This window comes from Mastacembelus armatus, unplaced genomic scaffold (genome assembly GCF_900324485.2).
Source record: "Mastacembelus armatus unplaced genomic scaffold, fMasArm1.2, whole genome shotgun sequence".
NCBI lineage: Eukaryota > Metazoa > Chordata > Actinopteri > Synbranchiformes > Mastacembelidae > Mastacembelus > Mastacembelus armatus.
The window spans coordinates 999,751-1,057,340 of record NW_022872853.1 but is presented as its reverse complement, the minus strand read 5'-3'; the positions used below and the strand labels follow the sequence as shown (position 1 = coordinate 1,057,340).

General features: G+C 44.0%; 1 protein-coding gene and 1 pseudogene across 1 annotated transcript; one reads left to right on the top strand and one right to left on the bottom strand.

Annotated features, from left to right (window-relative positions):
• Positions 1 to 1,659: 1,659 nt before the first annotated feature.
• Positions 1,660 to 2,807, bottom strand: LOC113131218 (5-hydroxytryptamine receptor 1B-like; annotated as a pseudogene).
• A 1,364-nt stretch (positions 2,808 to 4,171) lies between these two features.
• On the top strand, positions 4,172 to 44,644 carry mei4 (meiosis-specific, MEI4 homolog (S. cerevisiae)). The gene is made up of 5 exons (XM_026308164.1): positions 4,172 to 4,332; positions 7,776 to 8,062; positions 10,496 to 11,013; positions 24,639 to 24,770; positions 44,378 to 44,644. The coding sequence occupies exons 1-5, from the start codon at positions 4,172 to 4,174 to the stop codon at positions 44,642 to 44,644; spliced, it is 1,365 nt and encodes a 454-aa protein (XP_026163949.1).
• Positions 44,645 to 57,590: the final 12,946 nt, after the last annotated feature.

Genomic DNA, 57,590 nt, shown 5'->3' with positions numbered 1-57,590 from the left:
ATTTCACAATAATGAGCTCACATTCATCCAGTGCAACCCTGTGGTCCTTAAGAAACCAGTTCACTAATCACCATAAAGAAAAAAACAACAGTAGCAGACAGAAATGATGAGCTTAGCCTCTTTTTTTTTACATTTTATACATGTATCTCTGAAAAGCTGTTTTCTGTCCCTTTTATCACCCTGCACTCTGGTGTCAGTGCTGATCCAAAGTGCTTGTGAGTAGAGCAGAGAAACACTAAAGCATCCCTTTGACTGAACTACGTTTGAGGGCTAAAACAGTCGGGTTTAAGAGGCAGAATCAACCGTCAAAAGACTCATGAGGTTTAGTTTGGCTGGAATTGGAGACTGAACTTCTCAGACACAAATTCCCACAGACCACACCAAGGTCGCGTCCTCGGTCGTAGCCACGGCTCTGGACGTGTTGAGCTTGATTTCTATCACCAGTATTTGCTGGTTTTATCTGCACCTGTTTCTGCCGAGCTGCAGAGCAAACAGATTTGCTGTTGGCTTTGATGCTTTTCAAGCAGAGATGTTCTGTTAAAGGATCAGCAGCTGCACCTAAAGCTTGACATTTAACATGTGATGGTTGGTGCCAGGGAAAATGTGATTGTGATCAAAATACAGTGACATTTCCTGGCTCTTTAAAAAGTGTTTATCATCTTCCACAGCTTTTGCAGATGGGGAAGACACAAATGGCAAATTCCAAGAGACCGCAGTAGGAACCAGTTAGACCGCAGTTAGATCCAGCTGGAGTTTAGGGTGAATTTTTTGCTGTGATAAGAAATGGAACATCAAAGCTAATATTCACAATTAAAATATATCTTCAACAAGAATCTGGCACACAGATTTTTTTTAAATACTGGCTCTTCCTCCTCTCAGTGGAACATTTAGTGCTATTTTACATTATGAGAACCCGTCCAATGACCAAAGTCCAGACTCTTCCAGCCAATAGAGGTGAGATCACACTGACGCATACAGATTCATACGTTTACACTCATTTTGGAGCCACAGCAACAAAGGGAAAGAAGACACATACACTGGCCACAAGAATAAACCAAATTTGGATCTTTTCTCAAATGAAAGTCATGCTCTGTCTGGGCCAGGCACATCTGAGGAACTAGACTACTTGTTGTAGGCACCAAGTACATCGAGTCAAGAAAATGAAACACAAATCTTATTTTTTGCCCTTGGGGCTCACGGTAGCTTAGTCCTAAGCTGTTTGTGCTTAAGAGCCAACTGACGTTGGCCTTCAAACTCATATGGCGAAGTGAGTCTGCAGCTACAGTCCAGTGCAGCGTGTTCAGGCGGGGCCCTGCCTGGGCCTGTGGGCTCGCTCTCACACCCAGTCCCAGGTCGTCCAAAGCAAAGCAGCGTTTCTCCTCTGCACCAACAGCATTGAAAGCATCCACTGCTTAAGAGGTGTCGCCCATTCATTATGCAGCAGCATCACACACCACAGTGCAGACTGGATGGCAGGTCAATATTTCCACAGTCGTCACAGGTCAACGCTCACTGCAGCAGCAGGCATCTGGGCGGTGTTGGCGCTGCCCTCAGGAGAAACGTGGGGAGTCAAATTTATGTGGGTGATGATGAGTTTGATTCAATTCTGGCATTTTACAGATGATTAGGATCTGAGGGGAGGCGGGTGCTCATCGTCGTTCATGCCCTGCAGCATCTAAACCGTATCAGCTTGTGGAAAGCCTGCTTGAAGTCCTCGTTGGACATGGTGTTAAATGATGGGTTGATTAGGGAGTTGAGGTAACCCAGCCAGGTGAAAATGTCAAATAACTCCGGTTGGAAGCAGGACTCGCAGACAGGCACTAGAAGAGTGTAAATGAAAAACGGGAGCCAGCATACGATGTAGGCTCCGAGGATTATTCCCAAAGTTTTGGTCGCCTTCCTCTCCCTGGCGGCGGAGATCCGCTTCTTCTCCAGCAGCGCGTCGGACACAGTGACTTTGACTTGGCTCACGTTCGCGGACGAGGTAGTGTCACAGGATGAGGTGTCGTTCGTCCCGTAGTTCAGAGAGGTGGTGGACGCCACCGAGCCCGGGAGTTGGTGATCAGGTGCGCCGAGGTGAGTCTCTTCCCCGGCTTGTTTTGCGACTGCTTCAGGATGCGCTTCGGGCTTCCACGTAGATCCTCCCGTACAGGCGATGAGCAGCAGCGTGGGGATGTAGAAAGCGCCGAAGGTGGAGTAGATAGTGTAGAAAATGTGGTCGGTGTTCACGTTGCAGCTCGTCACCTCCTCTGCCTTCACCTGGCGCCAGAAGAAAGGCGGCAGGGAGATGGAGATGGCGATCACCCAGGCTGTGGCGATCATCCCGGCTGCGCGCCCCAGCGTGCGCTTTTTGGAGTACTCCACCGCGTCTGTGATGGCCCAGTAGCGGTCCAGCGCAATTACGCACAGGTGCAGGATGGACGCGGTGCAACACGTTATATCCGAGGATAGCCAGATGTCACAAACTACCTGCCCGAGAGTCCAGGTCTGGCTCACCGTGTACAGCGCGCTGATGGGCATCACTAAAATGGACACCAGGAGGTCCGTGACCGCAGGGAGGCGATCAGAAAGTTGGCCGGGGTGTGTAATTTGCGGGATTGGTAAATGGTGGCGATGACGAACGCGTTTGAGAGCGTTGTGGCGAAGGTTATGAGGGCTAAGGTCACCGCTAGACCCGCCTGAAAAGCCAGGTTAGTGTCCTTCCCCTCCGGCTTCGACGTGAAATTGGCATGGGTGTAGTTGGTGGAGATGTTCAACAGCTCTCCGTAGATGGCAGGCGCTGGTTTGAGCTGACTGGCATTCTCCATCCCGCCACCTTCCCCCGTCACTTGCCCCTGTCATTGAGCTCGAAGGAAAGCCTGGAGATCACCCTGTCATGGCTCAAACATCCATCCACCGCTCGCCCCTCGCGTCTTTTGTAAACGCAGAACAAAAGCGGCTCCATCTCCAGGAGAAGCGCGGCGACAGTTATCCAACAACCACACACCTCTGCCTCCTCTTCTTCATCTTAGTCACTTCACCCGCAGCATCTCACACTGTTTCACCAACTTAAATATCCATGAGATCAGAATGAGATGGCACAGGGAGCGGCCTGTCCATCATCCACGCCTCTTTTCAGATATTACAATAAATGTACAAACCACAATCCAGAGCTGGAGTAAAGCAGAAGGTTTTTAAATCCGCTCTGTCTCCTCAAGTTCAGAGCTGCTGAAGTCTGACTGCTGTTTTTATACTGCACCTTATCTCTCTCTCTCTCTCTCTCTCAGTCCCTCCCATACTCTCTCTCCCTCTCTCTCTGTCTCAGTCCTCGGATTCCTCATTTGTATTATTTCCCCCTTTTCCCAGGTATTCTCTCTGTCAAAGCCAAAGACTAATCTCATTACAAGCAAACAGCTAAAAGCCATTAAATCGGCCCCTCTGCAGTGTTTTGCTATTGGATAGTAATTAAATACTGTTTTTAGTAGATTGTGTATTTCTAACTTTTATACTTCTAAATAAACCTTGATTTGGACTCAGTAACACACAACCTGTAAAAACCCAGCAGGCTAATTAGTGTTTCACATATTTAAATTGAGAGTCTTTTCCTGCTAAAAACACAGAGGACGTGACCTCAGCTGTTTCCTGCCTGTGAGCAGATAAACTCAGTGAACCAGGCAGCTCCACTCGGCTCTTATCCTTTGTAACCGTGTCCTCAACACTGATCAAAAAAATCAATTCTCTCTGCTTTGCTATAAAGCTCCTTCTGTCACTGTTCAGCTATTTATCTATATTTCAGTGATCAGTTGTTCTGATGGTCCCTGATGATCAGTGAAATATCCCCATCACAGTGAAGTTATCAGACTGATTTCATCTGGCCTCCTTACAGGTTATTGTTATTATTTATTATTGTTATTTATTATTTATGGGCCTACTGTATGTTTATTATGATAGAAAAGAAAGAGTTTGTAATAATATAATAATAATAATGCCATCTTGTCTGCAGCCAGGTAGGTTCTCCTGAGGTTAATCTCCCTAATTGCATGTATGGTTTCCTCACCTGTGTCTGAACTCCGCCCACATGAGACAGGTTTTTAGAGACAGGTTTCAGACTGAGAGGTGTGTCAGTCTGTAAAAGACTTAAGTGGAGGGTGGTCTCACGTCTCGTCCAATGAGTGCAGGCAGACAGGTCTGGATGGTGAACAGGAACGACTTTTGGTTCGAGAGAGGACTGAAGAGCGACGATGGGCGTGAGGAGGCTTCCTGGAGGAGACATGAGAGAAGATCCTTCACTGGAGACTTTTATGGACCAGCATTGACCTTTATTGGAAATCAGCTGGTGATTGGAGCCTTCAGGTGATGGAGCAGAGGAAAGTGGGACACAAACCAGACACATGGATGTCTCACTTGAAAACATGGAGGCCATTAGAAGAACTGGGTTGAATTTCTCAGTTAAACCCCAAAAGGACTTTTATGTCCATAAGTGACAGCGTCCTCTAGTGGCTGCAGTAAGTATGACACAGTCGAAAGGAAGTGTATGATTAGTCTGTCCTGTTTGTCCAACTGCACTTTGTGCTCACTTGTTGTAACAGAAAGAATTAGCACATTAACAGAGAACTATACAAATGTTTGTTTGCATTCACTGAAGCTGCTACACTTTTTGTTTCTGCATCCCTCTATGGACGCTTCTTTATACTGTTCACCCATCCCAGCATTGCTGTTGCTTCCCCCAACAACCGTAATATGTGGACTAAATGAACAGGGCGGCAGGTAAATATTTGTCAGGCAGTTTAGATGCTGCGGTGCATGACGCAGACCTCAACTCAGTGACCGTGCTTCCTCATCGCGTGGTTGTTTGGATGCAAACCGGGGAATAAACAGTCTCGTGCTCAGACTAGACGCGAAACAGCCACATCCACATCCACACTGGCGTTAAAGTCAAGTGTTTATATAGCATTTTCCCTAATGAGGTTACAACCTGCAGCATAAAGTGAAAACAAACAGTAAACCTGTGAGCACAGCATCAAATAACAAAGGCACCAATAAAAATTAACAGTCCCCTCGACTTTCCTGAATCCTCTAGGCCTGTTCAGAAACCCATCCATGCCTGGGGACCCATGAGCTGATGAAACTTGCACAGGCTTTAATTAAGAAAAAAGTTTAGCAGCTTGTGTTTTAAGGCATCTGAAAAATCCGAAGATTTCTTTCCTTGCAGCAAACAGCATCCATTCTCGGCATCTGGACCTGCAGCAAGTACAATCAAAGAGAGATTTCATTCATAAATCATTTGTCACACTTCATTTCACCTTCACAATATCCACGGTGCACATTATGTCCATATTGTGAAGCTCTAGCAGGCATTTTATTGCTGCTGGTGAGTCACAAAGCAGACCCTCACCTGTTTGCCTGCAGGCCTGCACCGACTGAGGGAATCACATCTTGGATGCTCTGGCTGAAATGAGATTCCTTGGGAAAGTGGTTGGCCTTCGTCTCTGTGAGAGGGTGGGCGGCTCAGCGATGCTGCAGGACCTTTGGATCGAGCTGCAGACGCCCCTCCAAATGATTGAGACACTTTAGACATACTCAACTGAAGGATATTTCTCCAGACAGAAACTCTGGTGCAGGCAGTTTCTGAAGTTTTAACTGAGGGAATTTGGGAGTAAAAAAATATACGACATCAGGTGGAGCAGAAGAGGTGCTTATACTACAAGCAGGCAGATAACACTGGACAGAGTCAATTACTGAAAAAAACACCATTAACACCAGGATTCAGTTCATGTTCAGATCCTCTACATAATTAAAAGTATCCAACATTTAAGCTGTGTATCTTTGCAGGACCTATATCTGTTAGACAGTATCTGTTTTGGCCTGGCCACATAAGATTTAATTGTGTTTCTCTGTATTGTTATTATAATCAAAGATAGGACTGTGATTTTAGGTGATAACTGGTGAACTGATATTTATTTGACTTCATTCTTTTGGTGTCATGTTGTGTAAATATATTGTTTTTTCTCGTTTTTCTATGGTTTAACCTCAGTAAAATGTTAAAGTTTGGTCAAATTTGTACTGCCAGCCAGGATGTTTCACCTATTTATTATTTTATAAGTATCAGGTAGGTATTTTAATCATTGATCCATTACGTTCAGATAATTATTTTTACTGCTTATTCATTACTTTTCTACATTTATAAGACTGGTTGAGAGGCCAGGCAGCAAAATAAAATATATAAAATAAACTGGATATTCTAAAAGCTTTTACGGTGAAACGCATGTGACATATTTCCTGTTTTTAAAAACGTTATTAAGCACATTTGAATGATTTTTAAAATGTGTTTGACTTAACACAGGACATATTGCATGACATATGACATATTTTTTGTTTACCTGGTGAGTCACAGTTTGTCAACAACCGGTTTTTTAATGGCCGAACCTCTGGTGTCACCGAATTTGCCGGGTCGCACATTTCGCTATAACACCGGTGCAGGTTAATTAGCGCGTGGAAACGTGTTTTCATGGGGAGTCGGAGGAGAAGAGACTCTGATCGATGGAACAGCAGGGCCTGGTGACAGGTAATTGATTAGTTTGGTGATGGGTTAACCTGCAGTTGTGCTGTTGTCATGTTATTTAGCTAACGGAGCCGTAAACAACAACAACCTCAGCTAACCACAGGTTCCCACAGACACATTTAAAACAGTTTTTCGTAGCACAGGTGTTTCCAGGTGACGTTTCCAGGTAAAAATTCCAGGTGAAGTTTTCAGGTGAAGCTTCTGAAAACACTGTAAGCTAACAGTGCTAGCTTAAAGTGCTAGCTTAAAGTGCTAGCTGACAGTGCTAGCTTAGCTGCGCTCTCAGACAAGTTGGACCAAAAATACAAAAATCGTTTTGACATATTTACAACATATTTAGCACTAAAGTGATCGATAAATATGATGCAGAGGAACCAATCAAGAAAATCCCTTTCATGTCAAATAATAAATCGGTTTGATTTGAAGGCTAGCTAACCTGAACCTTAGCCTCAATACAATATCGATTGTTGAGGATCAATAATAATTGAGCCTTGTGCTGGTAGAAATAAGAAGAATAATCAATTAATTTGACAGGAAAGTCATCGGCAAATATTTGGATGTTAGTATAATGATTTAGTCATTTTAATAGTTTGGACTGTTTATAGGTTTCAACAGGCATTTTTGCAGTTTTGACTGTTTATTGACAGAGGAAATAATTAATCAATTGAGACAATAATTGGCAGATTAATCTATTATGATTTCAGTTGGTCCAGTTTGCTGATATTTTATCATCTGCTTGATTAATACTCATCCCATAAATCTGTACATCAAATCATTTGTGCAGTGATCAGTCTGTTGGCAAAGGAAAATAATTTTACATAAACTTTTAGAATCAGTTTATATTCAGTGTTTCAGTCAAATTCAGATGTTCCAGCTTGTCAAATGTGAAGATTTGATCCTTTTGAAAAATAAACAAATATCTTTGAGTTTTCCACTGTTGGTCGAGCCAACAAGACATTTGAACTCACCGCCTTTAGGCCTTAGGGCATTCTTTGGACAAATAATCAATAGATCAATCTTTATCATTAAAATAATTGTTAGTTTCATCCCCAGAGTCAATTAAGAGACAAGAATTGCAGCAAATGTGGGTCTAAAAGGCAGCGATTATGGTTATAGATTACAGGTTTCTGTGTTTTGTATTTTGTTAAAGAATGATAAATGTGCTGCTCTGCTTCACTCTCACTCTGCTCAGTCACTTCACCTGAACGTACCTGCCTGAAATCTTTAACCGCAGTCTTTGTTGGGTGCCGGCTGAAAAATCTGTCCTCTTGACAGGTGCAAGTCAAGCAGAATGGTTTTGCATGAAAGCCAAGATCGCCCTGGCGGTCGGTGTAATCAAGAGTAGGCCCCCGGGTATGAGCGGCCGAGAGCACGCCGAGGCGTTGGCCTGCAGACTGCAGAGCCAGGAGGAAAGCTGGAAGGACCGAGCCCAGAGGCTGCAGCAGGAGGTGCTGAGGCTGCGACAGGAGCTGCTCCTCACCAGGGTGACGTCAGACGCTAAGAGCAGCACGGAGACGGCAGGTAGGCCCTTCTCCATGTGCGTGGGTGACTAAAAACAAGACCAGAGTTACTCATCAAGAGCGGTAACAGCAGCAACACCTCTCCTATTGCTTTTAGACCTGTTGAGAACAACTGTTGTATCTGTCGGAAAATGTATTAGTTTGCTGGAAGCCCTTGAAAAGTCGAAGTTTGAGAATAATTTATTCAGTGACCTGCAGAGCGGCTGTCAAAGGTGAACTAGTGTCATAACTGTGCAGACAGTTTCTCACAACAAACAAGCACAGTGTGTCTTCCCTTCAGTGATCTCTCAAGGACAGCTGCAATCTGACATGATCCTTTCGATGCTGAGCCTGCAGTCCTCAGGTTATCGCCCAGGGCTGCTCAGGATTTCATATGTTCGCTCGTCAGTGTCGATTTGTCAGATTTATGGATAAACGCAATTGTCTCACTTCTCGACCAGGTCAGTGTCTGTCCCGGCACACAAACCCGCAGTATTGGCATGTGGTCCAAAAGCCTTCTAGTTGGATGTGTTTCTGCAAGCACATGGACGTTTATCAGAGCTCACTGGGATAAATAACAGGAGCATCCCATCACTCCAGCAAATACAAACACCGTGGGACACAAGCCTGCTCGCAAAACTCAGCTTAGCGGATTTCCTGTGTCTGCAGGTCTTAAAGTTTTAATAATTCATTTTAGTTTTCATAAGAAAGGCCAGAAAAAGGTGTTAAAAATTAAATGTTTTCAAGCCTGCAGTTTGCAGTTATGAAGTGTTTTGTTTCTGATTTTAGTAAATCAGGGCTGGAGTACGGGACCTCTGAGCTAATGTAAAATTCATATGTAGCCCTTGAATTTATATATATATATATATATTTATTTAAATTGGGTAGTACATATTCTTTTGCTTACATAAGGCCAGGGAATTTTAATAATTGATGATATAGCATTAGCAATTATTGTTTAGATAAAGCTGCAGGTGTGGGATATAAATGGTTTCTCTCTGAAGAAGTTAAGTTACTTGCTGGTTCTTGGCAGGTATCACGACTGGTTTATATGATGTTATCATTCATCTGGACGTGTTTCCCAGCAGAGGATGTGTCTTTTTGAGAACACCATCCACTCCATTAAAGACTCACACATAAATGTTGTGAATGTTGCCTTTATGACGGTATTTGTTCCAAGGAAAACACTTGTCCTCCTAAATCTCAACACCTCAAGGGTAGAGGGGAGACATTTAGGAGTACAGGCTGTGAAAGTGATGGTCATGGGCCACCTGTTCCCAGAGTTGAAGCCCATATACTTTAGATTTTTAGACGCCTGCTGACGGGATTTTAAAGTATCAGGGTCAAAAGGGGGAGAAATGCTTCTTTACCTTCACATATGTTTGTCTGGGGAAACGTCTGTTCTAATATTATGTGTTTCTCAAACCTTTCTGCTGCAGCTCTGCTCTGGACCTGCTGTTCTTCATCTATTCAGTGTAGGATTGTGGCATCACAGCACAGACACTTGACCTGCAGAGGAAGTCGCATATAGACTAGATGAGAAACAATCATTTAGCACAAATGTCCTCGAAAAGAGGATGTGCTGTGCTAATGTTTTGGGTTTATGCTAAAAGGTTGAAGCAGAATATAAACACTTTTTATGAGACACCAGCCACATGTTTGCAACTTTCAAGGTCAGCTGTAAAATTGGGATAAATATGGCTCCCTCACGCTGTAATGACAGGGTTTATATTAGAAATAATTAAATGTAATTATGCTTTTTAATGGATATGGTTTCATTTGAAGATTATCATTATGAGTGATAGCTCATATAATAATCCAATTTGGTCTCCTCTTCCAATATTGAATGTGTTTTTTCACCGACACTCTGGAGCCTTCATGGACCAGAGCCCCTTTACAATGTGAACCTCATTGATCTGGTTTCAGTGACCCCCTGACCTTCAGAGACGAGGGCTGTAGCAACATGCGAAGACGTTTTTCCAAGACTGTCTGCTCTTTATGCTAATATAAATATCATAAATCATATTTGGGCAGTGTAAAGTATTGCCTGTCTTATCTGGGCTAACCTTTACTTGTCGCTTGCTTCTGACCTGACAGTCAGTAAATATGAAGAGCTCTCATTCAGCCACTGTCACACATTCTTCTGAAAATTGCACCTTTTGCAGTCCCTGCTGGAGGGCGAACCGCCATCCCAGTCTCTAAGGTCTGGCAGACTAAAACAGTTTTTCCTCAAGAGTTGCCCTGTGTTCAGTACCATCCATCTTTCCTTCAGTCCTGACAGGTTTTTCCAGCATCTCCACCACAGCTATGCTTCATTGCTGAGTAATCCACAGCACGATGGGCATATTTATTCTCTGCTGCTTTTTGGACGTGTGGTTAACTTAAATCAGTCTGATCCAGATCCTTGTTGACTTGTTTTGAAACCTAAATTTTCTGTCTGTGTAAAATCCTCCAGGTTGTGACAGCACAATGGACGATGTTTCTCAGGATCTGTTTGGTTCAGGAAGTGTTCTGCACAGCACAGAGCCTCAACTAAACAGCGACTCAGAAACTCCTGAACTCTTCCTTCAGGACCCCCAGTCTGCCATCACCCCCCCTTCTCCAACAACTCACTCCAGCTTCCCTGCAGGTCCCCTGCACCCCCATGTGCAGTTCCTCCAGGCACTGTGTGCCCTGCAGCGAGTAGGAGGGAACAGCAGGAGTCTGGAGGCTCTATGGTTCAGCCCTGGTGGGGACGCAGGGTCGGTGTTGGTGGACTCCGTGTGCCAGCTCCTCGACTCGGTGGTGACGGTGTTCAGGGATCCCTCTTCACTGGGTCCTCGTGACTTCGTCCTGCAGGCCTGCCAGGTTGCAGGCCAGGCCATGGACCTTCTCTGCTCTGAGAGGCTGCCGACTGTGGAGCTAAAGAGACGTGTGGAAGAGTCACTGAAGGAGTTGACCGGGATGCTGCTGCACAGTGATCAGCCCAGCGGGGTGAGTAATGGGATTCATGTTTGCATGCACACAGTTCTTGCTTGTTGGTTCGGCTTTGGTGGCCACCTACAGCTGGAGATCGCTGCTTGTGTTAGAGCAGGATAATTAAAGGGAGAAAATCAAGTGTTCTGGTCAGATGTGTAAACAAATCAGCCTGCTGCTGACTCGCTGCATCAATGTCCACGTCTCTCTGAGTGGAATCGGACTCCAAACAGATAGAAACTCTAGATGGAGTGTTCATGTGACATTATAGCTCTAGTCCTTAACAGGAAATATTTGCATGTTGTATTTGATGTATTTGCATGGACTCAATGAATTTGCTGTAAATAGTGAAGTGCTGTCGATGCACAAACATCAGCTTAGATCAGGGCCTGTGTTTTCCTCAGCTTTGCTCAGTCGATGCTGCTCTTAAACTCAAACAGTGTCCACAGTCAAAGGAAGGAAAATGACAGTGCTGTCAGTCTGGAGTCGGAGAAACTGAAGGCGGCTCGGACGTTAACATTCAGCACCACACCAGGGACGTCTGAGCACTGATCTTTGTTCCCATCAGCCTTGTCTGCTACACTTTGTTTTGTAGTTAGCTCAGTTTGGTGCAGGCTTTGGTTGCTGAGGAAGCTGGAAGGAATATGTGCAGTGTGGACGACTAACAATCACTGTTAAAGCTAGCATCGCACTTCCTGTTTATTGTTGTTAGACTTGACCTCCATCACGTCCAGGTGAGCATTAAAAGTGACTGTCCTATTATTCAGCTTAGAGGCTGTAGGAGATTACTGTAGATCATCACTGATCAGAGAGACATGCAGCATAATTCGTGTTCTGTATAAACCCTGGACATGCAGCTCCTCATAAACAGGTTCTTCTAGTAGGAACAAGCCACTTCCATCAGGCAGGGCTGCAGTTAACGCTTCATGATCCACCAATAAAGATATTGATTAACAGTGTTAGCTACATCAATCATAGTCAGTTAAGTGTTTCCAGAGCTGATATGATGCCTTCACTTGTCTTGATTTGTTCGACCAAAAGTCCAAATACTGAAAAAAAAAAGATGAAATCTGAGCTTGTTTAACGTTTGATTGTTTGGTTGGTGAAAGACTGAGCCACGAAGCGATTAGCAAAATAGTTTGTTGGTGCAGAGTTTACTCAGTCTACTCATCAAACCTCAGCCAATAAGGATGAGAGTGTTTCTGCCGCCTTCACCCTTTAAGCTGCAGATGTTCAGTGCAGCAGTGGGGGGTTGCAACAGCAGCAGTTTGTCCATGGTTGGAGTGTTTTTTATTTTTAGACAGTCAGCAGCTCGTCATCATCTCCGCTGTGAGACAACATGCTTCATAATACATCATCCTCAGCCGCTACAACCTTTGATATGACATTGAGGATATTTCCACTACAGTAAAGGACGAGTGCAGTATCCTGTGTTATTAGGTTCAACCTTCATGCAAAGCTCACTGAGTCTGTGAAGGGTAAAACTGCACTGACGAGTCCCTCAGCCCCTCGCACATGTTAGCGTCATGACGGGGCCTGGCAGCTGGGTAATGAAGATGAAAGCCTGAGCTGACAGGGAGGAAGCTTCCCCGTCTGGTTACTAAACATTCAGAACAACTTAACCAACTACGATGGCCGCAGGCAATGCCCCGTCTGTGTTTGTCATGAGTAATAGTGGAGAAAGCCGGGGCTCTCTCTGCAGTGGCGCAGAGATGTTAAGCGGTTGTCAATGAAACGGATGATGATGGTGAGGAGGGTGTGAAATAATTTAAATTTAACGAGGACTTCCATTAGCACAGCACCAGCCTGTCTCTGGGAAACTGCAGTGCCCCCAGACAGGCAGCTTGTCTCTCAGCCTGAGACGACAGGTGACTTAGAGTCAGGTGACCAATCACGGTCTACGGAGAATACAACCCAAAAAGAGGAGCACCCTTAGTTGGACTGTGTGTGTGGCATGAGGGAGCTGGTCCCTGATCCTGTTAAAGGGAGTGGGTGTCGTATTCATAGACTCAGAAGTGGTGAATAAAACATTTCAGCTGTTCCAACTTTTCCTCTGCTTGGTATTATTGTATGTTTTCATAAAGCCAGCTCTTATTTTGGCGGTGGGGACATTGCTTCAGGGATTCTGTGACTCGCTGAAATATGTGGTGATAAAAGTTTTAGAAACTGTTTTTTAGGCACAATAAAGAGAATATTCTGTCCAAAGTGGAACATTGGCTTCAGCTCACCATGTCAGTACATCCCATAACAGAACACTTAATATTTATAGACCGTAAAACCACCATAAAGTATCTAAATAGCTTTAAAACAAAACCCCACAAATATTAAACACTGTCAAGGCAAAGCAGGTTCGTCTGGACTGCACATTTCATACAGACAGTTCAAAGTGTTTTAGATACTGCACGAAAGAAACACAGAAAACTCCATAAAACACTGAATATTAAACAAGTAAATAATAGTCCAATCACAGTAGTCAGGTCCTTTACTGCAGTAACAGTAGAAATACCACACTGCTGGGTAGCTGACGTTAACTACCTTATATACTTCTAATTTGAAGTACTTTATATACCGCTGGGTAGCTGAGGTTAACTACCTTATATACTTCTAATTTGAAGTACTTTATATACCGCTGGGTAGCTGACGTTAACTACCTTATATACTTCTAATTTGAAGTACTTTATATACTGCTGGGTAGCTGACGTTAACTACCTTATATACTTCTAATTTGAAGTACTTTATATACTGCTGGGTAGCTGACGTTAACTACCTTATATACTTCTAATTTGAAGTACTTTATATACCGCTGGGTAGCTGACGTTAACTACCTTATATACTTCTAATTTGAAGTACTTTATATACCGCTGAGTAGCTGACGTTAACTACCTTATATACTTCGAATTTGAAGTACTTTATATACTGCTGGGTAGCTGACGTTGACTACCTTATATACTTCTAATTTGAAGTACTTTATATACTGCTGGGTAGCTGACGTTGACTACCTTATATACTTCTAATTTGAAGTACTTTATATACCGCTGGGTAGCTGACGTTGACTACCTTATATACTTCTAATTTGAAGTACTTTATATACCGCTGGGTAGCTGACGTTGACTACCTTATATACTTCTAATTTGAAGTACTTTATGTACTGCTGGGTAGCTGACGTTGACTACCTTATATACTTCTAATTTGAAGTACTTTATATACTGCTGGGTAGCTGACGTTGACTACCTTATATACTTCTAATTTGAAGTACTTTATATACCGCTGGGTAGCTGACGTTAACTACCTTATGTACTTCTAATTTGAAGTACTTTATATACTGCTGGGTAGCTGACGTTAACTACCTTATATACTTCTAATTTGAAGTACTTTATATACCGCTGGGTAGCTGAGGTTAACTACCTTATATACTTCTAATTTGAAGTACTTTATATACCGCTGGGTAGCTGACGTTAACTACCTTATATACTTCTAATTTGAAGTACTTTATATACTGCTGGGTAGCTGACGTTAACTACCTTATATACTTCTAATTTGAAGTACTTTATATACCGCTGGGTAGCTGAGGTTAACTACCTTATATACTTCTAATTTGAAGTACTTTATATACCGCTGGGTAGCTGACGTTAACTACCTTATATACTTCTAATTTGAAGTACTTTATGTACCGCTGGGTAGCTGACGTTAACTACCTTATATACTTCTAATTTGAAGTACTTTATATACTGCTGGGTAGCTGACGTTAACTACCTTATATACTTCTAATTTGAAGTACTTTATATACTGCTGGGTAGCTGACGTTAACTACCTTATATACTTCTAATTTGAAGTACTTTATATACCGCTGGGTAGCTGACGTTAACTACCTTATATACTTCTAATTTGAAGTACTTTATATACCGCTGAGTAGCTGACGTTAACTACCTTATATACTTCGAATTTGAAGTACTTTATATACTGCTGGGTAGCTGACGTTAACTACCTTATATACTTCTAATTTGAAGTACTTTATATACCGCTGGGTAGCTGACGTTGACTACCTTATATACTTCTAATTTGAAGTACTTTATATACCGCTGGGTAGCTGACGTTGACTACCTTATATACTTCTAATTTGAAGTACTTTATGTACTGCTGGGTAGCTGACGTTGACTACCTTATATACTTCTAATTTGAAGTACTTTATATACTGCTGGGTAGCTGACGTTGACTACCTTATATACTTCTAATTTGAAGTACTTTATATACCGCTGGGTAGCTGACGTTAACTACCTTATGTACTTCTAATTTGAAGTACTTTATATACTGCTGGGTAGCTGACGTTAACTACCTTATATACTTCTAATTTGAAGTACTTTATATACTGCTGGGTAGCTGACGTTAACTACCTTATATACTTCTAATTTGAAGTACTTTATATACTCCTGGGTAGCTGACGTTAACTACCTTATATACTTCTAATTTGAAGTACTTTATGTACCGCTGGGTAGCTGACGTTAACTACCTCATATACTTCTAATTTGAAGTACTTTATATACCGCTGGGTAGCTGACGTTAACTACCTCATATACTTCTAATTTGAAGTACTTTATATACCGCTGGGTAGCTGACGTTAACTACCTTATATACTTCTAATTTGAAGTACTTTATGTACCGCTGGGTAGCTGACGTTAACTACCTCATATACTTCTAATTTGAAGTACTTTATATACTCCTGGGTAGCTGACGTTAACTACCTTATATACTTCTAATTTGAAGTACTTTATGTACCGCTGGGTAGCTGACGTTAACTACCTCATATACTTCTAATTTGAAGTACTTTATATACCGCTGGGTAGCTGACGTTAACTACCTCATATACTTCTAATTTGAAGTACTTTATATACCGCTGGGTAGCTGACGTTAACTACCTTATATACTTCTAATTTGAAGTACTTTATGTACCGCTGGGTAGCTGACGTTAACTACCTCATATACTTCTAATTTGAAGTACTTTATATACCGCTGGGTAGCTGACGTTAACTACCTCATATACTTCTAATTTGAAGTACTTTATATACCGCTGGGTAGCTGACGTTAACTACCTTATATACTTCTAATTTGAAGTACTTTATATACCGCTGGGTAGCTGACGTTAACTACCTCATATACTTCTAATTTGAAGTACTTTATATACCGCTGGGTAGCTGACGTTAACTACCTTATATACTTCTAATTTGAAGTACTTTATATACTCCTGGGTAGCTGACGTTAACTACCTCATATACTTCTAATTTGAAGTACTTCATATACCGCTGGGTAGCTGATGTTAACTACCTTATGTACTTCTAATTTGAAGTACTTTATATACCGCTGGGTAGCTGATGTTAACTACCTCATATACTTCTAATTTGAAGTACTTTATATACCGCTGGGTAGCTGACGTTAACTACCTCATATACTTCTAATTTGAAGTACTTCATATACCGCTGGGTAGCTGATGTTAACTACCTTATGTACTTCTAATTTGAAGTACTTCATATACCGCTGGGTAGCTGATGTTAACTACCTTATGTACTTCTAATTTGAAGTACTTTATATACCGCTGGGTAGCTGACCTTAACTACTTTATAACTACATGAAATGTGCTGCGTTACTTCCTGCTGGTCTCTTCTACCCAGATGTAAAGTCCTGCCTCATTGTGTCAAACTCCTGACACTGACAGTGAAAGTGTGTTTGCTATTGATCGGTACCTGTTCTGTTTAGTAAAATCGGCACCAGTCCCGTTCTCTGTATCTGAACCGATGTAAACTTGACCTTCCAGCAGCAGCTCTGTGACGAACTGCGTGACAACCTGCGAGGTTTGGTACTGAATTTACTCTTTTCATCACAACACCTCATTTAGTGAGCTGTGTGCTTGGAGCCACGTTACATTGTTTAAAGCAAAAATCCTGCCTTTGATAGCACGACTGTTTGATACCAGCACCCTGGGGTGCTTGGTGCATGTGTAATTAATGCTTTTGATGTGCTGACTCTCGTCCAGCCTGCTTCATCATCTTGTCTTCCTCAGTTTTAGTTTATTCTGTGCCAGACGGCGTTTCGACAAGGCCTCGGTCGTATGAACTTGTTGCTGCGAGTCAAACACGGACGCACAGAGAAATAGGCTTTAAACTGGGATCATTCAGCTGATCACTGAGCTCAGCATGCCTGTGTTGCATTCTGGTCTACTGAGGCTGCCCTGCCTGTGGAAACAGGTTTGTTTGCCTATTTCTAAATCCTGGATGCCTCCTTGTGTGATGGGTGAACGTTTGGAAAGAAGCCTTTGCACACTGGCACCGAGACCTGTCTGAGCTGCTGTTACATCACTTCTCTGGGACAAAAATACACATGCACATACGCCAAATAACACCACAGTGTGCCCGGGAGCAATAGTAACAGCCTGAGAGAGTCAGATTTTCATGCAAATGGTTTATGATGCCCCAGTATAATGTTTTCATACAGACTGTAACAGAATCTCCTGCCATCACTGTTTGTTAGCGTCGAGTGCTGCATCGTATTTTCTGTGTTTATTTATAGGTAGGTTAAAATACTGTTCTATTGAAGTTTGTGTTGATTTGTACATGTACTGATTCAGGTTCTGTTTAGGACCAGTATCAGAAAAAAACCCACACAACAAGGACATTGGACTGATTTGTATGATAAATGACCAAGTGAATTATTTAGTTAATTTATTTTGTCTTCTGACTGATGTAATGTCATTTCACGCTCTTAGACATCAAACAAGTCTTTCCAGCTCTTCGACTTAAACCGCTGTTAGCACTTTGAGGCATTTTAACCTTTGCACCTGTCTCTGCACCTGCGATTCACGTCGTTCACTCACATCAGCGCTCTGAGCTTCACGTCCTCCACCGCACTCAGCATTTCTCTCCCAGTTTCTCCACTGCAGTTTGCACTTTTCCTAACTTTCTCAGGAAGGACGTTGCAAATGACTTTGAGGATACCCGTTAATGAAGTCTTTATTTTTCTGACAGTCAGTGAACACGCCGTCGCTCTGCCAGTCAACGTGATTGTTCAGGACGGGGGGGTGGTGAGGGTGGTGGTGGTGGTGAAGGGCAGGGGTAATGATAATACTGGAAACGCTCTTGACGAGCTCAGAGAGGGCCAGCAGAGGAGGACAGCCACTGGGACGCGAGTGTAAAGCATTCTGACACCAGACTAATCTATCACGCACGCTGTTCAAAAGCAATTTCATATTTGCAGTTGGATCAGATTGTCTGGGAGGCTGTGTCTTCATGAACCACTGGATGGATTTCCATTGTCCTTCCCTCTAAGCGACAGTGGTGAATGAGCACACTGTGCTTATGTACAGAAAGGATTCACACCCCTGCACTCTGAGCACCTTATTGTGTTTTATGTTTCATTTAAATGGATGAATCTGACATTTTTGGTTCAATGCATCTGCACACACAAAAGTTTTTTTTTTTTTTGAATCTTTATAGCAAACTAAAATTTACAAGTTTGAAATCCAAATGGAAGTTATCTACCTATACCCTCAAATTGAGCGATAATTGGGACAAGGAGCATGTAAAGAAAATAACTCCTTTACGTAAAACATATAACCTTCCTCTTCTTCCAACATTAACTCTTTTTAAAGCTTTTTTTTGGGGCATTTTTGCCTTTCTTCGATAGTAGATCTCTGCTGATGGTCTGCTTTCTTCGATAGTAGATCTCTGCTGGTGGTCTGCTTTCTTCGATAGTAGATCTCTGCTGGTGGTCTCCTTTCTTCGATAGTAGATCTCTGCTGGTGGTCTCCTTTCTTCGATAGTAGATCTCTGCTGGTGGTCTGCTTTCTTCGATAGTAGATCTCTGCTGATGGTCTGCTTTCTTCGATAGTAGATCTCTGCTGGTGGTCTCCTTTCTTCGATAGTAGATCTCTGCTGATGGTCTGCTTTCTTCGATAGTAGATCTCTGCTGGTGGTCTCCTTTCTTCGATAGTAGATCTCTGCTGGTGGTCTCCTTTCTTCGATAGTAGATCTCTGCTGGTGGTCTGCTTTCTTCGATAGTAGATCTCTGCTGGTGGTCTCCTTTCTTCGATAGTAGATCTCTGCTGGTGGTCTGCTTTCTTCGATAGTAGATCTCTGCTGGTGGTCTGCTTTCTTCGATAGTAGATCTCTGCTGGTGGTCTGCTTTCTTCGATAGTAGATCTCTGCTGATGGTCTGCTTTCTTCGATAGTAGATCTCTGCTGATGGTCTGCTTTCTTCGATAGTAGATCTCTGCTGGTGGTCTGCTTTCTTCGATAGTAGATCTCTGCTGGTGGTCTCCTTTCTTCGATAGTAGATCTCTGCTGGTGGTCTCCTTTCTTCGATAGTAGATCTCTGCTGGTGGTCTGCTTTCTTCGATAGTAGATCTCTGCTGGTGGTCTCCTTTCTTCGATAGTAGATCTCTGCTGGTGGTCTGCTTTCTTCGATAGTAGATCTCTGCTGGTGGTCTCCTTTCTTCGATAGTAGATCTCTGCTGGTGGTCTCCTTTCTTCGATAGTAGATCTCTGCTGGTGGTCTCCTTTCTTCGATAGTAGATCTCTGCTGGTGGTCTGCTTTCTTCGATAGTAGATCTCTGCTGGTGGTCTGCTTTCTTCGATAGTAGATCTCTGCTGGTGGTCTGCTTTCTTCGATAGTAGATCTCTGCTGGTGGTCTGCTTTCTTCGATAGTAGATCTCTGCTGGTGGTCTGCTTTCTTCGATAGTAGATCTCTGCTGGTGGTCTGCTTTCTTCGATAGTAGATCTCTGCTGGTGGTCTGCTTTCTTCGATAGTAGATCTCTGCTGGTGGTCTCCTTTCTTCGATAGTAGATCTCTGCTGGTGGTCTCCTTTCTTCGATAGTAGATCTCTGCTGGTGGTCCGCTTTCTTCGATAGTAGATCTCTGCTGGTGGTCTCCTTTCTTCGATAGTAGATCTCTGCTGGTGGTCTGCTTTCTTCGATAGTAGATCTCTGCTGGTGGTCTGCTTTCTTCGATAGTAGATCTCTGCTGGTGGTCTGCTTTCTTCGATAGTAGATCTCTGCTGGTGGTCTGCTTTCTTCGATAGTAGATCTCTGCTGGTGGTCTCCTTTCTTCGATAGTAGATCTCTGCTGGTGGTCCGCTTTCTTCGATAGTAGATCTCTGCTGGTGGTCCGCTTTCTTCGATAGTAGATCTCTGCTGGTGGTCTGCTTTCTTCGAGTCCTCCGGAAAGGTTGGCAAAGCTCTGATGGTCTGCTCCATAGTGAGCAGCTGCAGTTTACAGGCAGGTCCTGGCTTCAGACCTGCTCACGTCCTCGAGGAGAGCTGTTGTTTCCAGCTCCACCTCTCAGACACTCCTGGAGGAGCTGTTACAGACTGCACAAGAACAAGAGCACGGACGATGGAATTGCAGCTCCTAAATCCTAAGTGGCCTCATTCAGATGTCACTTCCTCGCTGCGTTCACATGCAGCCATATTTCATGCACAGCCTTTGGGAGAGGAGAGCGGTTTATTGTGCGGCTGCCTCCTCCTCCCCTGTCGAGCTTTTGTCTGCTGGAACAACTTTTATTGACTTCTCATACGTCGAATCCAGCGCGCCTCATGTGTTTCGACCCCACACCGAACACTCAAGTACACCTTTATCGAGCTATTAATTTGGAATCGGTGCTGCCTGTCGGTGTTACGACTACAGCATCTGACTCTAAACATAAAGAATGGGATTTTCAGGTCTTTAAACATGAAGCTTTGTTAGATTTATTTGTTTTCTGGATGATAGTTGTCATTTTCTGCTACAGAGCGCCTGACTTGTTCCATAACTCAGGAGCATTGTTAAATACTGAGAGCCATTAGTCCTTCTCAGTCGTGGTTTATTACCAAGAAATAAAATTGATTTAGGGCAACATGTACAGACCAATGTAAGAAATAACAAGAAAATGCAGCAGTGAAAAAAGCTGAAGGACAAAATGAGCTCTGGGTTAATCTGCTAAATCAGCACATGTGAATGTGGACACGTTTGTGACTGAACCAAAAGCTTCCTCACATTAGATCTGACTGGTAGAAAAGTAGAAAACTGTGATTTGTGGACCTGAGAGGTGTGAAGGGACTGTAGTTAGACATTTATTAGTAACCTTTCTGCTTCAGGTTTATTCCAATGGGGAATTCTGGCTGCCAAAGTACACGGAGGTGGGAAATCTGGACATATGCAGTGTAGTGAACAACTTTATTTTGAGTCAGGGTCAACTTAAAAAAAAAAAATAAATAAATAATATAAATAATAAATAAAATAATAATAAAAAATAATAAAAAAAAAAATATATATATATATATATATATCTCTCCTGTGTTCTCCTGTAATATGTTCTCTAAAGGAACCGCATGTCTCACCTGTGTGTGTTTTGGTTCATGTTGATTGTCATTCCTGCACATATGCCGTGCACACACACCGAGGGAAGTGAAATGTTGTTCCTCACGGAACAATGTGCAGCAAACAAAATCATCCATCCGACCATTTATCCTGGGAAATCCAGGATGGAGGTGGACTGGAGCCAGTCCCAGCTGACACTGGTGAGAGGCTAAACAGACAAAATCACTTCATCATCAGTTGATGAATCGTAGAAATAATGACCAAATGAATGAAAAACAGTTTAACCGCCCTCAGTTCCTCGTGTCACTGCACACAGGTGCAGATGTCAAGAGCTTTTGAGCTCGATGATTCTGCAGCCGCCAGGATTAAAACAACAGGTTAGAGGATAAGGAAAGTGTTGGCTGAAGAGACACTTGTGGATGTACTTAAAGAGAATAAGGCCAGAGTGTCGACATCGGCTGATGAGTGCAACCGGAAAACTGAATTAACTGCAAAAGCAGTGCTTTAAAACAGCATCTGTTCGAGTGCTTTGTTTTTCCTTTCCTTTGTCTCCATGTAAGCAGCCAGACTAAGCTGCTGTGCATCAGAAGGTCACACCGGTTAAAGTGGGGAGAGGAGATAGGCGTCATCAATCTGCAGCCTGATGAGAGCTGGTTAGGAAAACTGAATAACAATCTCCTCCTTTCAATTGTTTCAAATTATGAATTAATCCCTTGATAGGAAAATCATTCCAGACCATTTCACATGATGTCCTCGTATCGCTCGGCCCTCAGGGACGCTCGTCAGAAGAGGCAATACAGAGCAAATTGAATTCCAGGTTCATTTTTTATTCTTCCTCTTGCTCTGTTTTAAAAAAACACAGTCAAACAACAGCTCTGAGCGTCGCACTGTTTTAACACTGCTTTTTAGTGGTGCACAAGGTTACTAGTTGAAATCCCCAAAGCAAACTGGGAAAGTGTAAATGATTGCGATGCCCCTGAGCCAAATAATTTATCCCCAGCTGCTGCCGTCGAGCTCCGTACTGGCACAACAACAGAGGACGGCTTGGACGTGTTGGGCCGCTCCCAGTTAAATGTATGAAAAGTGGAGGGAATATGAATTAGGCTGCAGCTGAATGTGAGCATGGAGTCTAAACTGCAACTGTGTCATGGTTCTGTTTGGAGGTTCTGTATGGAGCAACTAAAACACTCTGGTGACAGTGTTTGTTTTCTTTAAACCAACCAATCAGATTAAAACAACTATCACTGAAAGACTCCTGCTAAGAAATTCTGTGTGTCACAGCCTGATTGCTCTGGTTTCTGTTTCTGTTTGCTCACCCTGGTCCCGGTGGTGTTAAGGATTTGGACTTTTTATTTTAAACGTCTGGGAAGTGTTGGACTTGGTAAATGATTCTAGGCCTCGTCATCTCTACTGGTTTTCCTTCGTCCTGGGGTTCGGCTGTGAAATTGCGTTCCACCTGCTCCTACAAATGTCTTTGTAATAATGTGGGGGTTTCTGCAGAGGTCCTAGTTTGTGCTGCATTGATTTTCGAAGGGTCAGGCAGGTTTCATTTGTGCATTGTGGAGAATGTTTACCATCACGTCCCCTGGGAAATGCTGTGGTGGGCTCATAATCAGATGGAACTACTGTTTTGTCTCACTTCATTAACTCAGCCTGAGATTGTGCTCATGTGAGCAGATTTCTCTTTGACAGGGTTATTTTAATTAGTTTTGCCCTAACCAGTGCGTAGCGCCTGACCTGTCAGCGTAATGCTCGGTGGTGGTGATTGCCGGGAGCAGTTAAGGTAATGTCTTTTCACCGTGATTGAATAAATACCAATCCCAGAGTTGCCATTTCTGCGAGCGGGCTGCCGACACAGTGCTGTGTCATTTCATGGCCGTGTTTTCTGTCTTTTGTCGGTGTTGCTAGGTAGCTAGCTTGTTTCCACAGTGGGAAGATGTCCTTGTTTTCACCTTTGATCAGGCCTGGGGTTCAGGGCTGTGGAAGCATCTTGGTGGTCGGTACTTTGGGAATGTGCAGGTCTGGGGCTCCAGAATACCTGGTTCTTGTGTCGCTGGGAGTTGTCCCTGTAATGTAAGACATATTTAAGTTAATTGCCTTCTCGGGTGTTGGACAGAAGCTGTGGCTTATTGCCTGCTCTCTACTGTTGATATAAATATTTTGCTGCTCCTTTGTCTTTTTGTCTTCATCTAAAACTGCGAGGTACATTTAGAATAAAGTTAGACATCTCTTGTGGTCTATTTTTGTTTAATTATGGTGCTAAGTGTGAGATTATAGCAGAACAATCAGCATTAGAATAAATTAGAGCCTTTCTTAGTGATGACTTTAGACAATAGTTTGTGTTTCTTGTGAGTGGGAGGCATCTGGAGGTCCAGGCGGAGCATCGAGTGTTGGCTGACATTAAAATAGCAGCAAATATGGCAAACGTTGGTGATGTGGATCCACGTCTTATAAATCCATCCACTGAAGCTTTCTTATAATAAATAATGATCCTTTATTTAAGAAAGTAGCTGTACTTTTCCAGGCTGGAAGAGCATCAGATGAAAATATGTACACAGCACATGGTGAGAGAAAAGGTGATTGTCAACATGACAATCTGAGAGAATTTTAATATGTCTTTGCTCCAACTGTTTCAGATGCAGTGGTTTGTGTGATTTAGCTAAAAATGTAAATAACTGAACAGGCTCATTTGCTTTATTCATTATATGATACTGTCTCTGGGCTTTGGACAGTTGAACTAGATGGAAATTTCACCTTATTTGACTTTTTCCAGACATTATATTAAAATCAAATTCCATTATTAAAGTGGAATCAAATGACAAATGGATAATCTAGTTCATCTAGGTCCCAGTCTTGACCTGGACTCTGTGTCTGCAGGAACAGCGTACCACTCGGCCAACAGTCACTTCTGCTGCTGCAGGAAACTCATCTGCTCAGAACGTGGAGTTTAGTAAAAACCTAAATGAATTCATCGGTTTCCACTGGTTATCTGGATGCCAGCTGCTTTGGGGATGATTATCTGGTGCTGGGATGTCCTGAGAAAATGTGAAATAAGCCTAAATACTTCTAACCCTAGTGCCCCTAGTGTGTTTTTATCATACTGTCATACGCTGCAGAATTACTAAACTTGAATTTAACTTATTGAGCCTGCAGAAACTCTGGAAGTCATGACTTGTCAACACTTTTATTCTGACTGGTTTGGGACTGTTGGAGTTCCCGGTTTTGTTTCTTTATTAACTAAGGTTAGGATAAGAAGCGTGAAGGGAACAGCATCACTGAAATTGTGTTTTTCCAACCTCAGCTCGAGGCAGCAGAGAAGCTGATGGAGTGCCTGATCACGCTGGGGAGCGGCACCATGTCCAAGTCGTTTCTCATTCGTCACGTCCTGTCTCACATCAGCGCTCTGGCCGATCGGCTCTGGCAGGCCTCTCAGGTAAACACCCCCATCATTGCTTCGCCCACCTGCCCCTTCGCTCCCATGCCTCCCCTCCTCCTCTTCTCCTGCTTCTCTGACTGTTGGCTCATAGCGTCGGCTCCTTTCTGCCTCGTGTGGAGCTGCACTTGTATCCTCTCTGTTTGTGTCTGCTGCTGCTCATTTCTCTTACTTTGTTGTTTTGGCAACAGTTTGACTGTTTTACACTTTTTATAAACAGAAGTTGGCATTCAAGCCATATTGATATCAGGACTTTCTTGCTGGCTTTGTTTCTCACTGACGTCCCCCCCCCCCTCCACACACACAGACTCTCTTTCTCTCTCATACACTTTTTTTATTTCGCCTTTATGCTCTTAAAAAGCCGACCTTTGTGCAAGGAGCAAACGGTTTGGCCTATTGACTCGGCACCACGGTCACTTCTGAACCACCATAATCAATACCGCGTCCCACTAGTTTCCTGTCTGCCATCTATTGAAAGTAGCTGTGGGGACAGCTTGAGTCTCAGGTCAGGACAGAACTGCATTTGACCGGCCTGCTTCCTCTGAAAGGCTGAGCTGAGTGTCGGCCACCGGGGGTCCTTGGAAATGGAAATGTGTAAAAGAAGGGAAAGGATACAGATGATCCCCCCCCCCGCTGAGCTTCCCTCCCACTCATCAGGGTCGGTCGTGCTCATTTGTGCCTGTTTTTCTCCTCGTCGAGAGCTTCTCGACTCGGGCAGTGCCAAAAGACAATTTTATCAGCAGTGTATTTGAGAGCCAAGTTAAGGAGAAAATAGCTGAACCCTCTGTTCGCTGGCGATATTGACAAAGCAGAACAGCTTTGTAGAGCCACTGTCTGCTACGAACCAGCAGTAATTGCTATTTGCAAGCGAAGAATCGGAGGTGCCAATCCTCCGCAGGCTGTCGGATTTAAGTGGAGCTCCGTTGTTGTCCTCTGTGCATTCAGGAGACCTGTGACTGCACTTAAATTAACCAGCATGTTAGCACAGACCTCTTTTAATGTGGCGCTTTGACATTTTCAAAGCGCGCAGACGGCCATCAGTGTGTCCATGGTAATGTTTCAGAGTCCACCCCCACTGCCTGTTATTTTTCTTTAAAGGCTGGAGAAGGGATGGAGAGGTTTGAAGACTGAGCTGCTGCCTGCAGCCCTGTCGGGGAGAGAGCTGCGTGCCTCTCCTCATGTAGAAGCCGGAGAGGAGACGACATTTATGTTTCCATCGACATTTTACACACTCGGCTGCTGCTGTTATGCACAGAGAATGAAAATGAGTCCTGCTGTTGAACCTCACAGACAGTGGAAGCAGAGGTCGGTAGCTACAGCGCCCAGAGATTATCAGTGACACAGAGAAATAAAGAGGGAGAGAGAAATAAAAGCTTCAGGTAAAAATAGTGTCTTATAATGATAATCAATGACAATGATCAGCTGAACCTGCAGCTTCACAGAGAGTCTCAGCTCCGGGTCCTGACCCACGTTTCCTGTTCTGGTGCCCTGGTGTACACAGTTGAGCATTTAGCAGCTAAAGATCCTTAGATTTCCCTCAGGAGACCTCAGGTGGTGGAGACCAAACCCAGAGCTAAAACTGGGAACTCTGCCTGGCTGTTGGAAAAACGCATCTTCTGACCTTGGCTACGTGGCATTTTGACTATTATTATTATTATTCATTTAGAAAAGCTTCAGCATTTTCAATGATCAGTTAAACTTGTAATGTTTATATCGTCAGATAAAAGAAAAATGCATAGAAAAAGACCAAATCAAATGTCAATGCTCACATTTACGAAGCTGGATCATTTCATATTTCATATTTGTGCCATTCAGCTGATCAGTTAATTGATCCAGTCTTACAGCCAAACACATAAAGACTTTCCGGGTGATTCTCATTCCTGACTGATGACCGATACTGAACCCATGTGGCCGACGCGTCACTTTGCTGAGGACCCAGAGCTGGACCAGGCCTCTGCCTCAGCTCTTCGTCAGCAGCAGCAGACCCTTGGCTCCCTGTCAGTATCGCTGAGTGAAACGTCTTTCTCAGCGTGCAGCACTTCCTTTGTGTGTCAGGCTGTCAGGACAGTGACACTGAGTGAATAGACTCAGTCTTTTCAGTTCAGTCTTTTGAGTTTTATTTATTATTGTAAGATTTCCATGTGTGTATTTAAAGGTTAGCACAAAACATCCCAGTTCTCTGCTCCACGGGTTTGTTTTTTAATCATCATTCACAAAGCATTGAATTATTTCAGAATAAAGCACCTAGGGGTCTGTGTGGCAGTAAGACCACCTTAAACTCTTCTTCATGGCAGAGGCAGGCGCAGCCTTTGATCAATTTAGTAACCAGGATGGAAAAACGGCTGCCCCGCAGCACTGCCTCCGAGAGCTGAGAGGATAAAATGGCCGAGCCTCTGAAAAGACGTGATTACGTCATCTGCAACAATAAAAGCTGTTGTTGTTTTTCTTCTCGTTCAGTTTGTACGTGATGTAGGTGAGAAAGGGAGTGTGTCTCATATCTATCAGACTGAGCTGCTGTGTCTGTTCCTGGTGAAAAACATGGGAACAGACACAGTTATCGGCACAGAGTCTTCGTAATACTAACCATAAATGGCAAAAGTGCATGGGTCTTTAGAGTTGGAGGGATGAGAAGCCTTGGGTTAAAACTTTGTTTGGAGCCTCTCACTCAGGGCCATTCACTGACTGATGAAAAATTCAAAGTGCAGCTGTGTGTGGGTTTGGATTCTATTATTTTCACTGTATTTCCTTGATGCACAATGATGTGGTGCATCTGAATGAGGCTGTGTCATTTCGAGCGGTACTGAGGTGTTTTTACACAGCGGGTAACTTCAGTTTTACCCAGGGAAGTACCGGACGTGGGTGTGATTGACAGAAAAATAGCTGAGATTACTCTTTTTTTTTTGTTGGCTGTCACCTGACTCTTCTGTAAATACTCTGATGTGATTAAAAAATACTTCATGAAACAGCTACTGTCTATAAAATCAACTCTAAGCTTATGTTTCTGCTCTGCATCAAAGTAGAACCCTTTAAGAACCTGTTCAATAGGAAAATATTGGCCATGGACACTTTTTCTGTGCATGTCTGGGGAACATTAGAACATTAGGTTCCTGTGGGGACAGAAAACATGGCAGCAAATAGATCTGGTCCAACGATTTTGTTGGAGACTCTCTCAAAGCTTTAGGAATTGTTGCACCTGTAACTGCAGCAGCTGTTAATCATGTGGGTCTTTAACTGAAAACACTGTTTCGACTCTTCTGATATAAAAACACCCTTCGTCCTGCTGCTCTCGGGTGAACGCTCCCATGTGTCTGCTTCCATGGTGTGTCTCCCCCCGTGTCAGTGTGTTGGTGGCGATGTCGGATGTGCCAGCCGGGTGCAGTGCAGTGTATTTTCAGTGATGCATGTAGGCGTTCAGGTTCTGTTAACCCTTCACTCTTACTGATGACAGAACGTCGAGGTTCACTGGTTTGTCTTTGTGGCCCCTCAGGATGAAGAGCGGCCCATGTTTGTTGCAGCAGTTCAAGATATTTTTGTGCTGTGAAAACTCAGCAGCCTTTTAATCCTGAACCAGAAACATGAACATGTTTTAAGAGTCAATAAAGATAAAACAATAAAAAGATAAAATAATAGAAGGTACTTGTTCTCTTGCACCACTACCACCTCTAATACAGTGGAAACCCTGAAACTGAAGGACGTGGTGCATTTTACACTAAAACCTGTTGCAAAAACAGTTTCACAACAGAAAGTAAAGAAAAACTTCAAAGCAGCATCTGTAAAAAGGAAAAGGGAGGAAAAATGAAAGGACTTTAAAGCAGTTCATTTATTTTAAAAACATCCTGGATGGTGTTGGCCTGAAACTACTAGTTTCAACTGATGCAGGTAATTTAGCAGCCAATATAGAATAATAATATAATCGTATCATTTTCTCCAGCTGGTGGTCATGGGAGCAGATCGTTCCCTTCTGTCCGGAGACTCGTTGCTGACTCAGGCCTTAGTCTTTCAGAGCTGAAGCTTAGTGTCACGCTCGCCCATCACCAAGCCTCATTTCTCTGCTGTCGTTGGCATCATGGTACTCATGTTGAAACTGGCTTTGCTATTTTACAGGCATTTTAAAGAATTAGTCTTTTAGCAGGGAGACGCTGTAGAGTTGGAAATGATGCCAGTGTTAAAGCTAATATTGCTCCATGTGCAGTAGGCGGTGTGATCTTTGTATAGATATTTGCTAATGATGAGCTGATTGGCTTGATCAGAAACTGGTTTTTCTTGTGCACACAGTAAACTGAGGATTTCTCTGAACGTTGAGTGTGAAGCTGCCATGATAAATGAGAGCGCGAGTGTTTCAAGGACTTTTGTAGTAGTGAGTGGAGGCGTTGGACTCATGAGTACGGTATCAGGGCCCCGTCTGACATAGATCCTCAGAGAAGCTGCAGCTCGGTACCACTGTCCTTGAGCAGCGCAGCATACAGATAAGCTGTGCCATCTGGGCGCCGGTGGTTCTGTCAGGGGCCGTCACAGTCGGCGGTATGCAGCGAACAGCTACTGCCCCTCAGGAAAATCCAGCAATAACCCTAAACCACTGCACAGTATAAATCTGACTCCATTACTATGCACTCTCAGTGGTTACTGCCCCAGGTCTGTGTTTTGTTCACACTGTGGGTGCTCTGTGCATAGCTGTGTCGTCTTCTGCCATATTTTCTTACACAAGCTCAGCGGGGAGCTTTCATTAAGAGAAAACACATTCATCAACTAATTTACTCGCTCAGGTTCATCATGCAGGGTTAAACTAATGTGGTTTTTCTTAATGTGGCCCAGTGGTATTGGAGGAGTGGGTCGGAAGGGTTCAGATCCTCCCACTCTCTGGGTCAGGTCAGGTCAGGTCTGAACTCATAGGTTCAGATGAGGCTGCTCAAAGAGGTGTGCAACTCTAAAAGCTTCCTACTAAGTTGATATAAGGAACTCTCTGCTTGTCAGATCTGGACTTTTTTATCGTCTCACAGATGATCAATGAATCATAAAACACAGATTTGTCACATAAGAAGGTGGATTCTGATCCAGTATAATTATTTTAGCACTGCCTCACATTATTGGTTTTCTTCTGACAGAATAAGATCAATTGGAACTTGGTTCTGCATTTGTACTCCCTGTATAACATGTTATAAGTGAATCATTTGGTGTATTGATCAGAACCCTTGTTTTCAGCCTGTCGTTGGTCTGCAGAAGTGTCTGTGTGCAGTGGGACGGTGCGGTGGCCTTCCTGGTTAACCTTCCACTTCAGCCTCATTTGGTGTGAGATCCCATGAAACTTCTGCGTGTTATTGTCTCATTAGGATGATGTGATTGGTTTCAGAGCCAGCCTTTGTCTAGGATGATTGCCCTTAATCATATTAAGTTTGTCTTGGGGATATTAAATTTGGATTTGTGGTGATGAATGAGTTTTCAGGGCTGAAGCCAGAGGAAATGAGCGGTGCAGCTGATCCCTTTAAATGCCACTGCCAGCTCAATTTGCCCTCTTTTGGCTCTGCTGCCCTCAGGGGAGAATTTTTGCTCAGTAAAATTTCATCTTCATATATGAGAGCGGCCGGTTCCTTCATTTTTGTTGCAGAGCTGGTTTGTGCGATGCTCGATAGGAACGTCTGCCTCAGATGAGGTGGATTCCTTCTGAACAGTTGTGAGTTCAGCAGCGTGTTATTTACGGGAGAAAGTCTGAGGGTGATGTGCTGAGGAAGTGGCTGCAGTGAGGGCACATCCCACTGAACTTACAGAAAAATATTTAGGGGACTAGAGAATCACAGCATCTGCTAAGTGCAGTTCAAGGTCTAGTCAGTTTTACTGCCTGATGAAGAGCCTGTTGCTCAAAGTCTGAATCAGAATTAACTTTGGAGCTGGTAGGAAGCTTCTTTCTGCGCTCTCCAACACCGAGTCCCGGACTTGGACTCACCTTGTTTTGGTTCCACACACTCCAGATGAACAAAATCAGAAATAAACTCACTTTGTGTACTTTCTTTGTACACAGATAGAGCTGCGACAGTTAGTCGATTTATTGATTTGTTATCCAACTGAAAATTATTTGGCAGCTACTTTGACCGTTAAATAATTTTCTCATTATCATGCAAGCTGAAAATTTCTGGTTCCAGATTCTCAGATGTGGGAAGTTTCTTCTTCTTTTTTTTTTGTCATACCTGATTGGTTTTAACTGAAGACATCTAAAGACGTCTCCTATTGACAGAACAGTCAACAAAACAATAAGGCAATAATTTGTGGTGTTTACCTGTTTGACCTGCCTTGTTCTTACCTACAGTGTTAGAGCACAGACTGAAACGATGCTCCTCAGTGTGTGTCAGATTATATGGCTGACATGTTGAAGAGAGCAACAATAGCCTGGACCAGTATACTGCAGTACAGTGGAGTCCAGTATACTCCAGTACAGTAGAGTACAGTATACTACAATATAGTACAATACAGTACAGTATACTACAGCACAGTAGAGTCTAGTATACTACAGTACAGTAGAGTACAATATACTACAGTATACTGCAGTACAGTAGAGTCCAGTATACTACAGTATACTCCAGTACAGTGGAGTCCAGTATACTCCAGTACAGTAGAGTACAGTATACTACAGTACAGTAGAGTACAATATACTACAGTACAGTAGAGTCCAGTATACTACAGTACAGTAGAGTACAATATACTACAGTATACTACAGTACAGTAGGGTACAATATACTACAGTACAGTAGAGTCCAGTATACTACAGTACAGTAGAGTACAATATACTACAGTATACTACAGTACAGTAGGGTACAGTATACTACAGTACAGTAGGGTACAGTATACTACAGTACAGTAGAGTCCAGTATACTACAGTACAGTAGAGTACAATAACTACAGTATACTACAGTACAGTAGGGTACAGTATACTACAGTACAGTAGGGTACAGTATACTACAGTACAGTAGAGTCCAGTATACTACAGTACAGTAGAGTACAATAACTACAGTATACTACAGTACAGTAGGGTACAGTATACTACAGTACAGTAGAGTCCAGTATACTACAGTACAGTAGAGTACAATAACTACAGTATACTACAGTACAGTAGGGTACAGTATACTACAGTACAGTAGAGTCCAGTATACTACAGTACAGTAGAGTACAATAACTACAGTATACTACAGTACAGTAGGGTACAGTATACTACAGTACAGTAGAGTCCAGTATACTACAGTACAGTAGAGTACAGTATACTACAGTACAGTAGAGTCCAGTATACTACAGTACAGTAGAGTACAATAACTACAGTATACTACAGTACAGTAGGGTACAGTATACTACAGTACAGTAGAGTCCAGTATACTACAGTACAGTAGAGTACAATAACTACAGTATACTACAGTACAGTAGGGTACAGTATACTACAGTACAGTAGAGTCCAGTATACTACAGTACAGTAGAGTACAATAACTACAGTATACTACAGTACAGTAGGGTACAGTATACTACAGTACAGTAGAGTACAATAACTACAGTACAGTAGAGTACAATAACTACAGTATACTACAGTACAGTAGGGTACAGTATACTACAGTACAGTAGAGTCCAGTATACTACAGTACAGTAGAGTACAATAACTACAGTATACTACAGTACAGTAGGGTACAGTATACTACAGTACAGTAGGGTACAGTATACTACAGTACAGTAGAGTACAGTATACTACAGTACAGTAGAGTACAATAACTACAGTATACTACAGTACAGTAGAGTACAGTATACTACAGTACAGTAGAGTACAATAACTACAGTACAGTAGAGTACAATAACTACAGTATACTACAGTACAGTAGGGTACAGTATACTACAGCACAGTAGAGTACAGTATACTACAGTACAGTAAGGTACAGTATACTACAGTACAGTAAGGTACAGTATACTACAGTACAGTAGAGTACAGTTTACTACAGTACAGTAGAGTCGTGTATACTACAGTACAGTAAAGTACTGACATTACCATTAACTACAGTTGTATATTAGTCTTTTTTAATTTATGGAAGCAGCAGTAAACATCAAATCTGCGTGTTAACGACACTTCATGGTCTCCGTGAGACCGAGCTCCATCCGAGCCTGGTTGTCATAGTAACACAGATGTGTAACAGTCAGGTATAGTGGCTGTCAGAGCAGCAGTGGGAAGATTTATCCTTTTAAACATTTAAAAAAATAAATAATAATGTGCATGTCTGTAGTGTTCTCAGAGACCTGCTGAGAGAATGCCAAACAGCCTCTCACCTGCATCTGTTTGGTTCTGCAGCTTTTTGTCCTTACTCACCAGCTCGGCTCTGGTCCTCAGGGGGAAGAAAACCAATAAGACACCTTCGCAGGAAAACAAATGACGACAGTTATAGTTTTCTTCCTGCTGTACAGCTTTGTATGAAGCCCACGGAGCAGCAAGAACAAAAGCATCGTCTGGTAGCAGTCAGTGCTGATAAAGCTGCAGTCTCACACCGGTGTTCACGCCGACTACACTGGCACTTCAGCTGCGGTTCAATTTCTCATGCTCAGACAGGCAGAAAACAACCGTACGCAGTTGTTCTCTTCTTGTAGTTTGTACAGGTGTGTTTGGTCCGGTTGAACCTGTTGACCTTTGCTCTCAGACTATTTAGTGGGCGAGTTAGTTTTTCTCTTCATTTGATTTGGTTGCGTTTGAAAATGTTGTGTGTTGCATTTTGTTTTTCCTTCTGCAGGTGAAGAAATGAAACGAAGAAAGGAGCAGGTAGTAGTTTTGACTGTACACGTCCATTTCTTCAGTTTTTATGTTAGTAGGTCTGCTGGTAATTGGGCTGTAGTTCTGATTCTAAAATGAAAAAACTACATTTTCAGGCTTTAATCATCTTTTTGAATTTAAACAAAATCTGAATCAGTACGTGGGTTGTGTTTAAATTCATTTGAAGAAATGAGGCTTGACTGTGTGGATGTTTTGATCATATGGGTTTTCTGGTTTATGTGTTTTTCAATTAACAAGCTGAAAGTTTTTGGTGAATTTGAGAAGAGTTGGTAAAATAAAACATGGGTCACTGAGCTTTGTCCACGGGTGTTATTTCCTATTTAAGGCTGTGACGAGAGAACGGACTGAGCACCCACTCTGGACCACCGTGGCATTTCTCTGCTGCTCCCGCCTGGTGGGCTGCCATTTGTTGTTTTGCTGAATGAATTTGTGTCTGCTGACCCACATGAGTCCTGCAGTGGGTTTATCAGCGGCCGGGGGAATAGAAAAGGTTACCAGGCTCCCGTCTGTCCGAGGAGGCTGCAGCCACACCAGGAGTCACCTGAGAACTCCTGTTATTTTAACAGTGACCAACACAGTGACTGATACACACCACAGATTAGCCTGAGGTGCAGTATTTTTACTGTAATTATCTAGTAATACACACTTCAGGTATGCTTTTTGCTCTAAACACTGTGTACGGTATGAGAGAGAAAAGTGCTTTGCTGCTATCTCTGGAATTGTCACTTTTGTATTTTTCAAGCATTTTCTGTGGACAGTTTCTTTTTTTTACATCTTTTGTGTGGAAGCTCTAGTGGCGTCTGTGGTGATGGCTTCATTAATTAGCATTCTTTGGCTTTCTGGTTGCCTGTTGTCTTGTCTCTATCTGTCATCTTCCTCCCACAGTGCTCGCCTGTCTCAGCTTCCACTAAAATAATCCACCGCATCCAACAATCTGCTTGATCTTTGGTGTCACGCTCATCCTGTGGATTTGGGTAGATAATTGTAGAGCCGTGCTCGCCGGGTTGGGTCGCGGTGCGTGATTGGTGGGAAATATATACGGTTTAGTGATCATTGCGGTCTCAGCAGGGTTCATGTCTGCATCCAGGAGCCCAGACAGTGGGGATATACCCTTCTTTTCTCTCTCTGCACTGTGTGACTCTTAATGGACAGGAGCATTATTTAACATGATCCACTGTCGGTTAAATGTGCCTCACATAAATGCAGCTCTAGCAGGCAGTTTGAGTAATGGCTACCAGCGTCGCACAGTCATATTCATAATGGCTTTGGCATTTTGTGTTGAGCTACTATCTGACTGGCCTACAGATCTGCTAAGAATTAACTTCCATCATCCTGTGGAGACGTGCACACGCTGTGGTTTGTCAGTAATGTTAAGTCTGCAGAGTGGCTAATATTTGGCTGTCACTGCTGGAGAAAATGTTAAATTAATTGAGCCAATATTTGGGCCGGTCTGCGTCACTGCCAAGTACATTTAAAGAGCAGGATTCTGGCCCAGAACAAAATGAATTTTGGCAGAATTGATAAAACGTCCTGCATTAGAATCTAAACTATGACTAAGCAGAGACAGAGACCGTCTCCCAGAGTCTTTCCTGCATCCACTTGCACCAAATACTGATCATTTTAGCAGTGAAGCAGTAAAATCAGCAGAGTGTGATTGAATTGTTTGTGCTCCAGAGAAAAGTCACTAAAACTGTTCTCTGAAGTGATGGAGGCCCCAACAAATCCCTCGCTGTCTTCAGGATGACGGGACAGTGAGAACAGATGGCGTCTCTGGGCGTCCGTACATAGGAAGAACCATCCTCGCCAAGTCAGCTGTAAAAAATATCTGTGGTGAATTTGACGCTGATGGTGCGATGTGGATCTGTTACATGCTAAGTTGTGCAGACCAGAACGACGTGGAGTCCGGGCTGTCACTGCACCATGTGGGTTTGGTTGAAGCGAACTGAAGCTGGTATTTTACGACATATTTGTGTTGTGTGTGTCTGCTCGATGCTGTAGCAGGAATGTTAGTCCAACATTCACCGTCTGGAGAAAGGTATCAGGCTGTTCAGTGTCTGTGTAATTGGAGCTAAAACCATCATGTTTATCAGGGCGACTTTGATTATTGATCTGTAAAATATATTTAGAGTTTAGTTTATAAAATGTCAGAGAGTCCTACTAAAACCCCAGAGTTCAGTTTTCAGATGTTCACAGCAGATTCTGGCACCAGGTGGTGTTTGACATTTTGACTTGTTGAACAACTTCAGTAATTAATAGATCAGATCTTTGGAAATGAATTGGGTTGATTATTTGATTACCTTTAACAACTTCAGACCTAATAACACAGTCAATGAGCCCCGAGCTAAAGGGAATAAATTGCACAGTTAGTTTTAATTCCCTGCGGCTCTTGATCAACTGTTAATATTGATGATGTTAAGCTTAAAACATGCTCGTTCTCGGCTTTACATAATTAAAAAGTAATGCCCAAAACTTAGTGACCATGGCAGATCTGTAGTGTGAAATCCCCAGCGCTCGTGTTTGCAGGTGTGCAGTCACGGTCGGCTTCCTTCTGGAACAAACGGCTCGATGACAGACAGTGATTGGTGAGGTGACCCGCTCTCGGCGTGGTGAGCCGAGCTCCGAGCTCCGCTCGGCTGCACCTGACTGATCTGAAGAACGATCAGATTAAAGGGAAAGGCAGAGAAATTGATGGACAATTAGCTGAGGATCAAAGTCGTCCTCTATCCTCAAAGCACAGCGCTCTCATTAGTGGTTTAACCAGGTGAGGAAATGAGACCGGTTGATGAAAGTCACTTTATAAAACTAAACAGTCGGAGCCTCAGTGGAGCTGCTGTCAAACTCACATGGTTCAAGTCATGCATGAGTGCACAAATACACCTCAGACATACAAAACAGCCTTTTAACATTCCCCGTGTCCATCACATGGATTCATGTGTAATTAGGCCTCTCCAAAATCCGATTTTCTCAGTAAAAACATGGAGAAATAATGTTGGGGATCTTTGATCTCCCTCCTGTTTTGTTCCTCGCTCGGTAATTTCATGTGATTGTTTGTTTGAAAGACTTTTCTGTAGCTTTCCAGGTAACAGCACTTTTGTGGAGAGATGATGTCTGGTAATCTGCACGTTGGTTTGAAAAATAAATAAAACATCCGGTCGGTGTGTATAGATCAATGGAAGAGCAGAGAAGAACAGAGCAGACTTAAATGAAACTATTCTGTGGGTGTAATAACATGGAAAACTTAAAATGTGCATCTCATAAGAGATTTCAGGAAAGACTTTTGGCGTTTAGATTCAGATCTTATAGGTCCCAGGAGGGAGATTCACATCACAGCGGTGCAGTAAACAGTCTGAAGAGTTAGGAACCACAGCAAAGAGCTGTTTCAAATAATAAGCAGTGGTGTTTATGTACTTTATGGTTCCTTGGCCATATACCAGACCTGGACACTGTGCAGGAAGCTGGGTGATGTCATGTGGGTTTTTAATGTTGAGCTAAACAGTCAGTTTGGCCTTGTGGTCCAGATCTCAGCTCCACTGAACGCTGCACTGATTGTCCTCCCAGCTCACACACCGGCAGGAATAAAACAAGTGGCTGTCACACTTGGTGCTGGTTTTATTTCCCAGCACTCCACAGTGGACACCGGTTTGGGTCGGGCCATCACTGGGCTGATAACATGTGGCCTGAACTCTGTAATAAAGCTCTTTATTATTTGTACCGTTACAGCAGCAATGCCTGCCAGGTCTGGTCCCTCAAGTCTCTCTAGAACCAGCAGCAAGAGGCACTGGAATGACAGACTTGAGTTCAGAGCCCACATGTTACGGCTCACTGCTCAACAGTGAGATTTACACAGTGACAGTAAATGCATCAGGTAGAAACAGGCAGCAAGTGTGCAAGACAAGACGAGCATTGATAATCATGTCAATAATACAATAATATTCACTCGCCTGCTCGACTGCTCATGTTCCTCCACCTGCTGCTCCGACTCAATTTAATTATCACTAATAGAAACGATGACCGAGCTTTAGAGGTAAAACTATGTTTTATTATCCTGGAGTTGTCCTTTCAGATCTGGTTAGTGCGTACAGCAGTAAAAGAAGAGAAGGGTCAGAGTTAAAGGTCTGCTCCATCAAATCGTTCCGAGGGCGCCAACAGTAAATATTGTGGTTTGGTCTCTGGGGAACCTCTGCTGTCATATCGGGCGTCTCCTGTCGACACATGCGACAGAACTGACCTCCTGTCTGTAACTGTCACGGCACCATGAGAGCATTTAACAAAGAAGAAAATGATTATCCGACCCGGCGGGGCCTTTGTCAGGTCTCTGATAGTCACATAAACCTCAGGAAAACAAAGGGGATGCAGGGATTTTGTGTTTCGTGTCTGTTTCAAACAGACCAACCTGTGTCCTTCCACCTCCCCGGGCAGTCTAGGTGTCAGGATATGAACGCCGGCTTGGATGAGATTGGATCGATTTTCTGTCTGTTGAATCAGCGGGTTGTCAGCAGACCGCCTTGAAGGAACTGGTCGGAGGGAGAAATAAAACACTGCGAGACAAAGGCAGAGAGACAGAGGGGAAATCAATTGTCTTCTGTGGGCTAACGTGCGGGGAGGGCCGTGTGGAGTGCACCGCGGTCACGTCCACGTCAACAGTCATTAGTCCGCTGCAGTTTAAAGGAGAGCGGACGGCTGGACTCCACAGGTACGAGGTACCACCTGTCGTGGAGTCGGTTTTTACAGCAGCAAGAGCAAAATAAAAAAAAGCTCTTATTGATAAGTTAGTGATGTGAGCACTAAGATTAAATCACATCTTCTCTTACTGTGTTGGCTTTTGTAAAAACAAGATTCTACTAACTAGCAAGAAGTGATTTATCAGTAGAAAGTTACTCAACAGCAGTTTTACTTCTGACATTTCTGCAGCTTCACACTTCAGTCCAGTCCAGAGACAGACACTGGACTTTTTACTGCGCCCCGTGTGTCTGACAGCTGCAGTTCCTTTTCCAGTGACAGTTTTTCATCCCCTTCCTGTCCAGAGAAAACTTCAAACATATGAGATATGATGCACTGCTGCAGATGAAGTTATCCACAGTTTATAAAGTACGCCAGACTGGTCCAAGCTTTAAATACTACTGCAGTAATGTTCAGAATGTACATGAATACAACAGGTTCAGTTTTACTGCAGAATGAGTACTGATATTTAAAGTACATTTTTCTAATACTTGACAAGTATTGTTTGAATGAAGGACTACTTGTGGGGGGTACTTTCAGTGTGGTACTGCTTGTTAGTGCAGGAGAGGACCTGAGCAGTTTAACCACTGGAGGATTGTGATATTGGCGTGATTGATTATTGATCAGACACGTGTACACGTCTGCGTCAGGAGGATGTGGACCGGCTGTGTGTTGTTTGATTTGGAGGACTTGCTGAGACCATCACGTCACCCAGACTAATGTGTAAGTGACCCGAGCACTAAAGCAAGAAGCTGATGTTTCCTATAGCTGAGGCTTGTTGTCCGTGACGTTCTCAATGTGCTTGTTATTAGCAGAAACAATCACTGGTGTCTTTGGAAGGACCAGTAGAACGGGTGGAGCGGGTGGAGCTGTTGGACTAAGTTTAGACATCACAAATAAAAACACTGACTTCAGCTTTCGAAGCTGCTTCACACGTGAAGGGCAGAAAAATGGTCCCCAGACTGGACCTGGCAGTTGTTCTGGGTAGAACTTGATGAAGTGGCGTTTCGGCTCATCACGGGCCCAGTTTCTGCTCTTTCAGGTGCTAATCCAGGCCCGGCTGAACCGACGGTGAAGAGCAGGCTGAAGTTTCTTTTCCACTCCGGTGACAAATCAATCTCTGTCCTTGATCAGTAAATTGCTGCCCTTCACACTCCCAGTCGAGCACAGCTTCATTATGTGCTCTGCTTTCGCTGCCTCGCCACGCCGCTCCCTCGTTTACCGACCTCTTCTCTTCTTTCTCTGCCTTTTGCTTTTACTCTGAAGCTCATTTCTTTCAAAATACCTTTCCTTCCCCTTAGCGTCTTCTTTTCTCTTTGGTATTGCCCTGTCTCCTCTCCATCTTTGTGCCTGTTACCCCTTCTTCTACAGCACCCATGTGTTACACAACATAGAGAAATCCCCTTTAGAGGAAAAGGTGCTGACACAAACCCGGAAGTGGCTCCACCAGAATTACAAACAGCAGTAAAAGCGGCGAGTCATCGAAGGTTGAGAGCTAATTAGCAGCATTTACCAGCCATCAAAGACTCGTGGTAATTAGCACCTTGATGTGTGAGAGGTCAAATCATCTGGGCCCAAAGTGAAGGGAGAGTTTAGCGATGAAAATATAAGGACGTGTGGTGGACAGAGACGCCGCTCAAACACAGGCAGGGACTTCTGGGATGTTTCTGTGTGTCTGCTCCATGTGCCAGCAGGCAGCATGGTGTTGCTCTAAAAGCCTCAGCACCGAGGCAGTGAAAGCATATCTGGGCAGGGTGGCCTGGCTCTATGGACACGAGAAGTGGTATTGATCTTCTTGGTGAATAAACATATTTTCCAATACACTGATCTGTTCTTTTAATGGCCTGTAAAGATTCACAGCCAGTTGGTACATTTCTGACTCCAGCTTCTTAAAGTTGAAGATGATTTCCTCTTGCTCTGTGTTTCATATGCTGACAGACGTTTTATTGACCAAAGGATTAATCGATCGGGAAAAGAACTGGCTCATTAATAAATACAGATTATTAGTAGCAGCTGTTTTCATTGATTACTCATAGGGTTTAAACTTTGAAGCAGCTTTCTCGAAGTGTTCCGTCGGCCCATTGTTTCCATCCTATCTGTCTTCATTGTCGTGTTTTGTTCCGCTTGAGAAACTCCAATCTCCTCAGAGCGCGACTCCTCTCCGTCGGCCGCAGGCTCAGCTCGCCTGTGGTCCAGTCAGAACAGTAACAGCTCCAGGTTTAATCAAACGGACGATTAAATCCCATTCAGGGCCCGGCTTTATGATCTCAGAGCAGCTGATGCTATCTGGGTCCTGATGCTTCAGGCCGGCTTGCTGCATACAGATCCAGGCGGTTCTCCCTCCCAGCACCCAGGTCCCCGGCCAAGGTCAGACCCCAGCAGTGGTAGTTTACAGGGTCCCCCCACTGGGACGAGGACCTTCTTTTTATTTGCACATTTCTGCATGAGCCCAAAGTGCGAAATGCTCGTGGGTTTTTATTCCTCTGTTGTCGATGCTGGAGCATCAATTCCCATTTCTGCCTTCAAACCACCGTGATGAGACTTCATGTAATGATGGTTAAGTTTGATTGACTGCGTTTCGATGGAGAAAGTGCTGATGGGATTTCACAGTGACCCTTCTGACCCTGCTCATCGACTCTGGCAGATGTTAACGCATTAAAATGTGACTCCTCCATCCATTCTGTGAACTCGTGGTAATAATCTCTCCTCGTTATTCATTTCTATGTGTAGAACAAAATTTCTGACAGTTGTTTTTCAGAATCCATTAAGCAGTAGTCACTGTTCTTGGTGAGATAAAGTAATTATAACTCACGGTCCATGTGCTGGCCTTTTCTGGGACTTTCAGGTCCATCTCTTGGTTTTCAGCGGCGGATGCCGATTGTTGAGTTGAGCCAGAGAATTAACCCTCATGTAGGCCTGCAGCTATTTTCACCATTTGATTAGTGTTTGTCTGTAAAATGCTACAGAATGGAGTAACATGCACATTATAGTTGACATCTTATATTTATGTGTCACATTTTCCTGTTTAATTCTGAAAATCATGTCTGTGGATTAACCAGAGCTACTGTCGTGTAATGTTTGAATATATGAAGTGACGCACACACACACACACACACACACACACACACACACACACACACACAGCATTAAAATCACCACCTTATTGATGTCGAATGGAAACAGGCCTCGCCCCTTAAGCTGAACTGCATCAATGAGATACTTGACTAAGCCTCCTTAAAACCCGTCCTGAGCCTCTCCGTTGTGTATTTTAAGGTTTCCCACTTTGTTGTTGCGTTGAGCCCAAAGCAGAGCTGAGACTAAGCCTCACAGAGCTGCTGGCTTGGCTTTGTCTCTTACTGTCATTATTCAGGCTGTGTTCAGCAGCTGCAGCTAAGTCCTCGTGCTGCTCCACCAGCTCAACAGGCAGCACCTACATGACAATTATGAAAATTAATGACGTAATTTCACTTCTGTTCAGCTACTTCCATCGTTGGTGAGGAAGAACCATGTGAGCCAGGTCAGCGGTGTGGCTCCCTGCTGGGTTTCTAATAGTTTCTGGACAACAGTGGAGGTCTACGGCTCAGACCCATAAGCTGAACCAGGTCCTGTTAGGTCCAAAGTTGGTTTTATAAGAGAAGGTTGTCAGGTCCTCGGTGGCTGCAGTATTTTTATCTGTCACCTCCCCGGTGGTCGGCTTGTTGCTGTTTGTTTTCTATCCAGATGCTCCATCACAGCTCCCGCTAGATTCTCGTTCCACTTATCGACTTTCGCTGCCCATTGAGTCCTGCTCTGTGACTTCATACATTTCTTGGGCATGTGAGCTCTTGACAGGTCGGAGATTAAAGCAGAATATCCTGGATGACATTCACGTATAGAAATAAACAGCTGGACAGAAAAGCTAATGAATCAGCTCTGTGGTTGTTTCAGTGCAGTTTGATGTGGAGAAACACTCGTTCTAAGATAAATCCTTTCTAAGACAGCCCGTTTCCTCTGGTCGTGCTGGATTTCGATGTCTGTTTGCAGTCACGTTGCTGTTTTTTAAGATGCCGTCTCTTTTGACTTTGTGTTTCTCCTGATGGAAGTGTGTATTTTCAGCGTGTACAATATTTCTATGTTTTAAAAATGTTTGAATCAAATCTCAGCTTCTAAATGTCCTGGTGTTAAAGCTCAGACACACTGTCAGTATTTTTCTGTGGTTGCTGTTTGGTTCTGTTCCTGCTCTAGAGCCTGAACCACAGACAGACTGGAAATCAAATGCATTCAGTTCAGCAGTTAATAGGAAACACAAGCTACAGCTGGTCAGTCCTACCCAGCAGGTCTGTAATAAATCCTCCTTTATGAAGGTGACGATGTTCAGTTTTTATTCCGACTCTTTGTGAGGTTTGATCCTTTTGGGAGCCGTTGTGTCGGTCCACCTCATTTCTAACAACGAGGCTACGCTAAATTTTCGAAGCCCAGTGATTTACAGAGACGCTGCAGTCTTTGCTCCCCGTGTGCGGCCAGATGGAATATGTTCTTCCCATCTTGCTGACAGTTGCTGCAGCAGAAAGTGTGAAAATCTGAGGCCTCCGTGTCAAAGTACCTGGCACACGGCGTCTCGGCAGAGCTGCAGCATATACAGTCCTGACTTCACAGTTCAGAATAAATTCAACACATGAGAGGGACCTGTTATCACACTCACCGACTGACGGGTCTTTTAATAAACCCTTATCACTAGGCAGTCATGTTGGTCTGTTCGTGTTTGTAATGCTGCTGAGGATTTGTTTGGATCAGGAATGTTTGGAAACACAACAATAAAACAGGCCCAAGTTTGGAATCATCAGCAGCTGAGACACCGAGTGTAAAAAGCTGGTTTTCAATCTGTGCCGGATGTTTTTGAGCTCCTGAGATTACAGACCACCTTAAAGACAACATCGCCTCTCCTCAGTGACCTGTGCACGATTGTACTTTCAAGAAAACTCAGTCTGTGCACGTCTTGCCTGAACTGTAAACACACCCAGCGTGGCAGCATGAAACTAAAAAGTGAAACTAAAGCTTTGTATTTTTTTCAGCCCAGACGCTTCATTGCTGATGTTTTAGTTTTCGGTGCCCAGGACACTTTGTCTGCAGAATGAGAGATCAGAGCGCTCAAACTGCTTAAAGCTTAAAGTTTCAGCTGCCGTTTAGGAAACAGCAGCGACTGTCAATAAACACAACACGGTGACATTTGGTGCAAAGAGCCGTGAAACTTATTTACTCCTGTGTAGTTAAATGGAAAAAGTGAATTAGGAGATGAAAAGAAAATGGTGTTTCAGCTCTCCAGAGCAGAGCGCTAAGTGACCCGTTCATCATGGGGCGCTGTGCTGTGTGTGTGTGTGTGTGTGTGTGTGTGTGTGTGTGTGTGTGTGTGTGTGTGTGTGTGTGTGTGTGTGTGTGTGTGTGTGTGTGTGTGTGTGTGTGTGTGTGTGTGTGTGTGTGTGTGTGTGTGTGTGTGTGTGCCAGGGTTTCAGGCCTGGTGGTTGTCATCATACTCTCTGAAGGTTTTACCCCAGAGAGTATGATGACAGCCATCTGCTGCTTGTTTTTCTGACACCTCACAGTCATGCACAGTCAGACACACTGAGATATAACCCTGAGAGGAGCCCAGACTCTTCTCATGCCGCCTCATCTTCAGTCCAGGATCAATCCAGTGTGGAGCTGTTGGAGCAGTTTCTTACCACCACCTCCCCCCATCAGTCACACCTCTCCTGTCTCTGTTGGATCAGCAGAACCCAGCCACCGTCCACTTTAGGACTTGCTTTATGCTGACATCTTGGCTGCAGTGCAGAGGAGCTGGTTGACCTTCGAGAGCAGGTGCAGAGCTTAGAGAGTTTAGAGCTGCTTGGAAATGTGGCTTGTATTTATTCAGACTAGTTGTCAGTGACAGCAGCCTCTCGTTTACAGACGTTTTCTCTAAATGTTCATGTTCCCCAGAGGAAGAAGCCTGCAGACTTTGGCCCCTGGTCTTTCCTGGGACTTTTCTGTTCCACCTCAATATTTCCACGTCCATCTGTTGTTGTTGTTGTTAATCACGTCATAGAACAATATCAATACACTACACGGTTCTAACGTTGGCATCACTTTCCAGGTGCAGGACAGTTCAGGGCTCGACCAGTTTCCTGTGGACCAGTATCAGAACGCGTGCCGCCTGTTCTGGATCCTGGAGGAGCTTGTGCAGAAATCAAAGGTACCGTGCGGGGCGCATGTGGGGTCGGAGCAGATGGGCTTCCTGACTGACTTGGAGCAGCGCGTCTTTCTTTTGTCAGATGAGTTTCCTTTGTTTTCCATCGGCATGTGGAGGATTCGAGGTCTCCTCACCTCCCCAGACAGTCAAGATCCTGCCAGGTGCAAGTGAACAGGCAGGCCACATGTGAGGGCTTCAGGGCTCGTTTCCAGTCCCCTGTCGGAGCTCTTCCCCTGGGTTGACTTCTCTCACAAAGCAGCCGTGAAGGTGTAGAGTTTGTGTCTTAGAGCTTCATGCTCACTGAAGAACATGTGTGGATGGATCTGCTCCTGAAATACTACAGTTTGTTAATAATAATAAATGTGTCTGAGTTGCTTCTGAAGAGTGGAAGAGCTTTAGCTGAGTCAGAAAGTACTGACGAACTGACGAACTAACACGTTGTTGGTTTTGGTCACTTCATCCTTGGAAATAAAAGTCTGAGATCATTCTGTAGTGGTCCAAGGCTGGGACATTAGCACATGCTGGCACTGAGACTGTGAAGTGATTCAGTCTAAACACGGACATGAAGAAAGCCCTGGACATGTGTGGGTTTGTTTTAACTCCCACAAACTCTCAATACTTGTCGCCAAAGCAGAGGTCTGTAAATAAAAACCCAGAACAGTCTCATCGTTGTTCATTCTGACGTTTATTGCATCTGTAACTGAGTAAGAACAAATGATGTCCCTGTCAGGAGACAGCGGCCTGGTTTATATTCCTGAGTGATAACTGAGGGTTATTGTGCTGCTGCTGCTGCAGAGCGAGCAGGAGACGTCTGCTCTGCGTTTCCTGCAACAGACGTGTGAGCAGCTTGTGAACTGTGACGCTTATTAACTGCTGGGGGGGAGAAACTTTTCAGAAGTGATGAAACGGTTTGCGATGCTGACTAATCTGTAATAACAACACAGTATGTGTAATTGTACATGTGGTGGGACACGTCTTGATTTGTTTCAATCCATGAAACACAGAAGCAACAGACGAGCAAGAAAGAACAGACGACACATTGTTAGTTTCTCATCACATCAGACCCACAGTTTCAGCTCCTGACCTGAAATAATTGAATTTAATTTAAAGAATGTTCACGTTGTTAATGTTCAAACATTTGGAAATTCATCTGCCTTTTAGTTTACATTATTTCCCAGCAGTGTCCAGTGCTGGCCTTGTAATGAACCCTCTCTAGAATGTCATATAGCAGCATTACAGTGGCATTAAATCAGTCTAACACTATGTGTCATCTGTCACTAAAACATCTTAGAGTCCTGGACAGGGACCCAGTACTTTCTCTGTGAGACAGACTTTAAGTCTTGGCATGTTTGGTTTTGACTGTAAATGAAATACAGACACTTTGTGGTGGTTTGTGTGTCTCTTTAGTTTGAGTGTAGAGGCAGCTCACTGTGCCGTGCAGAGCAGGAGAAGCAGCAGAGTCCTGCAGCAGATGGCCCCCACAGGGCCCTGATCTCAGCATCACGGAGCCGGTCTGGGATCACATGAAGACACTGAGACGGCCTGAGGACAGCCTACCTGCAGAGCACCTAGACCAACTGGACCCAGGAGAACAAAGGAGAACGTCACTTGGAATAGTTTCAGCTCTTCGTGGCATTATTTTGAAAAGTCTTTTAAGAAGTGCTTCAAAGTTTTGCCGAGCACAGAGAGAACCCAGGAGACACCACGTGCTGCTGGTTGTTAAATCTAACACAGTGGGCACATGGCGATAATTACAATTCACTCAGATTATCAAGTCTTTTATCAGCAACTCTTTTCAGCTTTTGGAGAGAAAATTAGGAAGGAGAAAAGTGTGAGACCAACAACAGGGTGGGGAGACATACTGTGCTGCACGCCTCCCAGGGGAAGTGACTCCCTGGCTTGTACAAGTATGAGACATGAAAATGGAAACCGTGGTAGACCTCTGCTGATGGATTCTGTTGGCATCTGTTTCCTAACGGTCAGAGCTCGGTGGCTTTTCATCATTCCCTGCTCTGCAGCGATGCTTTCTCCTCTGCTGCTTATTCGGCATGTGCAATAATGGCGCAGGTAAATATGTTTCCTGCTACGTCACGAATTACCGCCGGCTCCCGGGTCCCGGGTCCCGGCCGGGCCGATAGCCATCTCTCCCATTGTGTCTGCTGTGGTCGCTGCTCCTCTCTGTCTGTGATCTGCTCATCTTTCATATCCTGTCGAGAGCAAAGAGGGATGTGCTGTGCTTTAAAAGATAAAAATGGACTGCTCGTACGTGCGCTGAGGGTTAATGTGGTGCAGCGGAGAAGTGACCGTCTCATCGTGCTCGGGTTTGACGCGGCGACGTTTGGCGGGTTGCATCATCAGCAGAGAAACTGTAGGTTCATCAAACCCTTCCTGCCGCTGCAGGAACAGCTGCTCTCCTCACTGGGTCTCGGTGTCGTCTCTGGTTTTTATATGCCAGGGATGAGGTTCAGTGCTGGAAAAGGTCCCGGTCAGAGCTTGTACGTGCCAACCAGCTTCCCCTGTCCAGTGGTTTTGTTTCTTTTAGTTGGACCACGGGTTTGGTCACGTCTGACGGTGCAGGGCTGTGAAGTATCAGAACTTCTGAGCAATGAGGGACAAATCTTCCCATCACTGCTCAGACTTTTGTTTTTGTTTTGTCCTTCACTCAGACTACAGATTCAAAGGAACAGTCCGCAGTGACCTCAGACACATCTTTCCCAAACCATTTCCCCATTTTTGGTTGTGTCTAAAGCAGAACTGGGACTGTGAGACAAACCCTTTGTGCTCCCCCCATCCAACTCAGCCACCTCTAATTTCTAGGAAACCGCATCCTTAACAGGTGATTTTCTATTTAATGGTCTTTTGTGTTGTAGGTTTTAAAACATTAATTCCAGACGTAAATTCACATTGGAAGCTTCTTGTAGAAACAGAAAACTAAATACTGTCTTGGTTTAAAAATGATTTCCTAGGAGGGAGTTTTAGAGGAGATTATAAGTATCTGACAATGCATTGGGCAGCTCCATCATGACGTACTAAAAAGCTTGAAATACGGCACGAGAACAAAAATCACTGAGGCTGTAAGTGTGCGAGGCCTGCAGCAACCGTGAGCAGACTGTAAATAAGGCTTCACTGAGGCCGATCCACACTCTCCCATCAGGAGCAGATGATTTATGAGCTCTCTGACTCCTTAAATCCACACACTCTGGATATGAAAATTAATTTCCAATATGTTCGGTGGCTGCTGTTAAACACCAGACCGCTTTTGATGGCTGATCCTGATCCAGTGTTGTTGAGGTCAGCGCAGTCTGAAGTGTGGAGTCTGAGGTCGTACAGGTTTTTGGAATGAGAATAACAGATGATTTTTTAAGAGCCTCAGCCCACAATTGAATCCTCAGCAGAGATATTAGGACTCTGTGCTGCTTGGTGGATCATATTTGTGGGAAATTTACCAGGAGCCAAAATGCAAGCTGACATGATCGATGAACCAAAACCTGGTGGGAAACTCGATGTGCGTCACAATCCCCTGAGAACGAGAAGGGGACTGAACATGGCTGTGCTGGTGTCTCTTCAGAAGAGGTTTAGAAAGACCTGAACAGGGCGTATGAAGAGTTTTGTTTTTATCCGTGAGACCTGAGTGATTCTAAACGTGACATCTGGAGGCTTTTATGACCTTGATTGACATGGGGACTAATTAAAGTCTGGTGCTTTTTCAGTGATGTTCTAGATCATTGGCTGTATTTGACAGATGTTTAGGAAATGAACTGTAACGGGAGCTAATGAATTTATTATCGGGGAGCAATTATCTCGCCAAATTGGACCCTCAAAAAGTTATTGATTACTGCTCTGGGGATGCTCGTTGAAATGATGGTTCACTAGATGGACTTGCTGGACTTCTCATGGACACAGGCCAGATAAAGAGATAATAGATAATAATTAGCTGAAGGGAAAACAGAGCGGCTCTTCTGTCTCTGGCAGTCGTGTGTTATATGGAGTCAAAGAACCGGCTTCTGTAGCAGGCCTGACAGGTAGAAACTCTGACTGTCCTGTGCCCAAACTGCTCTTTGTTGGTGTGAATCAGAAACTTTGCTACGAGAGCGAAGCTGAATGAGGCTGAATGACCGTTCAATTATTATGAACACACAAGCAGGTGGGAAATAGATGTTATCAGCATAAACAGTCTATATACAACTCTGTAAGAAGTTACTTTCTATGCATCAGTTAAAATGAAGTATGATCATATTTGTAAAATATAATATTTGATTTTAGGATTTGCATAGTTGAGCATTAATAATAAAAGACCCGCACCACCTGCAGGACAATGCAGGTTCTCCCTGACAGCTCTGGTCTGTCAGAACCAGGCGGTTCAGTGAAGCCGAGCACAGACGTTCACCCTGAGTGACACCAAGATCGAAAAGTGGCTGCAGGGGGTCCACCGCTGATCCAGATCTATCCAGTTTAATCATCATGTCCAGCTCACATGGAGCAGAAAAGCAAGTACTTGCTCACCTGCGTGTGGACCTGAGGTCTGTCTGGTACCAGTCACATGGACGGACTCAGCTCATAGAATATGCACAACCATCCCTCATCAGCAAGCACAAGCAGATTCCAGATCAGCCTGCAGAGCCTCTTTTCTGTCCCTCTATAGATGTGACTGTGCAGTTCACAATGTGGTCCAGTCCCAGAGGTCGGTGAGGTGCTAATGGGACTTTCTTTGACGTAACACACCTGACCTGAGCAGCACTCACCTGCAGTATGTCGATGCTTTTGGACCAAGAGACGCCTTTAACTATCCAGGCTGTTCATATAGACCAGCAGGAGTCTGTGGAAGAGTGACGAACCTGAGAGCTTCTAGTCCAAAGCTTCAGGGCAAAACCGCAAAATGAATCATTACCCAGCCCTGCGTCTGTGCTGCTCGTCTCACTTTCAGGTTGTGAACATTAATTAGGCTTTTGCTCCAAATGACTCCCACTTCCAACCAGAGGTGATTAAACCTCAACATCAGGTCAGTCTGCTGCATTGAAGTGAGTTTGCAGGGCGGATTTTAAAATATTTCAAAACTATATATAAAAGGTTTGTGTTTGACCCGTCCTGATGAGGAGCAGCCACGTGCTGCAGTGCTGAGGTTGTTGCAGGTAGAAAAGGCTTCAGCTCCTCATGAGCTGTTTTCTTTGCCTATTCTGCTGTCACACGGTCGGAGAACAGTCACTGTCCCGTCTCGTCCCGTCTCGTCCTGTCTCGTCCCCTCTGCCTCAGGCTAATGAATGTAATCTGCTTTAGCAAGCTGTAAATTGACGGGCCACTTCTGCTCGTTCATCTTAATATCACGGGTGCAAGATGACAGCATTATTCTCTCTGGAGCCACGTTCACTTGACACATCACTTTTCAGCATATCAGTGGGACTGCACAGAGGAGGACGAGACGGCGTCTATCAATCTCCACATATACGGAATGAGATCCTTTCTCAGCGTTACACACTCGACCGAGCAGCACCCGTCGGATTTGTGCTGAAAATCGGGGCGACTGCACACGTTTCCCATGTTTCTCCTCGTGTGATGATAGAAAACAACCCACCTCAACAAAATCAAGGGGCTCTTATCAAACATGTGTATTTAAAACGAGACTTTTATTTTGCTCTCGTCCTGTCGGCCCAGTCCAGTCCAGTGCACGTGCATAATTGATAACCTGCGCTGAGTTAATACAGAGCAAATGACTTTCAGCAGCTCCGATCAATAACTTACATCAGGCCAGACTGATGATTGTTGGATTGATCCGGGCGTGTCAGGTGATCTAACGGGGTGATTCTTAATAAGCCACAGAGCAACGTGAGGACTCTCATTTCCTTGTGTCGGTTTGATCCAACTTCAGTCAGAGTGGAATCTTCATTACTTCCCTCCTGAAATATTCAGCAGGTGGAAGATGAGCAGCTGTGCTCTCCCAGTGTCCGTCCACAGCGAGTGCGTTTTGTCATTCTGTATTGATCCCCTCTCAGGTGAGGGCAGCCAACAGAGCAGCAGCTCTCAGACCTGAGAGTCCAGTGCCTGCAGTGCTGTGTTCGCTGGAGAATCAAAATCTGGGCCGTTACAGTCGATATCTGACAAAATAAGCTGCTCGCTGAGCCCCTGCTGCTCAGGGAGACAGTTGACTCAAATATAAAAGAAGAACAGCGGCCAGGGATCAGAACATGGAGTGGACCGTTTGTTTGTCACCGGGAGTCTGTTCAGGTGTCTGGAAACAACCTGCAGCTGTGTCTGAAACCTGCAGCCACTTTACACAGAGACCGGTGTGAAATTGGTTCTGACCGGTTTGTTTGGGTCCCGGTGCACCAGCATGGATGTTTTTAAGGAGACCGCGTGAACCTGCTCTTGTTTCGGGGAGTAATAATTAGACTTTAGAAATCCAGTTCCTTCCTTTCTCTTTTCAGTGCAGCGTGACAAATAAGTAATTAGCAGCCCATGCAGACGGCCGATGCCTGCTGATGAGCTGCTCTGTTAGCCACGCCGCAGTTATCTGAACAGAGGACGAGGAGTGTGGGATCTGTAGGATCCGAATGGAGCTCAGGTGGGAAGATCACGTGTCAGACTTTTACTTCCTTCGACTGCCACCGGAGCAGTTTGGTTTGGGTTACTCGCGTTAAACTGAGCGTGGCTCAGCCGCCTTGTCAGACACTCAAAACCTGTTGTTTGTGTAAGTCCATTATGGTTCTGAACGGCACAGAACGTGCAGCACATTACTGACGGTGCACGGGGCTTAATGCTGCGGTCACAGTTTGTGTTTATGTCCCTCTAGTTTTAATTAAAGGCACATTAGAGAAAACTGGGAAAGCAGATTGTCCTGCAGTGGCTTTAAACTCCTTCGTGTGTTGGAGTGGAGCAGGGAGTCTGGTGGGGTCTGGTGGGGTCTGGTGGGGTCTGGTGGGGTCTGGTGGGGTCTGGTGGACTCTGGTGGGGTCTGGTGGACTCTGGTGGACTCTGGTGGACTCTGGTGGGGTCTGGTGGACTCTGGTGGACTCTGGTGGACTCTGGTGGGGTCTGGTGGACTCTGGTGGACTCTGGTGGGGTCTGGTGGGGTCTGGTGGGGTCTGGTGGACTCTGGTGGGGTCTGTTTCAGGCGTTGGTGTTATGTCAGAGAGAAAACTAATAATGATATGCTGTGTTTATGAAAGTCTGTCATTATTATTCCAGTCGTACTGCAGCCTGCTGATAAAATAAATGACTCACTAAAAGCAGAGTTGATATTTTCCCTTCTTTTGTGTAGCTTTCTCTTTGATGGGCACAAATTGCTAAATCTGATCCTGTCGAACTTAATTTTCTACTTTTCTGCACATCAAGCTCCTCCACTCCCTGTGCTGTTCTGAAAACTGAAACAATATGTAAAGCAGGACCTTCTGTAAGGCTCTCTCAATCACACTGTTTGATTACTAATCAGTTGGGACTGAATCTGTTGAATTTGTCTGGAGCTGCACTGCAGGATGACTCGGTCGGACACAAACGGCGTTGGTTCGTAGATGATTGGTTGTTCTCTCGCTAACATCGATTACTATTAAAACATCATGAATTAACTGAGTTTGCAACAGTGCAATATTTTTTAATGTGATTAGGATTTTTATGATTCATTTCTTAGTTTATAAGGTTCCTATTGCAGAACCCAAACCCAGAATGTTCCCTTTAAAGCAGCAAATCCAACACTGGACAAACAAAAAGTAAAAGCCTGAATGAAATTGGAACGTGAAGTAAAAAGACAGAAAATTAGTTCAGATGATATATATTATATTTGTTTCACTTTTCGTCACAGCAGGTTTTGGCCTGACAATATATCAAGTTAGGTTTTTTTAACCATGACAACATTGACTCTCAGCGGACAAATTGTGCGTGACGCTGTAAACAAAGACTGTTTGTGAATATCGATTGAAAGATCGACAGCAGAGGTCGGACGCGTCGTCTTTGGCTGCTGGTTTCACCTTCATCATCGGAGCCGTTTTGCTGAGCAGGCTCAGACTCCAAACTCTGTCCCGGCCTTCACCCACTAACAGACCCAGTAACTGAGTTAATGGGATTAATGTGAAAATGTGTCTGAGCAGAAACTTACTTTATACTTTAGGAATATTATTTGAAATACTTGATATTATTGATGTGCATGGCAACACGTGCATGTTGGTGTGTTATTTGGTTTCCTCTGGCCTTTCTGAGCATCTGCTCCTGCTTTAGTCCCTTACACATCGTATATTTGATCCCTGAGAGTTTTTCTGTCTCCTCTGGACTTTAATCCCCATGAAATAAAAGCCTCAAAGACCTCTGCAGAGTCAAACGAAGGCTTTGCTGCTGTGTTGCTGTATTCTGTCCGTCCTGGAACGAGGATCCCCCCCTTTGTTGCTCTTCAGATCTTTTCCTAAAGTTAAAGTTTCTGGACATTTTTTCTTTATTCAGTTCGAGGGGGAGTTGGTTTCTAACCTTTTTCAGGTGTTAGTTTCCCAAGTCATGGACTTTTTCAGCACAGTGCAACGGTTTCTCTTCCCACATGCTGTTCCTCACCACTTTAAATGCTTAACGTAATTCTTGTAATGGCGTTTATAGTGAAACATCATCTCTGAGCGTGTTAACAGTAAAAGTGTGGAAGAGAAACGAGCAGGAAAACTTGAACCTGTTTACAACAGCGGTGCTGTAGAAACCACCTGTCAAAGAAATAAATCCTGTTTGGATTCAGTACGACCGACCCGACTCGGGCGGCTCCTCAGCCAACTGATGGAGGACGTGGACCTTGCAATCAAACTATAGCTTGAGGGAAAGAGGAATAAACAAAGTATAATTAAAAGGATTTGCATGCTATTAGTATTCCTCGACATTGTCGGCAGTGACCCTGGAGGCTACCGGAGAAACAACAGTGTTTGCAGATACATAAATTAGACTTTGAGAGCAAAAACAGCTGCTTGGTGGAGCAGCACGAGTGCTAATGTGAGAGCACCGTGACACAAAGTGCGGCCGTTCCTCCAGGGGGGTCCCAGAGATCATGAAATCACTAAACGAGGTTGGCGCTCGCACCAAAGCTCCTGTGTGTTATTACAGATGTGGGGGCGTGTTCGTTCCATCTGCTGCCGTTTTCTTTTTCAGACACAACATATATGTCCCCTGTCTTATGTGTGTCCGTGGTGGACACATGGACAACCTCAGTCCTATGAACCAGTTAGTTATTAGTCTCAGGGGCTGTGAAATATGCACATCTGACTGTTCTTCATCTCTCACATCAACAACTAACAACTAAAGCCACCACAAAGCTGCACCATCAACGGTCCTGCTGTTTATCGGGCCAGGGACCGGGCCAGAGACCGGGCCAGGGACCGGGCCAGCATCAGCATTTATGTGCACAATTAAAAGTACATCCACTTTTTTGCCCCATGTGACCATCCACTACTACTAACTACCTTATATACTTCTAATTTGAAGTACTTTATATACCGCTGGGTAGCTGACGTTAACTACCTTATATACTTCTAATTTGAAGTACTTTCCATACCGCTGGGTAGCTGACGTAAACTACCTTATATACTTCTAATTTGAAGTACTTTATATACCGCTGGGTAGCTGACGTTAACTACCTTATGTACTTCTAATTTGAAGTACTTTCCATACCGCTGGGTAGCTGACGTTAACTACCTTATGTACTTCTAATTTGAAGTACTTGGACTCTTGGACAGACATGAGGAACAGTCCCTCGACCCCCCAAAGACACTTTCTGCTCACATTTCCTCACTGTACTTTGTACAACCCCCTGGACTCCCTTCAGCCCTTTGGGCCTCTCGGGCTCATTAAAGGATCTGTCAGCTCTGACATTTGTCGGCGTACACGTCGTCAGCTAATTGAGATGTTTGAATCGGTCAACAGCTCCTGCTGTGCAGGTCCATTAGCACACTAACGCTGTCTGTCAGAGTTTGAACCATACAAATCATTTCAGGTTTGTTTTCACATCAGGTTTCTTCCCCCTCAGGACAACGTTAACTCTTTTCCATCAAGCCAGTGAGCGTCGGTGATAATTATGGTCTTTGTGTAATGTCAGATGGTAGAAATGTGACATAATAACACTTCAAAAGGCAAAGTCTGAGCAGTTTTCTAACTTTGTCTTTTTTTTAAGGTTATGAGTTTATTGCTGGAGCTTTAATGGAGAAAAGGCTTTTCCCTCAATGTACTGAGCAGTAGTAGTACTGAGCAGTAGTAGTACTCATACTCGATTGTACTAATCTACAGCAGTGCAGCATTTATGGTACAATGTACTGAGCAGTAGTAGTACTCATACTCGATTGTACTAATCTACAGCAGTGCAGCATTTATGGTACAATGTACTAAGCAGTAGTAGTACTGAGCAGTAGTAGTACTCATACTCGATTGTACTAATCTACAGCAGTGCAGCATTTATGGTGCAGATTCAGGATCCTGTGAAGTTTTGGGACAGGTTTCTGACGAAGGTTTCCATGTTTGCTGTCCAACAGTCAGTCGGACTCAGTGTAGTTGTGGGTTTTGCTTTGACTTGTTAGGCTCCATCCTCAGTGTGTTCACGTGGGCTGGCTCTGATTCCTTTGTAGTGATGGCTCATCAGGGGGGAAGAAAGGCACATGCACTAATTGCAGTTTTGATATTTTAAGTCTGACAGAGGTTTCTATGTGTGGCTGTATCGATTCACACGTCAGTCACGTCAGTCTCGTCAGTCTCGGGCTCAGCCCCCCACCTCCACACTTCACTTGGACAGAAAGTGCTGCTGCAGAGGAAGTTGGTCTCTAACACCAGTTTTAAGGAGGTTCCTCAGAGAAAAGTTTCCACTGCCACATTGATCCACATGGGGCCTTCTTCCTCCTGGATGTGTTAGCATCTAAAGCTAACCTGTTGGTTCTGGTAGCATTAGCCACCTAGCATGGTCCTGATTGGACCTTTGGACTGAATGATCTGATGTGGATTTGGGAGGAAGTGGAGCTTTGGGTAACGTTAGTGCTTTGGGTCACATTAGCAGGAACCAGAGCGTCTACTGGACTGACACATTTAGTCCTTAGTCAGCTAACGCTAGCTTTGGACTGGACACTTTGTCCCAACCAGGCCTTCGTAGATCCAAGAAACAGGACACAGGCAATATTAGGATTTCTGTGGTTAAAAGTTTGTAAAAATTCATTAAGATTATTCGATCACCAACAAAAACATTTTGCGGAGATGGTTTTTAATTTCTGCAACAGTGGTCGTGATTTAACATAATTAATAAAACACTTAACTACAGTATCAACGTATCAGTTTATTACTGGGCAGATAAGAAGATCCCGGGCTGGATTGAAATCTAATCACAAACCCACTTCACTGACCTCAAGCCAGCGCTGTCTCCTTCTGTTTCATGCACGTCAGCCAGTGATAGCAGCAGAATTCACTCTCACCACCAGGACAGCATGGGACTTCCTCTGAGTCCTTTTCAGCCTCTTTGTGCACACATCACTAATTGATCAGTGCACTTTCCTCGTAACCTCTGACCTCTTTATTTATTTATTACGAGAAATGCGTCCTGCGTTATTTAGTGGTTGAAAATCTGATCCTGTAGATTCAAATCACCTTTAAACTCTGGTCTTTCAGTTTAAAATGGATTAAAGTCTGAAGTGTAATGATTAACTGAACTGCCTGTTCCTCCCGGGGCCTTACCCTCATCAGGTCAGGGTCTGTTGGTTCTACTCAAGCATTTAACAAGAGACACGTTGCATCTTTTCAAGCTGGGATCAGCTCGTGGCTGCAGGAAGACGTCTCTTCTTGGTTTGTGGCTGCAGCCCCGAGCCTCACTCAGACTTCTTTATTTATAGCAAACAAGGTTACACAATAGTTACATAGAAGACCTTTAACATATACTTCCTTCGCCTTAGAAACAAGGAAACTGGTTTTTGCCCTTATAAATATATAAAGTTCAGACAGGGAACACTTGGTGTCACGAGTTCCTTGACCCAGAGCGGGTCTGTTTCACTTCCTCAACTCATACACTCTTACAACATATGCACAACTGAAAAGTGTTGAGCTGTCAACATTCAAAGCAGTCAAAAGTTCAGTTACACAGCAAGATCACATGTACATTTACTTAGTCACATAGCAGTGAATAAACTCTATGATAAACAATTTAGACTTTTGATCCTAACATTCCCTCCTGTTTGACGCTCAATACATCAGTTGTATATGTTTCCCTAGGGGATTTTCCATATTCAACGTCATAAAAGTCAAATGAGATGGTGTCAGGTAATGGAGGTTGGGCGAAAACCTTCAAAAAGGAACAATTCCCAACCAGCCTACAGCACCGCTGTACGACTCCCTCATGGGTCCATCCTTCTAAAATACTAGTAGTAGTACGATTTTCAGCACAGATGGTAGGAGTGAACCAAGGGTCTGCTCCAGCTGCATGGAACATGTGGTGTTATTAATGACTTCTGTGTTAGCAGGACAGATAGTACTTGCTGCCCCTAGGCACAGAATCAGCCAGTGGAGAGCCATAGCTGGGAGTAAGGATCAGATGGTCTCTTCGGCAGCCAAGGGTTTTGATACCGGCTGACTTCCACCTTACTCGGCTCCCAAAGGCTGTAATACTTTACAGTGGCTCTGGTGAATCCACGTGGGTCTCTCTTGGATCTTTACTGCAGTGGGAGTGGACCAGGCCTTCCTTTTGATGACCTTTATCAGGACTTGGTCACCAGGCTTAACTCTCTGCACCTGTGGAGACAAAACATCTCTTGGCAGATTATTTGCACTCATAACTTCTCTAGTCTGCAACATCTTACTCATCCATTCAGCTAGAGTAGTTTCCCCTTGAGGCTTTTCACACACATTCTCACAAATGGGAAGTGTAAAAGATCTTCCATAAAGGATTTCAAACGGGGTCAGGCCTCTGTCTGTTGGCGTGACCCTCATGTACAGTTTTACCAGAGGGAGACATTCCACCCATGTTCTTCCCGTTTGCTCCATAGTTTTCCTCAGTCTCATCTTTATAGTGCCATTAGTTCTTTCTACCAGGCCTGCACTTTGGGGATGGTATGAACAGTGGTTCTTCAGCTCAAAACCCAGGTGCTTAGACATCTGTGTAACTACTTCATTCACAAAATGTGGACCATTATCACTGTAGACT

Excerpts from the sequence above, each read along its gene's own strand:
- mei4 (XM_026308164.1), top strand. The coding sequence starts at position 4,172 with ATGGTGAACAGGAACGACTTTTGGTTCGAGAGAGGACTGAAGAGCGAC. Across the intron at positions 8,063-10,495 it reads GAGCAGCACGGAGACGGCAG|GTTGTGACAGCACAATGGAC; the intron begins GTAGGCCCTTCT and ends AAAATCCTCCAG. Across the intron at positions 11,014-24,638 it reads ACAGTGATCAGCCCAGCGGG|CTCGAGGCAGCAGAGAAGCT; the intron begins GTGAGTAATGGG and ends TTCCAACCTCAG.